This window comes from Musa acuminata, chromosome BXJ2-2 (genome assembly GCF_036884655.1).
Source record: "Musa acuminata AAA Group cultivar baxijiao chromosome BXJ2-2, Cavendish_Baxijiao_AAA, whole genome shotgun sequence".
Lineage (NCBI taxonomy): Eukaryota > Viridiplantae > Streptophyta > Magnoliopsida > Zingiberales > Musaceae > Musa > Musa acuminata.
The window spans coordinates 29,070,392-29,139,707 of NC_088339.1; the positions used below are offsets into that span (position 1 = coordinate 29,070,392).

The 69,316-nt window shown below is 42.0% G+C and overlaps 6 protein-coding genes, 3 long non-coding RNA genes, 1 other non-coding gene and 1 pseudogene across 12 annotated transcripts; 8 read left to right on the forward strand and 3 right to left on the reverse strand.

Moving 5' to 3' along the window:
* The first annotated feature begins 11,691 nt into the window (after positions 1-11,691).
* On the forward strand, positions 11,692-15,999 carry LOC103976261 (serine/threonine-protein kinase 54). Its single transcript, XM_065096461.1, has 6 exons — positions 11,692-12,425; positions 13,503-13,624; positions 13,874-14,070; positions 14,225-14,399; positions 15,383-15,517; positions 15,590-15,999. Exons 1-6 carry the CDS (start codon positions 12,179-12,181, stop codon positions 15,797-15,799), a joined length of 1,086 nt encoding a protein of 361 aa, XP_064952533.1. The 5' UTR covers positions 11,692-12,178; the 3' UTR covers positions 15,800-15,999.
* Positions 16,000-16,201: 202 nt separating this feature from the next.
* Positions 16,202-25,751, forward strand: LOC103975548 (ribonucleases P/MRP protein subunit POP1-like; annotated as a pseudogene).
* A 558-nt stretch (positions 25,752-26,309) lies between these two features.
* On the forward strand, positions 26,310-29,489 carry LOC108952180 (PWWP domain-containing protein 3). The gene has a single exon (XM_018822254.2). The coding sequence runs from the start codon at positions 26,635-26,637 to the stop codon at positions 29,188-29,190; it is 2,556 nt and encodes an 851-aa protein (XP_018677799.2). The 5' UTR covers positions 26,310-26,634; the 3' UTR covers positions 29,191-29,489.
* Positions 29,490-30,572: 1,083 nt separating this feature from the next.
* On the forward strand, positions 30,573-34,554 carry LOC135605884 (uncharacterized). Of its 2 annotated transcripts, none has more exons than XR_010484589.1 (5): positions 30,573-30,705; positions 30,786-30,862; positions 31,126-31,401; positions 33,018-33,234; positions 34,136-34,554. It is a non-coding gene; the product is annotated as an uncharacterized LOC135605884 (long non-coding RNA). The 2 variants fall into 2 exon arrangements; XR_010484590.1 differs by having other exon boundaries at positions 30,576-30,705; positions 31,126-31,377.
* On the reverse strand, positions 33,682-34,186 carry LOC135605885 (uncharacterized). The gene is made up of 2 exons (XR_010484591.1): positions 34,061-34,186; positions 33,682-33,954 (listed from the first exon to the last, which is right to left on the reverse strand). It is a non-coding gene; the product is annotated as an uncharacterized LOC135605885 (long non-coding RNA).
* Positions 34,555-37,977: 3,423 nt separating the features above from the next.
* On the reverse strand, positions 37,978-38,057 carry TRNAL-UAG (transfer RNA leucine (anticodon UAG)). The gene has a single exon. It is a non-coding gene; the product is annotated as a tRNA-Leu (tRNA).
* Positions 38,058-40,135: 2,078 nt separating this feature from the next.
* Positions 40,136-42,217, forward strand: LOC135605019 (RNA exonuclease 4-like). Its single transcript, XM_065094688.1, has 7 exons — positions 40,136-40,237; positions 40,391-40,542; positions 40,623-40,753; positions 41,059-41,276; positions 41,391-41,597; positions 41,677-41,757; positions 41,843-42,217. The coding sequence occupies exons 1-7, from the start codon at positions 40,206-40,208 to the stop codon at positions 42,069-42,071; spliced, it is 1,050 nt and encodes a 349-aa protein (XP_064950760.1). The 5' UTR covers positions 40,136-40,205; the 3' UTR covers positions 42,072-42,217.
* Positions 42,218-46,258: 4,041 nt separating this feature from the next.
* On the forward strand, positions 46,259-49,610 carry LOC135605886 (protein NUCLEAR FUSION DEFECTIVE 6, mitochondrial-like). Of its 2 annotated transcripts, none has more exons than XM_065096463.1 (3): positions 46,259-46,482; positions 46,843-46,970; positions 49,337-49,610. In XM_065096463.1, the coding sequence occupies exons 1-3, from the start codon at positions 46,319-46,321 to the stop codon at positions 49,354-49,356; spliced, it is 312 nt and encodes a 103-aa protein (XP_064952535.1). In that variant the 5' UTR covers positions 46,259-46,318; the 3' UTR covers positions 49,357-49,610. The 2 variants fall into 2 exon arrangements, with proteins under 2 accessions (XP_064952535.1, XP_064952536.1); XM_065096464.1 differs by having other exon boundaries at positions 46,267-46,482; positions 46,852-46,970.
* A 3,789-nt stretch (positions 49,611-53,399) lies between these two features.
* Positions 53,400-54,898, forward strand: LOC135605020 (transcription factor bHLH162-like). The gene is made up of 3 exons (XM_065094689.1): positions 53,400-53,681; positions 53,991-54,308; positions 54,573-54,898. Exons 1-3 carry the CDS (start codon positions 53,544-53,546, stop codon positions 54,639-54,641), a joined length of 525 nt encoding a protein of 174 aa, XP_064950761.1. The 5' UTR covers positions 53,400-53,543; the 3' UTR covers positions 54,642-54,898.
* Positions 54,899-56,360: 1,462 nt separating this feature from the next.
* Positions 56,361-60,284, forward strand: LOC135605887 (serine/threonine-protein kinase 54-like). The gene is made up of 6 exons (XM_065096465.1): positions 56,361-56,944; positions 58,043-58,164; positions 58,424-58,620; positions 58,776-58,950; positions 59,657-59,791; positions 59,856-60,284. The coding sequence occupies exons 1-6, from the start codon at positions 56,698-56,700 to the stop codon at positions 60,066-60,068; spliced, it is 1,089 nt and encodes a 362-aa protein (XP_064952537.1). The 5' UTR covers positions 56,361-56,697; the 3' UTR covers positions 60,069-60,284.
* Positions 60,285-62,894: 2,610 nt separating this feature from the next.
* On the reverse strand, positions 62,895-67,785 carry LOC108952181 (uncharacterized). Its single transcript, XR_001976770.2, has 2 exons — positions 67,202-67,785; positions 62,895-63,148 (listed from the first exon to the last, which is right to left on the reverse strand). It is a non-coding gene; the product is annotated as an uncharacterized LOC108952181 (long non-coding RNA).
* Between the last annotated feature and the right edge of the window lie 1,531 nt (positions 67,786-69,316).

Below are 69,316 nucleotides of genomic sequence, written 5' to 3' on the forward strand. Positions count from 1 at the left end.
CCTTCTCTAGCCTTAACCGATCTACTTCCAGTACTTCCCCTTCCAATTTGTCATATTTTTCCTTTAGCTCTACCACTTCGTTTTGTAAACGGAGGTTTTCCTGAGCTATGGCTATAGATTGAATATGCATTTCTTCTAGCTCCTTGGCATTTTGTCGTTCAAATTCAATCGCCATTTCGAGCCTCCTTATTTCTACTTCGCAATGATTAATAAAGTCTTGTTGTGTTTGAAGCAAGTTTCTAGGTTCATACCTTGGGGGTTCCTCCATCATGACGGGGGTCCTTTTGTCAAAGTAATATATGCTACACATTCCACACGAAGTGATCTTGCATAAGGGACAATGTCTCCTATGCCTTCTTTGCGACGTTCTCTTGCAGATTTGCACTCTTCCAATCCTGGCGGTAGTTCTGTGTTGATTTCCCATATGTGTCTGCATTCAGCTTGTTCTTGGGAAACTTGTATTCTTGCTCTGTATCCTGTTTTAGGTCCTATCCACCAAGTTCTACTATCTTCTATTAGAGCGAAAATTTTATGGGTGAAGGAGTGAATACCATGCTGTAGATCTTCTATGTCCTCTCCTTCAGAAATTGAATAAATTGCGTCGCTTTGGTTTTCTCCTTCTTGTACAGATAGTATTTCGTATTCATCTGGAATATCCAACTGTTCAAATATAGCAACTCTTTTGATATTCTTTCGGTCACTGGGGCACTCTCTTGCAAAATGCCCTTCTTCTCCACAAAGGTAACACTTACATTTCTTATTTCTTATCAAGTGCTTTCTCTTCTCAATCCTTGCGTGGGATGAGTGAGGTTTACCTTTATAGGTCGTTGATCTTCTTACCCCATATTTTCTTTCAGGTTTGTTGTAGTATCCTGGGATAGAAATTTCACTGCAAAAGGACAGGTCCTTTAATGCTCTTCTAAATGCAGCATCTTTGCATTCAGCTTCTAAGTATTTATAGGAGAAGAGTATTCTCGGGATCACTCCTATAGTGTTTCCCCTATACTTTGCTTCAAATGCCTCTTTGATTCTCTTTCCTAGCTCCCCTGGCATTTTGGACCATAGCTTTTCAGATAATTCAGGGCCCAAGAACATCCTTCCTGTTTTGGATGCCAACCTCATATAATCATTTAAGAATTGAATAATATATTTGAGGTTAGTATAGGATAACCTTTCAAGGTCTCTGTAGGCTTCTTCTTGCGCTGTTGTGGATCCCTGGAATGGATCTTTTAGTATGAAGATCGTCCTTAGTTGTGAGAGGATATTTTGTGTTCCTCCCGTTCCGTCTCCATTGGCTAGAAGTAATTGGTATTCTTCTGGATAAGCCATTCGCCATTGGATCCATGCCAATTTTTCAGCTTCCCCGAGCAAATTTTCAATAAACTCCATTTTTGCTAGAGGATCTGTAAATCCTTGTGAAGATACCAAGTTCTTCGTTATTGATTCCCACCTCATAAATACTTCATCAAACATTCCCAATTGGGATGGGATTATAAATATTGCTCCCTGCTGCTGAAAGACTGAAGGGGGGTTCCAGGCTTCTGAAAAGTTCTTTGCCTTGAACCTTGGTTGTCTTGAATGCCCTTCATATTCTGGCCTTTGGCTTATGGATTCTATATTCACAGCCGGAGGGTAATTTACTGGTCCCATAGTTGAGTCCGCCGGTGGCCTGTAATTTGACACAGCAGATGATGAATATACCTGATGAGATAATTTTGCTAACTGGGGGTATTCCATTACTAGTTCTTCTTCCAGTCCTGCTGCAATTAATTCCCTCTGAGGCTTTCGAGGGTACGGCATCTCTACTTTCTCTGAGATATGGGTATCTTGAAAATAGGAATTCAGGCCTTCGCGTAGTTCTTCTGCTTCATCTTCACTACTACTTGATAATTGAATATTGACAGCTATTGTGTGGCTTCGTATTTCTTCTTCATCACTGAATGTTTCATCATCCACAGTGTTATAGTGGATCCTGCTGGATGTCGATGCTGCTTTATAATTATCAAAACTGATCGAAATCCTTCCGTCAATTAGGTTCCTACTCCTGAGCTCAGCAGGTTGCATGGGGATTGAGACTTGCATCGGTCTAATCATCCAGTCTCTCCCTCTGATTTCTGTTGTGGAATAACCTCTACCTGGTAGAGCCCTTATGCCATGGCTTGTTAGGTAATCCACCACCCCTGAGATTTCATAAGCAAAGGCGACATTCGGGGTATTTGAAAGCCGCCCTACCATTCCTCTGGTAATTAATAGATTTGCTTCTCCATTCTGCCATGTGTCATATCCACGGGTTAGTATAGAGAGTTGTATATTGCGGTAAAAATCTCCTACCGTCATCATAGTATCTGGTACAACATAGACCAGTTGACTTCCTCTGGTCAAGTCTACTTCCATGGTAGCAATGATGGACCTATCATCGGCCCATCTGTTGTCCCGGAACACTAATAGTGCTAGTGTCCCTTCTTCCTGCCTGTGGAGTGTCTGAATCCTTGTTTGTAGGATTCCAAGATGAATATATCTCATCCCGCTCCTAATTAGTTGGTCAAAGCTTTGTTCTTGTATGAAGGCCCTGTCTTCTTGGTTATTGGTGACCAACATAGCTTCTTCCGATCGATGCGTGTAAACCCTGTGGTGTGCATCGTCCCTCCTTGAGTGATACAGTATTTCAGCTGGTGCTATTGCAGCTCTTTCCCTCATGGATAATTGTAGCTGTGCCTGAGGGTCTATTTGTTGCTCCAGAACTTGTATGTTTGGGTTTGGGTTTCTGGAAATTAGTTGTCCCAGTCGTCTTCTAGCGTTGAATATTCTCCTCTGGTTTCTCCTGTAGTTTCTGATCTGATCTTCTATAAGAGGAGTTGACGTGGATACCTCTTGGGTTCGCGTCCTGGAAGTCATCCTTTTGCTTCCTGAAAGATCTTTATAGGATCCTTAAAAACCAGGATTTTTCCTTTCGTCTCTTTAGGCCTTTCTGAAGGACCCAGGTTGAGATTTGCCAATTTGGTAATAAGTTCGTCTGGTACTACTTGGGATTGTATTATTTTTTATTGTTGCAATTCCCGTATTGTTTGTAGTTCTGTCCGTATTCCTTTTATGTCTTCAGCAATTTGTATCAGAAGTTGTATCTGAACGTTATGCTGCTTGATTACGGCTACCTGATGGCTGAGAGTTCCAGGGAAATCACTTGTTTTGAGAAAACCAAGTGATGGAGGTTCAATGGATTCAGTAGCTTTGAGGGCCTCTTTGTAGGATTCGGTGCCCCTAGAGGATATATGGCTCATCCAAAGATCTGTTTCTCTATTTTGGATAATAGAATTTCAATCCTTTGGAGTTTTTGATCTAGGTCTTGTGATAATCGTAGGGTCTTCTCTTCAATAAGTTTGGGTTGCTTAGATATTTCTAACACTAATTTCTGTACCTCGGATTGGGTGAGGGGCTTATTTTCAATGAATAAAGAGGATAGCGTTTTTACTGAAGATTCGAGATTTCTAATCCTCTTTTCAAGGTTATGGTTTTCTTCAAGCAAGAGTTTGAAGTTTCTCAGGTTTACTCGGCTTGATAGGCAGGTTCTGTCATAAATAACAGAGATGTTATGAGCTAGTTCTTTCTTAGTGGGTTTTGTGGTCTCTGCTAGATTCAGATAGTCAAGATGAGAGGTATGCGAATCTGTATACCACTTTTGAATAGCTTCTTCCCAAAGTTTAGACATATACTAAATATGCATTGTTTTGGATCTACTTACGTTCTTAACCCTGAGGGCTTGCGTCAAAGGTCTTACTGAGGTTCCCTGACCAGATTGCCTTCCTCGGGCTCCTCACAGGTTTAGATTGTAAGAGATATCATTATCAAGCATATTTTAGCATAAATGTCATGATAGTTTGGTTGGAAACTATATCAAAATAGCATACAAACTAGCTCTGATACCAAAAGAAACGGAAGACGACCAAAAAGAAACGGAAGACGACCAATGATTTGTAAGAAATGATAAGCACAAAGAACTATAGAAAGCTTAAAATGCTTACAAAGGATTGGACTTAGAAATGATAAGCACAAAGAACTATAGAAAGCTTAAAATGCTTACAAAGGATTGGACTTAGACTTCTTCTCAAGTAAGACTCTGGTTTTTCGACCGATGTCTTGCAAGAAGACGACTGGGACAACTAATTTTCAGAAACCCAAACCCAAACATACAAGTTCTGGAGCAACAAATAGACCCTCAGGCACAGCTACAATTATCCATGAGGGAAAGAGCTGCAATAGCACCAGCTGAAATACTGTATCACTCAAGGAGGGACGATGCACACCACATGGTTTACACGCATCGATCGGAAGAAGCTATGTTGGTCACCAATAACCAAGAAGACAGGGCCGTCATACAAGAACAAAGCTTTGACGAACTAATTAGGAGCGGGATGAGATATATTCATCTTGGAATCCTACAAACAAAGATTCAGACACTCCACAGGCAGGAAGAAGGGACACTAGCACTATTAGTGTTCCGGGACAACAGATGGGCCGATGATAGGTCCATCATTGCTACCATAGAAGTAGACTTGACCAGAGGAAGTCAACTGGTCTATGTTGTACCAGATACTATGATGACGGTAGGAGATTTTTACCGCAATATACAACTCTCTATACTAACCCGTGGATATGACACATGGCAGAATGGAGAAGCAAATCTATTAATTACCAGAGGAATGGTAGGGCGGCTTTCAAATACCCCGAATGTCGCCTTTGCTTATGAAATCTCAGGGGTGGTGGATTACCTAACAAGCCATGGCATAAGGGCTCTACCAGGTAGAGGTTATTCCACAGCAGAAATCAGAGGGAGAGACTGGATGATTAGACCGACGCAAGTCTCAATCCCCATGCAACCTGCTGAGCTCAGGAGTAGGAACCTAATTGACGGAAGGATTTCGATCAGTTTTGATAATTATAAAGCAGCATCGACATCCAGCAGGATCCACTATAACACTGTGGATGATGAAACATTCAGTGATGAAGAAGAAATACGAAGCCACACAATAGCTGTCAATATTCAATTATCAAGTAGTAGTGAAGATGAAGCAGAAGAACTACGCGAAGGCCTGAATTCCTATTTTCAAGATACCCATATCTCAGAGAAAGTAGAGATGTCGTATCCTCGAAAGCCTCAGAGGGAATTAATTGCAGCAGGACTGGAAGAAGAACTAGTAATGGAATACCCCCAGTTAGCAAAATTATCTCATCAGGTATATTCATCATCTACTGTGTCAAATTACAGGCCACCGGCGGACTCAACCATGGGACCAGTAAATTACCCTCCGGCTGTGAATATAGAATCTATAAGCCAAAGGCCAGAATATGAAGGGCATTCAAGACAACCAAGGTTCAAGGCAAAGAACTTTTCAGAAGCCTGGAACCCCCCTTCAGCCTTTCAGCAGCAGGGAGCAATATTTATAATCCCATCCCAATTGGGAATGTTTGATGAAGTATTTATGAGGTGGGAATCAATAACGAAGAACTTGGTATCTTCACAAGGATTTACAGATCCTCTAGCAAAAATGGAGTTTATTGAAAATTTGCTCGGGGAAGCTGAAAAATTGGCATGGATCCAATGGCGAATGGCTTATCCAGAAGAATACCAATTACTTCTAGCCAATGGAGACGGAACGGGAGGAACACAAAATATCCTCTCACAACTAAGGACGATCTTCATACTAAAAGATCCATTCCAGGGATCCACAACAGCGCAAGAAGAAGCCTACAGAGACCTTGAAAGGTTATCCTGTACTAACCTCAAATATATTATTCAATTCTTAAATGATTATATGAGGTTGGCATCCAAAACAGGAAGGATGTTCTTGGGCCCTGAATTATCTGAAAAGCTATGGTCCAAAATGCCAGGGGAGCTAGGAAAGAGAATCAAAGAGGCATTTGAAGCAAAGTATAGGGGAAACACTATAGGAGTGATCCCGAGAATACTCTTCTCCTATAAATACTTAGAAGCTGAATGCAAAGATGCTGCATTTAGAAGAGCATTAAAGGACCTGTCCTTTTGCAGTGAAATTCCTATCCCAGGATACTACAACAAACCTGAAAGAAAATATGGGGTAAGAAGATCAACGACCTATAAAGGTAAACCTCACTCATCCCACGCAAGGATTGAGAAGAGAAAGCACTTGATAAGAAATAAGAAATGTAAGTGTTACCTTTGTGGAGAAGAAGGGCATTTTGCAAGAGAGTGCCCCAGTGACCGAAAGAATATCAAAAGAGTTGCTATATTTGAACAGTTGGATATTCCAGATGAATACGAAATACTATCTGTACAAGAAGGAGAAAACCAAAGCGACGCAATTTATTCAATTTCTGAAGGAGAGGACATAGAAGATCTACAGCATGGTATTCACTCCTTCACCCATAAAATTTTCGCTCTAATAGAAGATAGTAGAACTTGGTGGATAGGACCTAAAACAGGATACAGAGCAAGAATACAAGTTTCCCAAGAACAAGCTGAATGCAGACACATATGGGAAATCAACACAGAACTACCGCCAGGATTGGAAGAGTGCAAATGCTGCAAGAGAACGTCGCAAAGAAGGCATAGGAGACATTGTCCCTTATGCAAGATCACTTCGTGTGGAATGTGTAGCATATATTACTTTGACAAAAGGACCCCCGTCATGATGGAGGAACCCCCAAGGTATGAACCTAGAAACTTGCTTCAAACACAACAAGACTTTATTAATCATTGCGAAGCAGAAATAAGGAGGCTTGAAATGGCGATTGAATTTGAACGACAAAAGGCCAAGGAGCTAGAAGAAATGCATATTCAATCTATAGCCATAGCTCAGGAAAACCTCCGTTTACAAAACGAAGTGGTAGAGCTAAAGGAAAAATATGACAAATTGGAAGGGGAAGTACTGGAAGTAGATCGGTTAAGGCTAGAGAAGGCCGATCTCCTGAAAGAAATACAAAGGCTTGGAAAAAGAAAAACTGAAGAAAGCGAAGAAGAAGAAGAAAATGAAGAGGCCCTTGTTCTCTTGGAGGAAGAAACTCAGAAAATCCTCTCTATGGAAACAAAGGAAACGGGAGGATCAAGAAGATCTAAGAATATGCTCTTCAACTTAAAGGTGCATATGGAAATTCTGAATATTCCCCCTTTTGAAGTTAATGCTATACTAGATACAGGTGCTACCACTTGTTGCATAGACGAGAAGGCTGTACCAAAAGCTGCAATAGAAGAAAACCCTTATGTGGTGCATTTCAGTGGGATCACCTCCAAAACGACAGCGAACAAAAAATTAAGGGGAGGCAAAATGACTATTGGGAACAACACTTTCAGGATTCCTTACACCTATGTGTTCTCAATGAAGCTTGGGGATGATATTCAAATGATAATAGGATGTAATTTTATAAGGGCAATGCAAGGAGGAGTTAGGATTGAAGGTAACACGGTTACGTTTTACAAAAACTTAACGACTATTAACACTTTGCCCTATATCTCAACAGCTGCAGCAATAGAAGAACTAGATTTGGAAGAAGATGACTATATCCAAATCCAGGAGGCAGTATTTTACTCACACGTGAGGAAGCGCCGTCGATTTGATGTCCCGATTCCCGGGGTAGCGACGAAGAAGATGCAGGGGAATCCGCTCACCGTCGGTGATGGTAAAACGACGTAACACGGAGCATTTGATGACTAAAAGTTTTCTATTTAAGGGTTTCATTCTGCCGCCAGTTTTCTATTGAAGGGTTGTCGGATCGCCGACACGGTCGAAGAAAATGTTTGGTGAGTACGAGGAAGATTCCCATACGAGCGCTAAGAACGTGTTTAAGAGAACTAAAATGCCACTGAAACAAGAGAAGCTTCCATTAGTCAATAGTCTGCAGACTACAGAGGGTACAACAATCGTGCAAGCTCCAAGCATCAATCTCAACTCAAAAAAAGGAAAGAGGAAAGCAGTACGTCTGTTCGTGGTGGTGGGATCATCTTCTTCTTCCTCCTCCGACGAAACCGATCCATATCAATAGCAGTCTTAAAAAAAGTGCATGGTACACGTCCATATGTCCTCAGGAATCTGGAAAACCATGTCTCCTAGATGATTACTTAACCAGCTCCTTCAGTCTCTCAGATACCCTCGAAGCCTCCAAGCCAATTCTGGTGCTGACAGCCTGCAAACACAGGTAATAACAGCTCATCACACATGTAGGTTAAATGCTGTAGGCTAACAGGAAGACCGACACACCCTGATCGATTGGAGTCGTAGCTGCAAACACAAAAAAACCATGTTTTTTTGGGAAGGATTGGAGATTAAGAATCAAGACTTCGTGGTTGAGGACAAACCCCTTAGACATTTAACACCACAAGCAAAGGAAGCCTTCTCAAGGCATGTAAAAGCACTACTGGAAATAGGGGTTATCAGACCAAGCAAAAGTAAGCACCGTACTACTGCTATAATTGTTAATTCAGGAACCACGGTGGACCCCATAACAGGAGCTGAAAGAAAGGGGAAGGAAAGGATGGTTTTTAATTACAAAAGGCTCAACGACATCACCGAAAAGGATCAATACAGCCTTCCTGGTATCAATACCATCCTTAAAAAGGTCAGCAATAGCAAAATCTACTCAAAGTTTGACCTAAAATCGGGCTTTCACCAAGTTGCCATGCACCCTGATTCCATTGAATGGACTGCATTTTGGGTTCCTGAAGGACTATATGAATGGCTTGCAATGCCATTTGGTCTCAAAAATGCCCCTGCTATATTCCAAAGAAAAATGGATAGCTGCTTCAAAGGTACTGAACAATTCATTGCAGTATACATTGATGATATTCTTGTCTTCTCAGAAAACGAAAAGGAGCATGGGCAACACCTCACTAAAATGTTAGAAATATGCCAAGAAAACGGCCTTGTCTTAAGCCCAACGAAAATGAAAATTGCAGTAAAGGAGATTGAATTTCTTGGAGCAGTCTTGGGGAACTCCAAAATCAAGTTACAGCCCCATATTATTAAAAGAATCACAGAATATCAGGAAGAAGACCTTACTACCAAGAAAGGCCTCAGATCATGGTTGAGAATTCTAAACTATGCAAGAAGCTATATACCCAACCTGGGCAGGCTTCTAGGCCCATTATATTCAAAAACAAGCCCCACTGGCGAGAAAAGGCTGAATGAGCAAGATTGGAAATTAATCAAAAAGATTAAGAGCCTGGTACAAAATCTCCCTGATCTAGAGGTACCTCCTGAAGACTGTTTTATAATACTTGAAACAGACGGATGCATGGAAGGATGGGGAGGTATTTGCAAATGGAAAAAACAAAAATATGACCCCAGAAATACTGAGAAGGTATGTGCCTACGCCAGCGGAAAGTACAACCCAATCAAGTCCACTATAGACGCTGAGATGCATGCAGTCATGAAAACCCTGGAGGCATTAAAGATTTACTTTCTTGATAAAAAGGAAATTATGATCAGAACTGACTATCAAGCAATAATAAGCTTTTTCAACAAGTCCACTCAGAACAAACCATCTAGAGTCCGATGGATGGCCTTTGTAGACTACATCACTGGAAGCGGCGTTGAAATCAAATTTGAGCACATCGAAGGAGATAGTAACATTCTAGCCGACTCTTTATCTCGACTAATAAATATTTTGGTTGCAGGATGGCCGAACGAATCATTACTCCTTCTCCTAGAAGCCACTCAGGAGGTTCAAGCTAAACCAAACCTCAGGGCCACTGCACACCTGAATCAACTAATAAACCAGGCGACCTCCTCCTGCAATACCAACAAGAAATGGATAAGCTCAGAGCCAAGACACGTGAAGGACTCACATTTGATGAAATTGGACTATCTGAAAGAAGACTTGGAGCAATTCAAAAGGAAGCCTCCCTACAAGCATGTGAAGCATTACAGCAATTCATGGACATCCACCTAATCAAGACTAAAGAATATCAAAGAAGGAGCGGTGGAAAAGACAACTGGTACAAGGACTGGTTACCAGTTGTCCTCCAGCAGCAACAACAACTGGAGAAGGCTCTATCTCTGGCAAAAGACGTCTCACAAAGGACAACTAGCTTTAGCCTTTAGAGGTCCTGCAACAGCTGGAGCATCTACTTTTCTTAGCCGCCAAGTAAAAACAAGTTGCGTGGGGTAGAGCACCTGTTTTTCTTAGCTGTCAAACGAGTTGAGCCCCGGGGAGCCGCTCGTAGTGTCATCAATAATTGTACTAAGGAATATCCTTTCCTTCAGTACGAAGTCTAGAAATATATTAGAAGAAGAGATAAGAATGCGATGGGGCCCAATGAGTACCCGGTTCTATCCTCTTCCTCTATATATTCTCTAGCTTAGTCTCTTGCAAGACATCGGTCGAAAAACCAGAGTCTTACTTGAGAAGAAGTCTAAGTCCAATCCTTTGTAAGCATTTTAAGCTTTCTATAGTTCTTTGTGCTTATCATTTCTAAGTCCAATCCTTTGTAAGCATTTTAAGCTTTCTATAGTTATTTGTGCTTATCATTTCTTACAAATCATTGGTCGTCTAGTTCCCGGTGGGCGACTGGCGGCGGCGATCCTGGCCCAGGCCCGGTTGTCTCGGAGGCCCAGTTGACAAGGTGGACGTTGAGCCCACATACATTTCCCAGCCCGAACTGCTTCGAGAAGAACTCGTCAACGGACTCTAATAGTTTCGTGCATAAATAGCTTATCTATCATAATATTATAAACATAATTGCAAATCAGTAATATATTTTCACAGTATATTCACGTTCGATGGATCGGAGGAAAATTAATGTCGCTAACTAAAAATGGCACAATATTTGAAATTAGGCATTTAAAATTTTAATAAATATATAGTGATATATTAATCTGTTCACAAAATAGAAGAATTTATTTAAAATAAATAAATAAATATGTTCCCAAACATAACAGTCTAAAAATACAAATGTGATTCACGCTGAAGTTGATCGACTATTAACGGTTGACTACAGAGGTAAGTGTGTTAGGATCAATCTTTGCTGCTGCATTTTTTATGGAATTAAAAGAACTTGTATATATTTATTCGGTCTCCTTTGGAATGACACAAAGTGTGCCGCTTATTAAGGGGAAAAGAAGGATCGACACTTGCCCTCTTTGTTCTCGCGTTCGGAATGGCCCAATATTGCGGAATGAAGATGTCAAAAGTTACAGCCAGAGGAATGTGGTCTCGGAATTATCCTCTACAAGTGTCCCCTTCTGATTTGATATCTTTCTCGACTTAAATCTTCCCCCAATCTTTGTAGAAATCTTTGCATCATTAATGGTCGATCAAGGTGCCTGAATGTGGAATCACACATGGTAGATATCTTTAGATTACTTATAATCTTCACCAGGGCCGTCATTATAGCAGGCATGTACGAATCTTCCATTTCTTGTGGGGATGATGGCATATCATGAACTCACTAAAATTAGTTTGGCTCGCAAAAGAGAAAAAGAATAAAGGCTTGTTTGATTCATGAAGAACAGTGCAGTCAGCGCTGCTGTTCCATCTTAGATATAGTTTTGTTTTAGCTTATCATTTTATTAGTCTCGAGTGCAAACACAATGACAAAGGCCACCAGCATCACATCTGCAGTCTCTTTCAGATGACTGCCACAAGCATGCTAAGATAAGGCAGGAAGGTCAATGTCTCAGATAAAACGAGGGCGGAAGGTGGATGTAAGTCTGCAGTCAAAGGAGAGCCTAGAAGGAAATCTGAAAATACGGCAGAAGAAGAAGAAGCAGAAGAGGAGGGATTTAGATGTGTCTTGTGATCATGGACTCTTGATGATAGATAGAAAGGTGGGAAATATATAAAACAGGCTTTGATTGGAGAGAGAGAGAGAGAGAGAGAGAGAGAGAGAAGAGGGCTGCAGGCAACCCATGTGCTCACATGGAAACATAGAGAGAGAATGTATGCGTGTGTGAGAGAGAGAGAGAAGAGGGGAAGAGAGAGAGAGTGAGAGACAAACACAGAGTAGAATAGCAGCGACAAGAGGGGAGAAGTGGAAAGAAGAAAGTCTTTATAGAAAGAAGAGGAAGTAGCCTATTGCGTGAGGGGAGGAGAAGATGCGGTAGAGGAAGAGGCGAGAGTAGAAGAGAAGAGAAGCTTAAAAAGATCCCATCTTTTTGGCTTTGCGTGGTAGCCTTAGAGGCGGCAAAAGAGTGAGTGAGGGGAGAGAGAGATGAAGGAAGGGGGCGGAGATGGGTTCGTGAGGGCGGACCAGATCGATCTGAAGAGCTTGGACGAGCAATTGGAGCGGCACCTCAGCCGGGCATGGACGATGGAGAAGAGGAAGGAGGAGGAGAGGAGGGAGAGGCGGAGGGAGGAGTGGGAGATCGACCCATCGAAGCTGCTCATCAAGGGGGTAATCGCCAGGGGCACCTTCGGCACCGTCCACCGTGGGGTCTACGACGGCCAGGACGTCGCCGGTAAAAAGAGAGAGGGAGAGAGGAGGAATTCCGATGGATATTTGCTCTTCTCTGTCCAATAATGCTTGCGTTTTACTGCCGAAAATTGATCTTTTTGGCGATCGATTAGGGCTTTTAGCTCCATCGATTTTTCTCGTTTCGTGATTTCCTTCTAACTCTTCGAGACATCCCCTCTTTGTCTGCATCGAATCTACTGAATTCAATTTCTTCGAAAAATTCCTTCTTTTTTTTCTCTAGATTATTATTATTATTATTATTATTATTATTTTGTGTAATCCATTTAGATTTGTGCTCTTTCTCTCCGTATCCTGCTGAATCTGTTCTTATTTTCGACGATGCACCGACTCTGCTTGTTCCTTTTACGTAGTGATAGGGGAAAAGTATGCCTACTTGTCTCTTCATAAGTTTGGAGAAGATTCAAATGCAAATTTCCATTGGTGATACCATGATCTTTCTGTTTACGTCTCTGCTCTTGTGTTTGCTGGGTGATATGCTTTACCTTTTGGGGTTTGGTACGCTCCGGTTGGGCTTATAAAGGTTAATGTTCATTGATGTAGCCACAAGCCTGCCTGTGACTTCACATGTTGGGTGGAGTGTTTTCCGTGACACTTGTTGCATCAGTTGTTTTCTCCCTTGTACTTCATGTGAACCGAACTAAACAACTATTACTGGTTTGACGTGGGCGTTGGTCTTGTGATATCTAAAGCAGAACGGAAAGCTGTAGCACTGACAAATGATGACGAAAAATGGTTGATATGCTTTGTACTCCGGGGTGATTGAGTTTGGCATTGTGTGGTTTTGATGCATGGTAGTTCATCTGTTTCAGCATTAGCAGGCACTTAAATATGTAAAACAGACTAATAAAAGTTGTATTTTGCTTCAGAATCATTCTCTGGGGTTTACCTGAGTGAGCACCGGAAACCACATCCCTCTTGCTCATTTGTTTTGATGCAAGATTTTTTTTTTCTGAGTTTTGCATGTTGACCATGGATTTGAAGACGACTATGCATTCGGTGTGTATGCTGCACTTCTTTTGCTGGTTGTTAAAGGATTTTTTTCTTTTTTTATTGCTTTCAGTGAAGTTGCTGGACTGGGGTGAAGAGGGAAACAGAACGGAAGCTGAAGTTGCGGCACTACGGACTGCCTTCTCTCAGGAAGTCTCGGTTTGGCATCAGCTTGATCATCCCAATGTGACTAAGGTAAAGATAGTTATGTAAAGGTACAATATTATATCTGTAACGAATTCAAAACTTTAATCCAAGTCGTGCACTTTTCCTGTCCATTTGCTTGATGTTTTTAGTTCTTCTATGTTGCCTTCAGAAAGATTGGGTTTACAAGGTGTCATCTGGTTGGAAATCTTCTCTGTATTCATCTTTTTGAATATGGTTATCTACTAATTCTTCTTGTTTGTGTAGCATTTTGTCATTTTAAACTTCTTTTATTTGCAGTTTATTGGTGCTGCCATTGGTGCAACAGACCTTAACATACAAACAGAAAATGGTCATCTTAGCATGCCAAGCAATATTTGCTGTGTTGTTGTTGAGTATCTCCCTGGCGGTGCACTGAAATCATTTCTTATAAAACACCACAGAAGAAAAATAGCTTTCAAAACAGTCGTCCAGATGGCTTTGGATCTTGCAAGCGGGTGAGAGTCGGTCTTAAGTTCTTTGATTCAGAAGCTCTTAGTTCACCACATATTTTTTCTGCTTGAATGTATAAATACTTTCATGCTTCTGATCCCTGATAAAGAGCTCTTTGCAAAATAAATCTGTTTGTGCAATTTGCATCTCTATCTGTAGGTTAAGCTATCTTCATTCCAAAAAGATCGTGCACAGGGATGTGAAAACAGAAAATATGCTTCTAGATAGGACAGGAACAGTAAAAATTGCTGACTTCGGCGTTGCTCGTATTGAGGCTCAAAATCCTAATGACATGACGGGTGAGACAGGAACCCTCGGTTACATGGCACCAGAGGTATAAGATCCCTTTTGTGATGTTAAACACCATCATTTTTTTCTCTATTTTCTTTCCAGTACTTTTTTCAGCAGCATGAACTGTTTGTGGAGCTGTCATAATCAGTAAAGATCAACTCATCTAGATTGTGTGTTGTATCAATACATTGCTCCTATGTTGAAATGCTGTCTTGAAAGAAAGATTTGCTTATGATAAACATGCAATGATATGCTATGGTTTTTGTACTTTTTGAGTTCATGGCATTAAGATAACATATTAGGTTGTCTTAACTTAGATGCTTGTAACAAGGAAATAATTAGGCACATATATCAATGAGAAAGTTAGTTTATGGCTGGATATACAGATCAGGGTTTTAAATACTGGTCCGTACCGATGATACATCGTAAAACCTTAAAAATAACTTCACCTATCATGCCAGGGCGTATCGATCGGTATGCCTCGGTAACGGTCAAAATCCGAGGCGGTATCGGTCGGTATGCCTCGGTACCAGTCCAAAACATTGGTACCGCTCGGTAGAGGGCGGTTCGCGTATCAACATCCTCTTGGACCGATACATATCGCCCGTATCGAGCGATACACATTGAAATTGAGAACCCTGATACAGATAGAATGCTGGACATATGTTGTCTGCACTGTGTATGATTGCTTGCTAGTAAAGAAAAAGTCAATCTGACAGAAATCATACTAAAAGAAAGCTTCTTCTGAATTTTGTTTGGAAACTATTAGGTTTGTTGATAAAAAAAGATTCATCTAGACATACACACTAACAAAATGATGGACAAAATGGAGAAGAATCGAAATGAAGCTTTCATTGGGATAGAAGAATGAGAGAAAAGGGAGGTGAAATGAATGTGGCTCAGTTCAAGTACAGCATAATCTGTTCTTTGTTAAAGATTACATTTCAGTGACATGAGGGTTTGTCTTAATTACTCCATCGTCTTGTTTAACCATGAAGCAGTAACATGGTACTGACACATTTGCAGGTCCTTAACGGCAACCCTTATAATCGAAAATGTGATGTTTATAGCTTTGGTATCTGCCTGTGGGAGATATACTGTTGTGATATGCCGTATCCCGACCTTAGCTTTTCCGAGATCACATCTGCAGTCGTGCGGCAGGTATGCATTTCTCCCCAAGCCCAACAGCTACGGTGCTGGTAGGACCACAACTGATCATCCTTAAATTCGCAGAACTTGCGACCAGAGATACCACGCTGTTGCCCGAGCTCTCTGGCAAATGTGATGAAAACCTGCTGGGATGCAAACCCTGACAGACGACCGGAGATGGATGAAGTGGTAGCCATGTTGGAAGCCATTGATACATCAAAGGGCGGAGGTATGATACCTCCGGATCAGCAACAAGAATGCTGTGGGTGTTTCGGCAGGTATCGAGGCCCTTGATCAGCAACAAGCCATTGGTCTGGGGATGTTTAAACTTGGAAGAGACAGAGCAATGTGCACAATCAATTGCAAATGTCAGATGCGGAGCTGAGATATTATAGCAATGCATCTAGAGTATGTTCTTCATGTTTGTTGCTATTTATGTGACGATGTAAAGACATTCATCTTCATGTGTATAACCTGGCTTCTCACTTGTACTCTGTTATGCCCCCCTGCGCATTAATATTCTTCTATGTCCTATCTTGTGTGGACATGAAGAAGCACAAGGCTGCATCTTGATATGCATTGCAGAGAGAAGTGGCAGCTGATAATTACTCATGTAACGACTGTCAGGCAGACAAAGGTGGACGTGTAGCATTTACCATTCAAGTATTCTGTGTCGCCGAGCATCCTGCTAGTTTGATGGTGCTCATCGATGATGAGAACGACATAATAACTTCTTTCAGAGGCTCCGAAGGTGATCGGAAATGTTATCGCTGTCTGTGTATGGATGTTGTTGGCCTTCGGCAGACAGGAGGAGCTCACCATATTTATGGCGGCCTCCTGCCACAGATGGCCTCGAACGGTGAAGTCGGCAGAGAACAAAGTGGAGACATGGCCAGAGATGGTACTCTAACGCGAAGCCTCTTAACGGTGAAGAAGGCAGATAACAAAGTGGAGACATTGCCAGCATGCGGGCGGTGGTGGGTAGGTCCGGCCAACCCTCGAATGCCCACAAGACATGGCAGAGGCACGTGCATTCCAGCATCAAGCCAACTTGACAGCTCCAAGAACCTTGTCCGAACGACATGACGAATACACGAGCATAGACGAGGCTCTCTCGTCAACCTCGACCATTTCGTTTTCACGACCATATACACAAGATATATTTAAGCTGGAGAAGCTTGCTTAACCAACCTGCATATAATAAATACAGCAGCGTCTCTGCCCCCCCTATCATGCATGCATCAAGCAAAACGTCGAGCACATAGAAAATGGCTCTGCTACAGCCACAGTAGATGTTTGGAAGCTTCATTTCACTCCCATGCATTCCTTACCCCTCCTTGGGATTATTACAGAGCAAACCAAGAGCCATATGCTTGCTGTTTGTTCTTCCAAGGCCTGCTGCTTTCCTGCGTCGCTTAACTAATCTTGATGTGGTGAGGGAAAGATCAATGAACCACGATGCTGGTTACAGCCTTGTGGGTGTTCATCACTATTGTTCCTCCAGATTCTGCCTCTACTAAGCTGATTCCAACGCATCATGTTTGTCAATCAAATAGGTTGTGAATCAATCAAAGCTTCATGTCAATCTTCTTCCGTGGATAGACTCCTAAAATATCTGCTAGCTCTCATGGTCATGAGCACTGGAGCTTCTACTTAACATCATTATAGACAATCAAACCTATCTATAAAACTACTTAAAAACACATGACAATATAACAAGTTCATAAATTGACTGAAAATTACTATAAATAATTGACTATGTTATCAGCGGCTGCCATAAATATAAATATATATATATATATATATATATATATATATATATATATATATATATATATATTCCCCTGACAACATCATGCAAGTATGTTACTGAAATCATAAAGTCTTCAGTTTTCTGGTTCAGAGCAGTCCTATTAAAGCACTAGCAACATGATACAGGCTGATCGACAATCAAATATTGAAAATACTTGCATCTCAGATCTTCTCAATCCTATTGTAGAAGCTAAGCAAGATAATGCAGATGCCTTCTTTCACAGTTCCAAATATAGGCCTTTGCTGATTGCAAATTTGACATTTTTGTTTTAATAGAAAACTAATACAGGATCACCGACGTTTGGTCATTCCAAAGGTAAGCATACATATTCCAATGAACAGACATAAAGAACATAAAATGCAGCAGAAAGCGAGTTTCCCAATTTATATGACAAGCATGTATTCATCAAAGGGAGCTGAATTGCACAACTACAGAGAATGTTGTTAAGCACTACAAGAGCTTACTCCACGGAAAGTTGAATTTGACTGAAAAACCATAAAGATTCTACTTGAAGAAACACTATAATTCCAAAAACAATGGATCTTTATTTAAAGTCTTCTTGTAGATGTTCACAAGAGGTCTTTGCAAAGGCTTGCCATACTTAAAACAGCCAGTTAATTTAGCAATACCAGACTACAAAAATCATCATCTCAACATGTTTTATAAAGAATGATCCTTTGAGTGAAACAGCTTCCTCAAATTTCTTGTGGAAGATAGGTACTGAAAAAATGATAGTCTCCTCTTGGTCTTTCAGCCACAGATGAGGGCCTTTTCAGGTACCTAAAACAAGCCACTGGCCAACAATATACAAACATGAACGTGAATGCTACTTAACTTTGTATCATCAAGAAATTAAACAAAAGTTAGATTTCATAACAAAGTGTTAAAAGCAATGCAGAGCAAAGCAGAAGACAAGAATCTGTTAAGCCACAGTAAACTCAAATGACTGTGCACTGGTCTCGCATTACTAAGATACATCATAGTCACTATCACGTGACATACTGAGCTATTATTACTAGGAGAAATTTCTTATTCATTGACGTATATATGTATAGAAGCGACAGTATCAGAAGGCAATGCTATGTATACATATCATATACACGCCAACTCTTGCATTAGCAAGCTAGCGTTCTAAATATATATGAACCGTAGGAAACTCTTCTGCTTAGCTGTGTTATCTAAAGATGCACGCAAACATAACCCTTGTACTCACTAGTTTCTTCAGCTTAGCGTTCTAATTAAGAGTCTACACATGCTATGCAATGCTTGGGATTAAAGATGCAACTCACATGGTGTTCGACTGAATTCCTCTCATCTGGTTTGCACTAAGACCATGCCAATCCTTGACCATTTAGTAGGGAAGGCTAATGAGATCGAACCATGCTGCAGACATTAAAGCAGAGTCAGACTCTCTTTTCCAAACTTATACTGACGTGCCAGAATTATCCCATCTCTTTTGCTACGACTTCCTTCCATCATTTGTGCGATTCCACGATGATCAACTTCTGTACTTTACGGAATCATATAGCTTTCTAGTAATGAACTAGAAAGAAACCTTCTTTTAAGGAACAGCAGCTATACGAAACCCTATCTTTTCAAGAACGTCCGATCCTGAACCCTCTCTTGTTGCATTGTCGTTAACGCTCTGCCGAACTTAAGACCCAGACGACGCACTGTTCCTCTTATTCTCCGTTCTCTCCGTTCCTAGTGATTAGCCACAAAATCTCTCGATTCCTTTATCCTCTGTCTGTGCACACATCCATCATCGGAACCGTTAAGCGTACGCCGGAACATTGGGACAACTTCCTCCGATCGAGCTCTGTCTGCATCTGGCGGAGCCTGGTCCTCAACTTGGCTCACAAGCCAGCTCCGAATATCCTACTAGAGATGATTCAGCACGCTTCGGATCTACTCCTGCAGCTCCTGATCGGTAAGATGCGCGAGATACGACGCCTCTGCCGGCGCGGCCTCCCTCCCGCCAAGCGCAGCGGCCACCGCCTCGACCTCCGGCGCCGGGTCGTCGTCTCTCCCTGGGATCGGGAGCATCTCCTTCCAATCATTTTGAAGAGGATCCCTCTCCCATCTCCGCCGTTGCTCCTCCTCCTCGAACCCTAAACGTGCAGAAGTTCGCGGAATCCCGAGCTGCCGAGCTTGATTCGCTCCACTCCATCATCTCCACCCGACTGAACCACGACTTCCGGATTCGCCGCGACAAGCGGAGGCGAACCACCGGCCACAGAGCCTCCACCAAGAATCATGGCCGCCCCAAGAGAAGGAAGCTGGGGTTCGAGGGTGGAATCCTGCCCGAGGTTGAAGAGGTTCAGACGACCAAGAAGGTGTCCCGCAGGACTCGTCGGAGGATGGAGTTCCGAAGCAATCCGTCTTACCGGCTTTTGTACCGCGGGAGATGGTACGAAGAGGTTGAGGACTCATCTGTGGCATGCTAAGCGGTTCACGATGGTGAAGCACTGGGATTTTACCTTCCTCTGGGGCTTCATGGCAGGTAAACGTCCTGTCTAATATACTGTATCTCCTTTGGTTTCAAACATTTTGGGTGGGGAAGACACAATTTTGGCAAATTTTGTGTTCTGCTGCACTTCTATTGTTGTTGAGATGCTAATTTTTCAGAGAAAATCATACTAAAGTACCAGAAAGAAACAATATGAGTGAGGTTACATTTGAAAAACCTATAGTTTGGAGTGACATGAAGTTCTTAGAAAGAAACAATATATATTCCTTAGGTTTATGCAGGAGGCTGCCAAACTAGATGAGGATACGTTTAACAAGGATAAAGCATGGTGGAAAAAGTGGTGTAAATCTTTTCTAGTTGTACAATCATCAGACTTGTGTAGAATTAAACTATGTAACAGAAGCAGAAGGCCAGCTTCTTTTCATGTTGGAAACTAGTACCCGTACATTCTGCAGTTTATTTGAGGAAAGATGATCGAATCATTTTTTATTTTAGAATAATGTTATGGTGTGAATCAAAGTTCTGCTTAGAGTTTCCTTGTTGAGCCAACTGCATAGTGATAGACATGGTTTCTCTGTATTCATGTTCCATATAGAACTGTGTTTGTTACTTGAATATTCTATCGTTACTTATCAGTCTCACTATTATTAATAGGACATGCTCATGAATTTCATCTGATACTGAGTTTTTTGAAGTTTAATGGAGTTTCTTAAGATATACGTTTATATTATGGTTTTATGCAGAGGACAAGGTTCAAGGGCTGTATTGAAGTGGTTCAAATATGGTGCACTCTTGCATGATGCTAGTTATTGTCTTCCCATCCAAATAGAGGGTCCAGAGGATGGCATTTTCTTTCTTTTTATGAATTTCGGCTGTTAAATCCATCCATCTCATTTCCATTTACTTCACATGATTTTTTCTTTTACTGAACATTGCTTCTACAATTAACTCCTTTAAAAAGATTTTACCCCTTCTTTGTGTTCAGGACTCCATATTGGTTGTGTGGAGAATGGTTTTGTTCCCATCGCCTTATGTACACCTTCAACTGCTTCAGAAAAACTATCTAACCAGGTTGCTCATGGAGTTTACTATGGAAAAGCTATGGTAGGTTGTAATTTTTGTGAGCATGATTGATTCAGTTCCAAGGGGTCCATACTTGAAAGAATTATAACAGTGGCTTTCTGCAGCTTTATCATATTGAAACTTCAGTTATTTACATGTGGCAACCCTTCCTAAGAGATAGTGATCATGTTAATGCTGAGAAAGATGGAGTTTCCAACAGTTCTGGCAGCACTCATAAAGATGAGTGTAGTTTGCCAATTAGAAAAATGTGGATATGGATACATGCTGCTTCTTTCAATGAAGGATTTGGTGTAATAGATAATGCACGTCAAAAACCGGTACCGATAAGCAACTTCTCTTCTCTCGTCTCTCGTCTCTCTCTCTCTCTCTCTCTTCTCTTTTTCTGGTGCCCTAGTACAATAAACTATATGTTGTCTCTATCCTGTTCTTTTAATTAGATATACCTGTTTATAGATGCATCCATATCCTATGATGTAATGTCATCCATGTGTCCTGTTTGTTTGGTTCACTTAGCAATTGTGCTACCAATGTTCAAATGAAATGCCGTTTTGTCTTTCTCCTTTTTTTTTCTTATTCAGCAGATGCATTTGTTGTCTGGTGCCCTAGTACAATAAACTATATGTTGTCTCTATCCTGTTCTTTTAATTAGATAAACCTGTTTATAGATGCATCCATATCCTATGATGTAATGTCATCCATATGTCCTCTTTGTTTGGTTCACTTAGCAATTGTGCTACCAATGTTCAAATGAAATGTTGTTTTGTCTTTCTCCTTTTTTTTTTTTCTTATTCGGCAGATGCATTTGTTGTCCTTGGAATAACTTTGTCGTTCCAAACAGAGTAATGCTCTTAGGCATATTTGTTGAGTACATGTTAACAGTTGCATGATGATAAGAGCACAGAAAATGACAGGTTGTAGTAAATAGAAATACTCTATTGTTTTAGCCATTTAAGAATGGAATTATCTGTCTTTGTTGGGACATCCGGGTTGGTTAGTGCAATGTTGCATAAGTGACAGATCTCAGGTTTGAGTCCACGTGTGAGTATCATATATGTTGTTAGATGTAATAAAGATTTCTTCCAATTTTTGTTTAAAAAAAAGAATGGAATTATCTCTATTTGGACTGGTCAGAACTTTTTTATTTCTTGGTCACTTAAAACTTTGTGTTATACTAAAAGACACCAAATTTGCTGTATTCTTGGATTGCTAACAATACATAATCTTCGGTGGCTAAAATTTGAAGTGGATATGTGAACCAACTTGAATTTCTAATGGCATTCATGAAAACTGTATTTTCAATTTTTCAGATGCATGAGTGTGGTGTATATGTCAGATGCTTTACGCTTGAGGGGAAAATTGCAAGATTAGAAGTTATGGGGTCCAAGGCAACAAAAATAATAAAGAAGATTCTACATCCTGTATCCCAGTACGTTTTTGTGTTGAATCTATCAATTATTTATCAATTTAATCTTTGCAATGAGTACAGTACGTCGTACATTCTTTGCAGGTCATGTAGTAGTGCAGATAATTCTCTATTAAATCAATCAAGTCTTACACCTTGCAGCAACTCACAAGTTCAGAAATCTATTCTCCTTTGCCATGCGGAGAAACTTCCCTCCTATGCAATTTTATCTTTAACAATTCATGATCCACGAGATTTGCCATCTAGCAGAACTGAAGTTACAGATAACGAGCTTTCTACCATCCTTGAGGGTTATTTTCAGGGAGAAGATTCATTGTGGTCAAGACCTGAAACCAATGGCATTTTCCTCTCTGATAGTATAAGTTTGTGGGATTGCAGCAATAACTTAAATCCTCCTGTTCCAGAAAGCATTATTTGCCAAGAGAAGCATGATAGGCGCTTAAAGGACTTCTACCTTGAGCCTTCCAGTCATGCAGGTGCTCAACTGAAGTAAAAGATGGTCCAAGCTGAACCTGCCTTATTTTGCTTCTTAAGCATGCTGACTATGGTAGCTTCTGTATGGGGTGAGATTCTACCTTACTATCATTTTCCTGCTATGGTAATCATATCATCCTTATCTAGATGACGTCCGTGACAGATGCATGCTATTTTATTTTCTCTTACACAATGTTGTATCTATATGTGCTTTTTTCAAAATAACCCTTGTCCTTTGCCTTGTTCTGAAGGCTATTTTGCTTGTGGTATTAACTTTTAGTGGCCAATTCAGTTCTAATTTCAGATCTCTGGCAGGTGGTCTATTATCCTACCACTCAGTTGGGTTAAGACATTTTGGACTTTGTTGGTTTCGCATGGGTGTCATGCAATTGACTTGAGAGAGAGGCGGTGGGTTGCATCAAATGTAAGTGAATGATATGCATTTGCTTAGGATTCTTGGTAATATTGATAATAAGAATAAGCTGGCTTTTCATACTTGTAACAAATAAAAGGGATTCAAGTTATTACTTGAGTTTGATGCAGATGTTCACTCAAGGTTAGAGTCATGGAAATAGCCACTTTGCTTGCAGGGTAAGGGTTGCGTGCATTTTCCTTTTGAAACTCTGCACTAAAGGGAACCTTGTGCACCAGGCTTGCCCTTTTTTAATGTTTCTATCAACCTGAAGCAAACATTAGTATATTGAGCAGCATTTGTCGTTTTAATCATGGTATGCAATTTCGAATGGTACCGTCCGGTACGGGCGATATGTATCGGTCCGACGACATACCGGTACGCGGACCGCCCGCTACCGGACAGACCGTGCTACAGTGCTACAGTAAGAGGAAATCGTTCGGTAAGCCCTGGTGTACCACTCGATATGTCGGTACCGTACCGTACCAAGTCAACCTCGAAACACCGGTACGATACGGTATTGCATACCTTGATTTTAATTGTGTCACAAATTTGATCTTTTTTTTTTCTCTCATAACAATTCTCAATCTCTTTTTCCTTCCATTTCAGCTAGAGAAGTTCTTTATCAAAGTTTTGCTCACTCTGTTTTATCAACAAAATCTTGGCCACCACCTAGTCATTTCTACATTCATTCGGATATATTTATGCTTACTATTATCATTTTTTTAATATCTATTTTTCCTCGGTTTTAACTTTGTGACCGAGTATGATAAGATCTCTCTTGTTGCAGAGTGGCTTACCATCTTCTCTGTTTGATTTTCCTGATTGCACAGCATACTCATCTTTCATGGCTGATGAAGCTGCTACATTGGATACTGCATCTGTGCTCCATCCTCTTGCAGTGAGACCTTCAAGAGTTCCAATACCTTCCCCATGGAATAGCATAGTATCTACAGTTATTAAAGGACCAAACATCTTAAGAGGTTTTATGACGATGGATGCTCAGACTTCTTCTGGAATAATTCCTGAAAATTCCATTTTAAATGTGGACTCCAAAGATAAAACTTCATCACCTGAGCGTCAAGCCGCTGTAGTATTTCCAGATTTTATAGCAAGAACATCCAAAGTCTTGGACTGGTATTTGAAAAAGATTGGTTGCAGAAACTTGCTTTCATTACCTGACGTACAAATAGCGGAAAACAGTACACTTGATTGGGTCAAAATTAGTGCCAATGTGATGCATGCTTGACAGCAAACTTTGCTTTGTAAGACTTATGCTTCATGCATATAAGAAGGGTGTTTTTGAAGATGGGGCAATCGTTGTGAACCAAATTTGACAGACCTATCACGATGGACATCCAGGTTCATATATCCAAAAAGCTCCCTCTTTTCGTTCTAATGCTAATTACTTGGGAAGTTATTATTTTTGGTGCAAAATCACCAGTATCACTAGTGACAATTTCAGACTTGGAAATTCATGGTATTGTTCATGATTTAATGAATGCTCCCATATTGTCTACCATAAAAGGTTCTCTATCCTGTAGAATTTTCTGTTATTTGTTGAATGTTATCATGCTGATCTTGGTGACACTTCCAGCCAATCTATATCTTCTTCTCTGGACCCAATGTAGAAATTGGAAATCAGATGCCCTGCATCCAAATATGTGAACCTACACATTTGAAATGCATGTGATTATAAAAGTTCTGCAATTCTTATGCAACAACTTAAACAGTCCTTTGCTTTCATTCTTCAGTTATCTTGTCCTATATGTTTACTTGTATGAAAATTTGATAATCACCAATTTCACAGGATAGAACATGTAGTTCCAGAGCAGCAACATTTGTTGCAGCAAGTATTTCAGTTCTCATGCATCTTTTACGAGACTGATTACTCTTTACTTTTTATTAATCTGTGGAGATCATGTGTTGTTGATCTTTTTGCCAGTAAAGATGTAAAAATAATTGATGAGATTCTCGAAATTATGTTTGAGATGCATCACACGCCTATTCCTGAAACAAATTTACCCCGTCTTATCTTATTTGCAATAGTTTTGAGTCTGTTTTTTGCTAATTTGCTGTTGGTTTTGTTTTCCATGCTGCGGTGTCAGTTAACTAATATGAATGCTTACATCAACAATTAATTGCATGATCTTTCAGAACTTCCAAGCATAATCCATTAACAGGCCCTCCTTATAAAACATCATCTTTTCCTTATAAAATAGAAATACTTTTCTTATTTCGTACAGATTTCACTGATAATATTATGCTACTAGAATATGAAAATTATTTCTTTGATGGTTGCTTTATCCTGTGATTTACTCTATCATGGTTCCCTCCTTGACACCGTACAATAGGAGGTACAGATATGACTGCTGATATGTTTGATTCCAGGATAGTCTATTGGATTAGATTGTTTAATTGTGAATAACAATTTTATTTTAGAGATTTGTCGTACCAATTTCCGCTTCAGTTGTGTTGGGTCTGCTTGTTTTCAGGTTTCGGCCGCCGGTTGCTGATGCCGCCCGGAAAGGACTCGACATGGCGTCTTCTTCGCTACTCTCAGCAGCTTGAATACCTTGGAGAAGTATTCTTCCACCTCCCTTCCGTTCTCTCTCTCTCTTGCTCTCTTCCTTGTTCGTTATTTAAATTTACTACTTCTTGTGATGATACGGACCGGTATTTGAATTGATAAGACAAACTCGTGCTATTAGTGTATCTTAGCAAAGATAAGATACACACTATTAGTCATTGATTCTTCTAGATGATCCTTATTAGTGTATCTTAGTAAAGATCCCTTGGTATGGAACCTTCTGATATTCGAGGAAGATCTATATTTCGTTCCATCTTTGTAATCTTATTCTAAATGCATTCCCCTTTGCATCTGAGTTGGAATTCATAACTGGGGAATTTTTCTAGACTAATACTCGGACCGGTTCTTTTAATCGTGCATCATCAAGTTGAGGTTTCATATCAATCTGATGCTGTTGTTCTGCACTTTTCTACTAATGTTCAATATGAAATGTAATTGTTCACTCCCCCCCCCACGCCCCCTCGTGCAGAGACACTTCACACTTCTGCGCTCGTGGGTCCGACGGCATTAGGTCGAACTCGAGGGTGGGGGGGGGGGGGGGGCGGGGGACGTCCTGCGTCCAGTTGTTCGAATCGCATCTGGTTGATATATGTTCACTAGAAATGGGTTCAGGTGAAAGCGAGGCGGGCCATTAAATAATCAATTATATCCCTTCCCCTCCGACCCGTCACTTGGGAGCGACGCGACAAGTCATTTTGTTATCATTCCCTGGCAATAATCCTTTCTTTTCTTCTTTTTGTTTTTGCGGAAAAGACCCTCAAGTTTTAGGTAATTTTGTCTTCCGCTTTCTCGTCTTTTTCTTTTGCCCTGTATCCCCAAGCAGCGCCCGACGCCCACTTTGCTCCCTCGTCCTCCTACCCAGGGATGGAAACCCTAGAGGCCACCGAGCCCATGTCCGGCGAGTCGCCGACCCAACCCCAAAGCTCGGGTTCCCCCCAACCGCCACTGGCTCCATCCGAGCGGCGACTCCTCGAATCTACGTATCTTGCGGACGCTGCTGCAGACGGCGCCTCCGTCGCGGCGAACTTGGCTCCGGTAACCCCCTCCGGAACCGAAGCTAAGGATGATGTGGATGCGCATTTTGGCAACGGGGGATTGGGTCTAGGATCGGTTACCGGCGAGTCACCGGAAGGAATCCCTATCGCCGTCGGCGATCTCGTGTGGGGGAAGACCAAGAACCATCCCTGGTGGCCGGCGCTGGTTTCCGATCCCTCCCGCGCGCCCATCGATGCCAAGAAGGCCCACCTGAGCGACGTCTCCCTCCTGCTGGTCTACTGCTTCGGCAGCGGTGCCTTCGCCTGGTGCGAGCCAGCCCAGCTGAAGCCCTTCGTCGAGGACTTCCATTGCATGACGAGGCAGAGCAGCTCTAAGAGCTTCGTCGCAGCCGTCGAGGGCGCCTTGGATGAGATCAGGCGCCGCCTCCAGTTGGAGCTCACTTGCGGCTGTGTTCCGCCGGAGGCCGGAGGGAAGACTGCTGAATGCCCAGCCGGGAGGCTTCCGATCTCGAACTTTCAGCCTTTGGAGTTCCTCGAGCATCTCCAAGACGTGGCTTGTGACGTTACGATGGCCGATGTGTTACAAGTTGCAGCTTTGAGAAGTTGGGTGATCGCTTTCGCCAAAGGATGGACTGCTGGTTTGCCTGGGTACCACCCTCGCCGTGAGATAATGGAGCTGGTGGACAAGATTGATCTTGACGTGCCACCAGGAGACCTCGGCGATGGCAATGAGGAGGGAGATGGCGAATGTTGGATCACCGGGAGCAGGTTCAGAAAAGGTCTCAAAACATCAGAGGATAACTTGCACAAGAGGCAGAAAAAAAGGAGCATGGCTGCACTGATCGCTGGGATGGAGTTGGATACAGTTGAGCTCAGCGATGGTGATGAATTTACAGTGGAGGAGAAGGTAAAGGGCGTGAAGAACCAGATGATCAAGAAGGTGAAAGATATGGATGCGGATGATTGTGGTGTTGAGGCCCAAGAAGATACTGGCTCAGGTAGACGGGAGCGGAAGAAGAGCAAGTACTTGTCACCTCCTTACACTTGCTTGGGTGCATATACCAACACTCTTGACTCACCGAGGAGTGGTGAGGTGAAGTCGCCTAGGAAGGCTGCTGAAGCCTCTCGGGCTCTAAATTCTGATATCTCATCCTTATTGAGGTGCGACTCGGAGTCCGTTGAGAAGGAAGAGGATACTAGTAATCCTGGTTTTGGAATTGAGAGCACTTCTGTCAATGACATTCTTGCAGAATTACTTTGCACGGCAAGAAATCCACTTCATTTAAAGTGGAACCGATCAGCAAAGATGATTAAGAGCTTCTTCATTAAATACAGAAGCTCAATGTACTCAAGTGGATCTGACTTCCTAACCTACCAGAAGCACCATAATGAATGCTGTCAGGTGAGTATAGAATCTCCAAACAAGCTGATTGTCAATAATAGTTCTGAACTGGGAAAATCCGAGGGGGGATGGAAGGACAAGAAAGATGCTACTGATTTGCAAGTAGAGACAGGCCTAGCTCCTGATTCAAGAAGTTGTTCTGAACAATGCAAGGTTGGGCGGAAGAGGAAGATGAGAAAGAATGAAGATAACAATGTAACACCAGCAGATTTGGAGCCTCAGGTCATAAACATTCCAGTGGAAAGAAAAAACATAAAGAGCAAAGTTGTAGCTACTGGAGAAAGTGTAGTTCTGTGCCCTGCGCCTGTTAATTGTATGCAACCAGCTGAAGTTGGAAACAAGATGAATAAGAAGGGTAAGGGAGTTACTAATGGGCAAAAGGCTGTGGACCCTGTCCATAATCTTTCAGAGTGTTCGCAAGATGGCAACTCTAAACGGAAGAGGAAGAAGAGCAAACGTGCAAATGCTGATGTACCCTTGGTTGATTCGATCAGGGGCATCACAAATACTTTGGAGAAAGTCAAATCTGAGCACACGAGGAAAGATGATGAAACTTGTTACAGTTACCCTGGAGCTCTTCTCTTGACTTTTGCCTCAGGAGTTCCTTTGCCCTCCCAAAGCGAACTAATTTCTACTTTTCGCAAGTATGGAGTTGTGATAGAATCAGAGACGGAGTTGCTAAAAGAGACCAGCAGTGCTCGTGTTGTGTTTGCCAAAAGCACTGATGCGGAAAAAGCCTTCAATAGCTCAGATAAAACTGGTGTCTTTGGGCCACCATTTGCAAACTACCATCTCCACTATCTACCTCCGATTGCATGCACTCCTCATCCAATACCTCCTCTTCCTTACATAAGGGAGAGTCTCGAGAGGATGATATCTACTCTGACTACTACTACGTCAGTGAAAGAGACAGGGCCATCTGATGGGATGAAGCCTGCTGCAAGGGAAAATTTAGTTGGAGACATGGAGGGCCTCCTGAAGAAGGTGAACACAATGCTAGACGGGGCTGCTGCTGGTACCTAGTTTGAGAATGATAGTATGGTTCTAACATCTTTTAGCTTAGGCATCAGTGATCGGCCCTGCTTTATCAGGTTGTTGAATGATGACCTATAAGTGGGATCAGTACCACTTGCTTTATTTAGGTTGCTGAATGTAAGTGTAATTGTTATTAGTACCGTCAGTACGACTTGCTTGATCTCGTTTGCTGAACATTGACATGTTGACCTTATGCATAGCTTAGTTTAGATCATCTGTGTGCATTATAGACTATTTCTTCTCACTGTTTTCTGCCAGATAATGGATAACCTCATCCGCTTTGCGCATTGTTGTTTGGGGTTTGTTTGACCTGCTTAGTTTATTGTGTTGTTAATTTGTTAAACCTAGTTGGTTGTTATACCTGTGATGAGAACCAAAAGATGGTCAACTCAATCATACATCCTTCTGAATATAAATACAATGAAATATTCGAGATCATCTATTTCTCTCTTTATTATTGTAGCATGTTTGCTTTTATGGCTAATGAACAGGATGGAGGCAGCGACCTAGCCGACTGGGGTTGGATATATGAATGTGGATTATCAAACTAGTAGAAGGAAAGAAAAACAAAGTTTAATAGCGTTATTTTGTTGCAGATGGAGGAGCTGAAAGCTTGATTTTTGATCAATTTCTGTGGGACATTTGAATGAAATGATTGTGAAGTTTATTTGAACTTCATGGATTGGATTTAACTTGTGATAAAAACATTTTATGTCATGTGGTTCTAGGCCTAGTATATCCAACTCATTAGATCAGTGATATGCTAGAATTGACAGTGACAAAATAGTTAATACAGGTTCCTTATTGTATTGTTGCTCTCTTTTTCTTGCAAACTTAATATGTTGTTGATAGACCGAAGATGGATAGCTGGTCATCAGATAATAGAAATAAATCCAGTCATCTATCTATACATCATTGTACCAACTGTGAACATCTCTTTTTTTTATATATGTCCTGCATCCGTTTGAGTTGGTTTGATATCTGTCCTGTACTGCTGTTGATAACTTTTTTAACATTCCCTAATGTAAGAGAAGAGCTAGAAATGTGAGTTTCCTTGTCATGGCCAAATTGCATCCTGAAGTTGGTCCAGAGCTTCGATATCTGTCGTATGTGTTGCTTGATCACTGTGCCACTGCTCCCCTCCATGTGCTGCTGTTTTTAGTGGTTTCATGAGAGTATGATCTTAATTATTCTGGCTTAATGTTTTGAATGGATTGCTTTAATTTTGGTACAAATTTCATTGCTTCAATCTCTATTTTCCCGAAATTTGTTGCCTTTGCACTCTGGCAGTGTTTTTGGGTTCTCTGTTACGTGTACCCATGCAATACTTGACATTTCTTGACATTTTATGATAGGTCTCGGAGCTCTTGTTCTTTCACTTTGGTAATCTGCGCTTCTTTATATATTGTTGACGCAGATCCACTTGTGATCAATTATTGGGGACGGGAGACTTGTGGCAGTCACAGACTTGTGTTATTTAATGAAGGAATCGTTCGTGTGATAGTTAGTGCATACAATATCCTTTTGTGCGCTTCGGTATGTATTTAAGATTAATTCTAATATTTTACCATTCCACTGTGCAGGTGGACGGGTGGATGTTTGTCTACTAGTGGCTATGAATGTGACTGACACCCAAGCTACAATATTTGTGTTGATTGAGGTGAGCATTTATGCATATCCCATTGTGGTTGGTCAACTGGTAATACTGGACAATTTGATTATAGAGCAGCTAAGTGTAATCGATTTATAAGTTATAATTGTGAAGGAGAGGGGCGGTTTAAGATAACTCGTTTGCTACTACTAAGTAAAGTCAAATAAGAGAGGTATCGTAGGCACTCACTCAAAGAAGCACGCTGGGCATTACCCACAACAACTTTCTTCCTTTTTTAATCTTTTCTTTATTCTTTTTTATTTTGATGGTAGAGAGTGATCGAGCCCCGCTATGTTCCACTTTGCGGTCGGTCCCCCTGGACCCACATCTGGTGTCGGCCTGTTTGTATAACAGAGCCCGGATTGCGCCGCGTACGCCTCGAAGGTCACGATCAAGAAGGGGAACGCCGTCGCCCTTCTGGGCCGGGGGTATGACGCGATCTCTGATCCTCTTCCTAGATGGCGATCGTTTTGGAGTCACGGGTCTGATTTTGGTGCTTGGATCATCTGATGGATCACTTTCGGGTGGGTGGTTCATCGGACTCGATGGTGCTTCCCTCCCTTGTTCCCTTCTTTTCTTCGTCTTGAGTTGATTCTCCTCTCCGTTCTTGAGATGGACCGTTTCTTCTTTCTCGAGATGGATTCTTTTCTTCTTTGTTGAGATGGATGATGTCCGTTGGTGATGTTTCCCTCCCTCCTTCCTTCTCTTCTCTTGTCCTTCGTTGAGATAGGATCGTTTTTTCTTTCTCTTTTCTTCTATGCAAAGATGGATTCTTCTCTTCTTTTTCTCGAGACGAATCCTCGTATTCTTTCTTGAGATGGATCTCATGATCTGTTGATCTTGGGTTACTTACTTTTTAGCTTTTAAGCATCAGGGTTTTCTTTTCTGGATGTTCTGCTCTTCTGGTTTCTGTTATTTTGATGCAGTTTGTTTCTTGAATCTTTCATCGGAACATTTGTTTTCTAATTCATGGTTTTCTTCTTTACATGATCATCTTACGAGCGAGCCGCATGTGCTTTTCGTTTGTTCTTAAATCTGAAGGTTAGAGATCATGAATTTTATTGATTTCCCGATTGCATTTTGTTTCATCACCATTTGTTGACAATTACGTAGATGCAACTGGAGCTTAACAATAAAGACAAATGGAGATTAATGCTGGTTTAATCCATCGCACAAGATCTGACAGTTTCTTATATTCGTAGATTCATTCAATACTGCACATCAGTGACCTTTTTTCTTTTGCCGTGTCTGATCATGCCAAATTACTATCACCAGCATTGTCATATAGATGTTTCCTGTCTCCTTTAATTCTTTGTCTATTCTTCTCTGTTTTCATGCTATATCTTTGTTGATAGCTTCGTTGTTTGAGTAACGCTCCTCATTCAGCATCCTTTATCAAGAGAAAAAAAGGGGGACTTCTTGGAATTAATCCTTTCAATAATTTTAAGATTCTAAACTTTTGACTCCTTGGTAGTTTGACCCCCCTACCTACCTACCGAAGACACAATGTTCTAAAATGGGCGTGTTGACACATTAGAAGAAAATTTCATGGACATTTCCTGTCTCCATTTCTTTAATGGTTTTTTGCATATTCTTCTCTCTTTTCGAGCCATATCTTTTGTTGATACTTTAGTTGATTGTACGAGTACTTGGATTCCAAGATACATTCAACACTCTGCATATTATTAGGCAAAAGAACTAAACGACCAGTGATCTCTTTCCACCTTTATTTTAAAACTCTTTTTTCCACTTTAAAACATTAGAACTCCAATACTTGTTGCTTTGTGACTGCCCCATGTCTTGAACCCTAAGACACATTATAAGAAGTTTCAGATGAGTCCTGCTACTTGGACTAACTTTCCGTTCCAATTATTTCTCCGTCAGATGGCATTCTCATGATTCTGACACGTGGAGTCAGGTTTGTATGGGAGGTACTCTCTCGAGAAACTTGTTGGGATGGAACTTTAAGCGGAATACTTTAGTATAGTATAGGAATAAAGCGCAACCAAAGATTGCAGCACCAACCCATGCTAATTTAATTTCATCACACGTCTATAATCTTCATTTTATGGTTGGTGTTCGACTAGTGTATATACAATATTGGTTATATGCATTCTTTATTCAATTTATGCATCTTTTCTAAACAAATATTTGATTTTTACAGAAAAGAAGCATTAACTATACAAGCAAGTCAGAGATAGATTCTGGGAGGTGGTACGACATCATTTTAGTTGGTTAAAAAAAGACGAGAAGGCAGCCTGAATTAGTGGCGTAAATAAATGCACTAGAGCAGAATAACAGTAATGGGTACCCAAGTCCTAAATTAACTGGAGAAACCGGATGGTTGAGATAGACTGGAAGGGATTTCACCTAATAATGGAGTAAGTTGGTCGTGCACATTACTTCGGTGTACATTTTCTTCTTTTATTAACACATTTATATAATTAGCTGCTCTCTGGATCATACGAATGTCTTAAGGAGGCTGTGTTTATGAGTCATTATTCTCATTCTCATTTTCATTTACAATTATTATTTACTTCATTTGCTGAAAGGATTTTGGGCCTCGTTTGGTTCTCAAATCCCAATGTAAGCATACGTGGGTGCTAGCTCAACCCATTCCAATCATCCATAGTTGACCGAACACCCTCGCTTGTTAATCCTGTTTTCGTTAGCTCTCAGAGACATATATTATGTCACCTGGATGTTTTGTGCTTTATCAGGACTTCTATAGCACACACCCATGGATGAATCTCTGAACCCTTAAACCCTGCATATATTTTTGTTATCACCTTCGGTGTTGCTCCGTCCACTTCAAACAATTTTGGAAGGAATAAATTAAGCAGTACTCACTTCTGGGCGATCCATTCATCAATTTGTTCTTCTAATACATAAAACTGCAAATGTGTGTGTATAATATATATATGTATTTGTGTGTGTGTGTGTGTGTGTGTATATATATATATATATATATATACAAATCACTAAGCAACTACTATATTTACAATATCAGAGCGCTGTGGGCTTCAAAATTGTGGTAATAATAACCTCTCTGCATCTGCACCGGCTTCACCAGACGTTTCAAATTTGAGGTCCTTTCAACCCTGATGCATGATGCAGTTGAAGCGTCTAAATTTGACTGGATCTTCCAATCAGGACTTCTTGTATCCAAGTCCTCACAAACATCAAGAAAATTTGACTGGATCTTACCATTTTCTTTTTTGAATTTTCAGTTTCCACAAGCGTCTAACTTATTTTTTTTCTGGCTTGTTTTGTTCTTTGTAGGCAGTCCAAATCTCGAGTGCCTGAAGATCGCATGCCACCCTAAGGGAGTACAGATATGGTTAGTACAACTTGAGCTTGAAGCCGAAATAAAAGGAAATACTTAGAGATTTGGATGGTCCACTTGCTTCTGTCGGAGGAAGTTATTCATGTTCTAAGTATTTCCATATTAGTCAAATTTAGAAGACAGTTCAATGAGTCATCAGTGTTAATCAGCACCAAGACAGAAAGTTTCCAGCACTCCAATCGAAGAAACTTTTTCTTTGATAATTGTAGTCCAATCAAATATGATCTGCAACTTTAAAACTAACAATGTAATTTTCATTTTATAGAAACTTCTTCGTGATTCCAAACCAAAAACAAAGCCAGAATTAAATGTAATATTTGTTGCCAGAAGAAAGTTTGTTGCCATTTGTGCGGCCTATATTTTATGGAAGAATAAATGAGAATATAACCATTAATTAATTTTCCTGTACTAAAAATGAGAATATAACCATTAATTAATATGTTCCAATGAAATCAATGCAAAAGCATTTATTTAAGTCAGCAATGTTCTCTGCCTCATTTCCCTTAAGGAAATACATAATTTCACAACACAAAGAGTTTCTTTGGATCCTTTACCGCTACCATCACCATGAAAGACTACCCCACCAAAAAAAAAAAAAAAAAAATACACACACACACACTTTAATACAACAAACAACTTCCCTCTTTCATAGTCTAGACCTAGTGGTGCATTTTGTCAGGTCATAAGCAACATCTGTGCAATACATATCATTTCCAAGAGTATATAACACACGAATATTCATACAACATCACTAACAACCTTAAGGCTCATAAATTTCCATAATGCAGAAAATGTTGAATAGTCATTGAAGTAAGTTATACTCGTATAAAAAATAATCACTTGATATAGTAAAAGTAAAACAACCCCTTTTTTCTTAGTTACCACTATAAATTTCGCAATACCATCAAGTGGCATCAAATGCCAACGTTGTCAGGACTTGTTTCATATACCAGCGCTGAAGGCAATATATTTTTCATGTGTTCAAAGTTGCTACCATTAATAGTTGAAAGTATGGACATCTCCTTGTCAAAAAAGCTCATGCAAGTAACCGACGAAATAAATCAGTATATCTCAAAAAAAAAAAAAAAAAAGCAGAGTCATCCTGCACTGAGACAGCATTGGATTATAATGGGCCATCACAAACAAGAAAATCTGTCATTCTTTCATTCAAATCGTAAATGCTCAGAACACATATCTCAAAAGATAAAAAAAGCCAACAAAAAGTAATCAGCAGAATTAAAGCATCCCGGATGAACAAGCACAAGCCATCCTACGGTACATAGAAACTCAAAATTAAAGCTAAGATACTCAATGAGGCATCGCAGCACATATTTTTTGCTTTGGTACAATTAAAGTGATAACATGCAAAAATGCTATTCGATCATAAAAACTTAATTACATTATACTTAGAACAATTTTTACCAACTTCATTGCTGACTTTTCAGTGATCCAACAAGTAATAATCACTGAAGCAAATATATCATAGAGAAAAGACACTGTTGAAAGCAAAACAGAAGATCTTGGTTAAAGCTAATTCGATAAGTGGAGTTAAGGTTCTTCTTTGGTTAGAAAACAAATCAGAAACAAGAACATCACAGTAAGAAAATTATGGACAAAAGGAATTCGGTTCTGAATCTTTTTGTTTACATATGTGTTAGTATGGAGAAGAAGGTGGCAGTCAATACTGCAACGAGAATATCTAAAGCAGATAGCAGCAAAAGTTGTTATTCACAACTCTCCATGACGGTGCACAAGTTGAACTGTGGGGTTTTGACCGTACGACAACCAAACATGGAGCACAATGATACAGTTACAATCCACAGTCATAAAAGGTTTAGTAAATATTGAACCTTAATATGCAAAAAGACTATAATTTTGTCTTTAGTCTGGCAAAAGATAAGAAACTTCATTAGTTGACAATACAAAAAATAACAGCATGTTTGGTTAGTAACAGCCTGAATCCACGTTTCCTCCAACTCCAATCACTAAAACCAATTCCTCTAGTCAGATGGCAAACCGACAGTATTTTGTTTCATCGATCCCATAAAGTATCTTATCTTCTGCCAGACTACGAATGTGAAAAACTGATGCATCTTTGTTCGATGATCATCAACCAACAAAAAGCAAGTTAAAATGGCCTTTGATTTCAGATACTCCAAATTATACAAGAGTCTCTTTACTCATCAAGATTTCACTCCCCGATCATAAAGTTTACACCAAAACTCCACGATCAGTCCAAGAAAATGAATCAAGCAACATCTTTAAGAACAAACTAAAAGAAAACACAAACCAAGAAGAGTATACCTAGACGAGCACCTGAAACGGAGCTGCGGAAAACCAGAATCAAGAAAGAATAAACAAAGAACGAGCAAATACCTAGGTAAGCAACTGAAAACAAGATGCGGAACTTAGGGTTCCTTCTTTCTGTCCAGATCGGCCGCCCTTCCTCTCAATCTCAAACAAGAATCAAGAAAGAACAAACACAGAAACGAGCGATTACCCACATGATCAACTGAGATGCGGAACGTAGGGTTCCTTCTTTCTGGCCCGAATCGACCGCCCTTCCCTCTCGATCTCAAACAAGAACCAAGAAAGAACAAACACAGAAACGAGCGATTGCCCACACGAGCAACTGAAAAGGAGCTGCGGAACGTAGGGTCCCTTTTTTGGGGTCCAAATCAACCATACTTCCCTCTAAATTTCAAACAAGAACCAAGAATGAACAAACACAGAAACGAGCAATTACCCACACGAGCAACTGAAAACGAGATGCGGAACAAAGGATTCCTTCTTTCTGGCCTGAATCGACCGCCCTTCCTCTCGGTAGGTAGCAAAGAAAGAAACGAGCAATCGCCGGAACAGAATGGATAAGAACGAAAGCAAGAAAGAAGGCGAAGAAAGGTCACCTTCCTCGACAAGAAGCTCCCATCCAAATCCCCACCTTCGCAAAGGATCCCGCGTCCTTCTTCTTCTCAAACCCCTTAGGCGATCGCTGATACTATTAACTACCCCACCGGAGATGTTCGCGCCGAGTCACCCCTGTAATATTACAGAGTGACGATGTGTCCCCGACGAACGCCGTTGCGCGTGCGAGTAGGACCATATTACAGGGCGACGATGTGTCCCAGACCAACATTGTTGCGCGTGCCGCGGGTCCCACTGGAATCTGTTGTAACTTCCACATCACCCGATTCTGTTGTAACTTCCACATCACCCACGTGGACGCTGCCTGGAATCCTTCTGCGGGCGCGGTGAGGGAAAGGAACAATGACATCTGTGGTTCGGGATCGCCGGTCGCCTCTGGCACGCATGGGAAAAGGAAGATAAAAAGTGAATACCCCTTATTGATATGCCATAGAAGGCAAAGTATCGGGATGAGATTCGAGCTTTAGTCCACGTCGGTTTCATCTTTTTCAATAATGAAACCCTTTTTTCTGAATGACCAATTAAATTACATATCGAATAATTCTATACGGGTCTCAGACGTAGTAAATATATATCAACGGGTTTGGGCGAACGTTTCCCTTGAAGTGACTACAAGGCTTAAGCAGCCAAGTGAAAAGCATCACGTGACATTTAGTACTAATCGAAATCAATCCTTATGCCATAAGGAATTGTCATATGGATTCTGGAATACTTGAAATATACATTTGGTGCGAAATTGATGCTGTGGTGCAGCAATGCATCGTTTTGATGAACCGATTTGTGAACTGAGATATCGATATAAGTGCCTGACAAGACACGCTGAAACAATAAAAAAATTACTAAATAATTAATTTGACAGCTGTGGGATTTGAACCCACGCCCTTTCGGACCAAAGCCTAAATCTGGCACCTTAGACCACTCGACCAAACTGTCTTTATTGATGAATTTTCTCTTAATATTAAATATAATGACTCTATTTGGTATCCTAAATGAACTAGCGGATAGATATGCTTTCCTTTCTTGCTTACCTCTGTTTTGTAACAGCAGCTCTCTCCGGCCAAAATGTAGCGGGGAACAGAATATGAAGTCTGAGAGGGAAATGATAACTCCGGCTTTCCATCTTCTACTCCCACTTTCTTGTTTCTTCTCCTCTAAAAAGAATTTTCTTTTGGATAGTGGATTCCTGCTCTCTACATCATTGTTCCAACTTGGATTCAAAGATTGCAATCATTTACTTCACCTTTGTAACACGATGATTGACTGATGTTTTCCTCAGAAAGGACAAAAAAGATCATTGTCCATTGTGAGAGTATTATTCTGTAATGCAACGTTCCTAGTCAATGAGCATGATATCAAGTAGAACAGATACATATTAAAATGTATATGTAAAGCGGAAGGATGAAAGTAGCTCAAGGTTTCTTCGAGTTCCACACCATTCTTGATCGTGTTCTTGCTGGAACTGTGGAACACAATCTATATTGGCTTCTCAGGAATCGACACAGTAATACTATAGCATGGCTGAAGGACATGCAAGTCCAAGGTGAAGGGGAGGTTTACAGGTCACTCTGCTTTTAACCCTCCTCTCTTTCGAAAGAGTTGGCCCCTCACGGAAGAAAAGAATACTTTTGGTGGTAAAATCCCATGTTGACATCCAACTATTCATGGCTTGGAATTGGTGCAAACAGTTCTCGTCGGTGGCGGTCAAAGGATCCACCACTTTTGTATTCCTATTAGGGATGACCGGGGATAATATTGGTGGTAGAACCCACTACAATGGACGGATATATTCTACCGCTTTAAAGAGAGGAGCATCTACCAGCTTCCTTCGATCACCTGCGAGGACTGTGTCTCTTAGCATGCAATGTCGGTAGCTACCAGTTTCATTTTAGTGTTTACCGTCCAATATCATTACTTCATAAACATTTTGATCATGTAAGATCGACAAAATTTGAGAGGCTCTGCACGCACTTTGTTCAAACGAATCAACATTTACTGTAAGAGCAAGAACAGAAGCAGATTAAAGAACATGATTGCTAGTTATAATACATACACTGTAATTGAAACTGAGGGTCAAACAACGCCTCCAAAAGGCAGAGGTAAATTGTGTCGATGATAATGTCTGGAATAATCAAGTGGACAAAAGAAACCACAAGGTTAATGATGAGGTAGACATCTCTCGGCGATGTGCAGCAGATGTTCTTTATAATGCAGGAATATAATGCAGGACCTGCTGCTTTATCCTCCACATCTGACTGCATGTCAAAAGCAGATATCCAGTGCTCTCGAGATCCAAGATGAACCACTTGCGCATGCAATTGGACTGCCTGCTTGGGTGATTAACAGATTAAAATCACGACAGTGGCGAGATGACAGTCGACTATAAGAACAAAGTGTGCAAGCTCTATCATCAAGAGACGTGATTCCAGGTAAGGAAAGAATCTGACGAGCTGCTGCCATAGACACATTTGCATGTACACAAGGTCTGCGATGCAGGACAGCACAGTGCAACATGGACATCCATAGAGGATTCTACTTCTCCGACATTAAGAATGTCTTATGAATTTAGCTGCATCTTTTTGTCTGACATTTTTACTGTAGAGGTTCTAAAAGTCAAAGATATTATACATGGTGTGGACATGGAATCCTGAACCCTTTAAACCTTATTCTTTTCCACCATTTCTTTTGACCGGGTATCTGTCAAAGACAAGAATCCAGTGGGACCATAATGAAAAGGTTACATATGGTGCACAAAGAACTCTCCGAGTCAAAACGCTTTACCCATGTCTGGAGCAATGGTGCCCTTCTCTTAAACCCGACATCGTATAAGGTTGATGATCCTAATTCCAGTTCAACTAATAGATCCACTTAGGGATTCGAAGGATCAAGACTACACCACCTAAAATCTATGGAGATGGGAGATCTCCGGTTTAATTGCTGATGCACTCGTACCCACTAGTTTCTAGTGAAGGCTGTACCCGAAGGCCACTGCCAACCTTGAATATAAATACGGAACCAACACTCCGTCTCTTGGCCAACCTTGAGCCATTTCCCTCTGGCAGTTCAGAGCTACGCAGATCAGCCATGGACAATAGGCATGACTCTGAGACTGTTAGGTACACCACCAATCCTTCTTCACGTACACTCATCTTTTATGCATCATGCATGTGCACGTTCCTGTTTCTTTTCCTAATGGTCATACTTTATATTGTGTTATTTGAAGTTCTTTCGTATATTTCTAATCTGGCTATTAAATGCGGTACGAGCAGAAACAAATGCGCAGCATGTTTCAGGCAATACAACAAGGTGGAGCATCTGGTGGAACATATGAGGGTTTCATTTCACTCGGTGCATGAGCCAAAGTGTGGGGTATGCCAAAAACACTGCAGGTTTTTTGAATCTCTCAGGGAGCATCTGATAGGTAAGCGATGTCTGAAGTTGGAAGCAGCTCTCGTCGCTCGACATTTGTATTCTAAGGATCAGATGATATCTTTGTTGAAGGACCACTGCCGAAGATTGAATGTGCCAGGGTATTCAGAACTCGAGGATGCAATCTATGCCTCAACATGTTCGAAAGTCCAAATGCTCTTAGAACTCACCGTGCATCATGCCAACTCTCTCGCGCTGCTTCGGTGAGTGACCTAAATGATAGAAATCAGCTCAAAACACGGCATCATCCCCTTAAAGGAAGAAAGAACAAGTGTCATGAAGGGCTGTGTTTCATGTTCTCATGTTGTTTTCTTCGTATGGTCTGAATTATGTAGGAGTTGGATCTTTAATATCTGAAATAAGATTCTTTCCAGAACCGTATAGGTGACAGTTTGATGCACTTAATGGATCATCCGTTGATTCTCTCGAGTCTCTAAGTGCATCTTAATCATAGTCCGTAATCATAGTCGAGCCAGCATACCCATTATTATCTTCATTCTTCTTTTAGGGGCTTACCTCTCGGATGTCGAGGATGAGCTTGCAGGGCTCATCGGATTATGGCACGCGAAATCAAGGTTCCCAGGTAGTTGCTTTGGCTTGCAAGATGGTCGGGGGAGGAAGCGATGGATCACTAGACCTGTGTGCCAGAGTCTGCCTGATCGGCGAGGACGAGAACGTTATGTTCCAGACCTACATCAAGCCCCAAATACCGGTCACAAACTATAGGTGCGTTTGTATGCCTTCTTTATTTCCTGTACTTCTCTGAACAAACTCGGTGGTCAACATGGAACTCCTTATCACACGAATAGGAGGAGCACCTAATACTTCAAATCGGTCCAGGTATGAAACGACAGGGATAAGACCTGAATACTTGAGGGACGCAATGGCGCTGAAGCAAGCACAGAGGAGGATTCAGGACTTCCTTAGCAACGGAGAACCCATCTGGAAGATACGCTCTCGGGGTGGAAAGGCAAGAATCCTCGTAGGGCACGGTCTGGATCACGACCTCGAGTCCCTTGGAGTTGAATACCCTGAATTCTTGATCAGGTACCTGCTGTATCCAATCTGAGTTTCAAGCGATCATCTTTCTGAGCAAGCGATCATCTCTCTCTCCGAGCGCATGCAGGGACACAGCAATCTACCCACCGCTGATGAGGACCAGCAAGCTCAGCAATTCGCTCAAGTATCTGACACAAGCCTACCTCGGGTGAGTGAACGAACACAAGTAAGGTTCATTTATCATGCTTCAGCTAGCACGCGCTTGTTCACCTATGCATATAATTCATCCGCAGATATGACATTCAAACCGGAACGCAAGACCCGTACGAGGACTGTGTGGCTGCGATGAGGATTTATATCAGGATGCGATCACAGAATCATCCGCGCGACTACGCCTCAGGCTGCGGCGAGAGCCGCAACAATTACCCAGCGTGGAGGCAACGGGAGCTGGAGAAGATGACACCGGATGCGTTACTGGAGCTCTCGGCATCCGATTACTACTGCTGGTGCCTGGACTCTTAAGCAAGTCGTGAAAGATGGCGCATGCATGTAGCCTACGTCTGCAGGACTGGGAGCAATCTTATCTAATCTGCTGTACTTAAAAAGGACTGTGGAGGCAGTCGATTATGCACTAGTTTTATAGATTGATAGGAGTTGCATCTCATGCAATTCTATAGCTTTAGATGTGTGCAATGAAAGTCATGTACTCTCTCTACGTAATCCTACATAATGTTTCAGTGCTACGGCTTATTTACTTGATAAAAAGTATGGAGCATGTTGCGGGGGGCAACTGTTTAAGCCGTGGCCTCGAGGCCGACGCGGCTCGGTTCGGGGGTCCGGATGTCGAGGATCTCGGGCGGTATCCCTTGGGGTCTCCCGGTGGTCGAGCACGGTGGTTCGGGTCGGGATGTCGGGTCGGGAGGTCAGGTCGGGAGCTCGGGTCGGGAGGTCGGGTCGGGAGGAAGCTCCATCGCAGCGCCGGGAAGAGGCGACATCGTCTCGCACCTCCGACGATCAAGTTAGCGATGTGGAGAGGGTTTTGGAGGAAGAGATGCCTTCGAGTGCGTTGTGCTTGTTTTCCTCCCCCTGTTCGTTTAGAACTCTGGGGTATTTATAGATGAGTTTGATGTTACCTGATGTGGCTGCTTGCAGGAGGCAGGCTGATAGCGTCTAACATGGGGTTGGCGTGGCGTGAAGAACCAAGCCTGAGTTAGGTGTTAATGCCGACTTCCTCGAGCAGTGTGTTGTCCAGGCATGGCTGACGTCATGGCGTGTCACATCGCCATTTTTACCCTTATCATATTCCCCCCCCCCCGAAAGGAGCTATGCGTCGGTTGTTGTATGAGAGGAGTATGATGCATGGCTTCTGTCTTCAGACGGGCTGGCCGCGCGGACGAGGTCTCGGGGAACATGGAGCCGAAGGGCCGAGGAGCACGACGCAGGCGGGTTGGCCGCGCAGGTGTGTCCCGGGGGGCACGAAGCCGAAGAGCCGAGGAGCACGACGTAGGTGGGCAGGGTGCGCAGGCGTGGTCTCGGGAAATGGGGTCGAGGAGCCCAACTCAATCGGGAAGCCGAGCAGGGGTTGCGACCTCGGACAATGTGCGACCGAGGAACACGGCACAGGCGGGCAGGCCGCGCAGGCGTGGTCTCGGGCAACATGTAGCCGAGGAGCACAACACAGGTGGGCTGGTCACGCAGATGTGTCTCGGGTCATGGGGCCGAGGAGCACGACGCAGGCGGGCAGGCCGCGCAGGTGTGCCTCGGAGGCCATGGAGCCGAGGAACACGACGCAGGCGGGCAGGCCGCGCAGGTGTGGTCTCGGGCAACACGCAGTCGAGGAGCACGGCGCATGCGGGCTAGCCGTGCAGGCGTGGTCCCGGGCAACATGTAACCGAGGAGCGCAACTCGGTCGGGCAAGCCGAGCAGAGGTGGACTCGGGGTCCCTCGGCTCAGGCGGATAGTCTGCGCTGAGGTGGACTCGGGCAGACTGCGCCGAGGGACATGGCTCAGGCGGGTAGGCCGCGCTGAGATGGACTCGGGCAGACTGCGATTGAGGGACATGGCTCAGGCGGGTAGGCCGCACTGAGGTGGACTCGGGCAGTGCATGGCCGAGGGACACAACTCAGGCGGGCAGGCCGCGCTGAGGTGGACCCGGGCAGTCCATGGCCGAGGGGTTTAGATTCAGAAGGGTTTAAGCCGGGGCCAACCGCGAGCAGAAAAGGGGGTCAGGCAGATACTGAACCTTCGCTCAGAAGAGACTGAGGCGGGGCTTAGATTTCTTTTCATGAGTACATCGGGTAGCCACCGCGAATGCTTGGCCTCTCTTATGGAGCCCGCGGTCGGAGGTCGTCCCTTCTCCCCGCGGCCGCCCAGGCCTCCGCTGCGATGTATTGATTAGCCCGCTGGAGCATCTCCGGCACCGTCGTGTGAGGTCGCTCCGCGAGGGACTAGAGGAATTTGGAAGGTCGCAAGCCTATCATAAATGCCTGCACTAACAGAGAGGGGTGAGTGTCCGATAAGCATCGGATTTGCGTGGCAAAGCGATCCACGAAATGTGAGAGGGGCTCGTCCTCTCTTTGTTTGAGTCCGAGGAGCAGTGCCGCGGAGGGCTTTGGACGGGCATGGGCTACGAAGTGGAGCTCGAAGTCCTTGGCGAGCTGGCCGAAGGAACTGATCGTTCCGGTCTTCAAGCCGTCGTACCATGTGCGGGCTGGACCCCTCAGGGTAGTGGGAAACGCCCTGCACATTAAAGCGTCAAACGTTCCATACAGTGCTAGTTGGGCACGGAAAGTGGCGACATGGTCCGCTGGGTCAGTGGAGCCGTCGTATGCATCCAGAGAAGGGAGCTAGAAGTTCGGGGGAACCGTGTGATCTCGTATCTCTGGTGCGAACGGAGATCCTCGGTATGGGTCCACCCCGACTCTCCCTTCGAGTTGCGGAACTCCTTCTCTAGTTCGTCGAGCCGCTGCCAAAGAAAGTGTAGCTGGGCTCGCAGGGAGTCTGTTGAATTCGAAGATAATATCTCGAGCTCCGAGCGGCCGCTCGGGTTTGTCCTTACTGGATCCCCGAGTGGGGTCGGTCTGACCCGAGGAGAAGTGGAAGGCTCCAGAAGCGTCATGTGGGCTCGAGTGGGCGGCTCTTGTTGCCGTAGCGGCTGAGTCATATGTGGGGGTGCCGGTTGAGGGACGAGCGGGATGATGGTTTGCACCATATCCGTCAGAGCTCGAACTTGAAAAGCGAGGTCGTGAAAGGCCTCGGACGACACCGGCGAAGGAACGCTCGGAGCGCCTTCGGGCGGAAGCAGATCCGAGTTGTCCAATGAACGCCAGTAGCGTTCCGAGGTTGCGGGGAGGTCGTCAGCCCGCGGCCCGTCACGCAAGGGACGCACGTCCTACGCTCCTGCTAAGAACGATCCCTCAACGGGGGGTTCGTCGGGATCAGTCTGAGGATCCCTCGACATTCGGGCCCTCCTTCTAGCGCCAAAATATTGCGGGGGGCAACTATTTAAGCCGTGGCCTCGGGGTCGACGCGGCTCGGTTCGGGGGTCCGGATGTCGGGGATCTCGAGCGGCGTCCCTTGGGGTCTCCCGGCGGCCGAGCACGGTGGTTCAGGTCGGGACGTCGGGTCGGGAGGAAGCTCCGCCGTAGCGCCGGGAAGAGGCGACACCGTCTCGCACCTGCACATAGGTCGGGCCGGGAGCTTGGCCCGACCCCTCCGACGATCAAGTTTGCGATGTGGAGAGGGTTTTGGAGGAAGAGATGCCTTCGAGTGTGTTGTGCTTGTTTTCCTCCCCCTGTTCGTTTAGAACTCTAGGGTATTTATAGATGAGTTTGATGTTACATGATGTGGCTACTTGCAGGAGGCAGGCTGATAGCGTCTGACATGGGGTTGGCGTTGCGTGAAGAACCAAGCCTGAGTTAGGTGTTGATGCCGACTTCCTCGCGCAGTGTGTTGTCCAGGCTGATGTCATGGCGTGTGACATCGTCATTTTTACCCTTATCAGAGCACATTCATGCGTATGCCAAGATGCATGCACATCCCTTGATTCCATGATTTGGAGATTTCACCAAAATCATTAAAATTCATCCATGATATAAAATTGGTTCTTTTCTGGATTTATTTGAGTAAATCAAAATCTCCCATTTTATTGTGCATATTCTATAGTCTAATAATACTGTAGTGCTTTTTAAAGTATGCTATGACGTGTCTAACGGTGCCATACCTTTTTCATAAAACGTATATTCTTAAATAACATTCGGTGTTTTTAAATGCTGTAAAATTTTATATAAACAAAGAAGGCTATAAATTTTATTGGATTATTGGAAATTTAAAGAAAATAAAAGATAATCAATCAAATCATTTGCTGGTTGATACAGACAAGAACTTAAAAATATAAGAGAATTTTTTGTGAAAAGACCGAGTTTCAAACTTCACTAATTAATTATATTATCATATTCAATCTGCACTATGGAGAAACTAATCAACCGTGAACGTATCGTACGGAAGTTTGACTTGAACGGTCGAGATTAGCGACGCTTCGATGAAGTCACCAATTATTTTTAGGAGCCGACTGAGCCATGTCAGGTTAGCATGGTGAAATGGATTGAAGAATCCTTGTTTACGCAAAGACTGTCATATACCATGAGCCACGTCAACCATACGGCGTTAGCATCGTGGTTGTCCACCATGTCAATGTGGCATCGGTGGAACAGTGACTGCTACTACGCAACGGCAAAATAGCGGAGGTTAGAAGAGGGCCAAAAGTAAACATGGCGGCGGCGATTGGCGGCGCACGAAGAGCCCTCGCATGCCGTGGCATCCCTTCTTCTCTGATCTCCGTTGCCGCCACCTCGAGAGCTTTCCCATCTTCTTCTCCTCCAACTCGGGCCTTCTCTCGGCTCTCGCGCCGCAAGCGTCCCTCGGGAATCTCGAGGTACTTCTCCCTCGCAACTTTCGCCATCGTCTTCGATCTTATCCCATTCGTTTATTAGTTTTAACTTAGAATTTGGGCGATATGATCTGGAAAAGTTTACATCTTTTGTACTTACTAATCTACTTTTTTCCATGTGGAAGCGCTCACCCTTAGAATTATTTTTGGATCATCAACGCAGTCAATTTTTTTCAGAATTAAGAACTTCGAAGTTTTGTTATTCTTTTTTTCTTCTCGTTTTGCATCATCTTTCTATTTATTTGAATATTTTTTGTGGGTTCTTGTTTTATAGTTGGATTGTGTGTGGCGAAAGTGGTATCTTTGTTATTGTAATGTGAATTGTCTGCATTGCTGACGGATTAGGTCCCGCAGGTCCGCGGTTGAGTTGGGTTGTGCACAGTCTCTGATGCCTTTTCACAGCGTTACTGCCACGGCATTGCTCACTTCTATGCTCTCCGCAAGGCCTGGAGGCTGGACTTGGCTTTCAGAAGGTAATCCGTTTATCCTCTCTTCTTTTTTGTAGTTCATCATAATTAGCAAATATTATATGATAATTTGCCTGTTTTACTTTAAAACATAATTGGTTTGATTCCATGAATTGGATTGAGAGACTATGACGGTATCACTTGTTGTAGCAGAAGTGTTTGTTTTGCTTAGGTTAGTTTTAGTTAGTTTACTTGTTTTACTTTGTCTGAAATGTTACGACAGATACTTCAAATCTAGCAAGTTTAGATCTTTCTTTATATTCTTCCTGACTTCTCAAGTCCCACATATACTTTTAGATCAGTTTAGTTATGAATTGGAACTGACCTCAAAGATGTTATCTGTTTTTTTTTTGTTATAGAATATTTTAACACAACATACTTTTTTGTTTTAGTTTTTCTATAATTGTAGAGGTCCCTCAGGACTTCTGTTTGTTTGTTTTTATTTTCTGTTTGCAGGGTTACTATCACATTATTTAACTTTTCGACAGAAAAATCAACTAATTATAGACACAATTTTTAGGAGAAACAGTAGGTGATGGGATATATTTTCAACCACAAACTTTTAACTTTCCTAGCTGCTGTTTGATCAGTTACATTGGAGTCTTATGGTTTTTTCTGTTTGTAAGGAATAGGTCCAGTGTAATATTGTTTTTATTATTCTAGTAATCTTCAGACCTCTGATTTTGGGTTTGAGAGTTTGTTCTTTGGTTAAAGAAGATTATGGGCATACCAAAGAAGAACTCTCAAATCCAAATCAGAGTTCTAAAGATTACTAGAATAATAAATTCTTTTAACCCCCTTATCTGTTGGTTTGGTATGCCCATAACCCCCTCTTATTCATTGGGTTTGAGAGCTTGTATGCCCATAACCTTCATTCGAGTTTGTTCTTTTAACCCCCTTATTCGGTGAAGTGTTTTGCCTGAATTTTGAAAATTAGAAACTTAATTTTATTTTTCCTCTATGAAATTTCAAAAACCAAACAAAACAGATATGTTTTGTGGCCATCAGATGCTTCCAATACAGAGTTCTTAAACTTGTTTGTTTGAGTACCATGATATATTTATTTGAGTCCTGATCATTTGATAGACTGTGGCATGTTTGTCGGAACTCAAATGGAAGAAAAGTGTTAAACTCTTGTTTTTATTTGGTTCTGGAGTAAAGGATTAGTATCGGACTGGCACCAATCATCATACTTAATAGAGGGGTTCTTGTATTGTTTGTTGCTCATATTTGTCCATATAATATAAAGGTCAAATAAGGATTTCCTGTAGCTTGATTGATATTTTGGAATTTCTGATATATGTAATGTGATAAAAGTTGAGTGTGCCAGCCCATATCTTTCTGAACTGTTGTCTCTTCTCTCCCTTGTTTCCCCTTATCTTTTCGTGAATTTTTTGTTGTTCATCCCTGATTTGTTATGGGAATCTATCCAGCAGTGTAGTTTTAGCTTCATCCATGCTTGTCAACCTTTGACTCGGTGAAATGTTATGCCAGCCTCACCAATTTATTCAATTTCTGAGTCATGCGTGAGGGATCTTATATGGCAGTATTTGCAGAATCAGGAAAAAGTTCGAGATGGATTGTACAGCATAAAATTTCAATATGGAAACGTCAGGTCAAGCAAACTGGATCATGGTGGATTGAGTTGTTTTGAAATAATCAGAAATTTATTTTGTTTGGTACTTGACTGGTGTTCGTCAGTCTTTTGGGGGTTTCAAGACCCATCTCTATAACGAACAGCCAGATCAGATCAGTCCAAGAATAATATGGACCGTTTTAAGTGAGAAAGTTGATATGCATCCACTGTAACTAGCATGCACGATAAGTGTGGTACATAACTATGTAGTATGGAACCATGTTTTATGGTGACAAGCAACACTTGGTTTCTGTTTGCTAGCATTGGCAGTGCTTTTCTGCATCTCTGCTATAACTATCATTGGTTCTATTTACGGTCATTTCTATAGGCCATGTTTTGCTTAAGGTTATAAATTAGTGTTAGTGTTATCATTGTACTTATTTGGCATGTGCTTCTTCTATTTTCCAATAACTTCATCATGAATTTGACTCTATTGCTTTAGGAAACATTTTTCTAATGTTCCTAACCCGGCATTGTTCTTATGAACAGTCATTTATTTTGTTGCTTAACAAACAGGACAATGAGTGACTTCTGCTGGTTTAAATCATATTTACTCCTGTTAAATTCCAAATATATCTACCTTGCTGAGTTTTTCTTTTCCACTTGAACAATGCATCACCTTATGTTATGAACCTTTGTTATCATCACTTGAACATGTAAATCATCTGGTTGTGTTAGTGAAATGTTGTCTGATATTTTATTTGCTTTGCATATGTAACATGATAACTTTTTGTAGGATTTGCAACGCCTCTATGACATCAGAGATAAACTTGAAACAAATGCTGTGCTGAGGATTGCTGAGTTTGATTCTTGATCAATGTGCTTACTAGAAGGCGTCATTGCTCTAAACGATGATCTTGGTTCTTCTCTCTTCTAAAATAAATGTTACGTTGGATTTCAATTCTAGCATACCAGAAATATCTCAACAATTCCTTTCTGGTCTTGTGTTATGAAAGTGTGTCGCAACCTCCTGGCATAGTCATTCTTATAGTGGTTGAAACTTTTTATCATATTCTCAGGAACATCCATCTGCAGCTGTTTTCCTTTTTGTTATCTGTTTCACGTTTCAGTCACGTTTTTTAGACGCGTGTTTTTAATATTTGGATGCGCAAGGTTTCATTCGGATGCGCAAATGTTAACACAACATTGCTACTTGAGGTGCTGTCATCTGGCCAAACATTATGATGTTTGTAAGTTAGATAAGCAATCAATTGCTATTTTATGAGTCTGTCAGCCATCAAACCTTTAATTCTGTCATTCTAGTCGTTTGATTGGTTATAATAGTCAAGCTTGTTGGAGTTTTGGTTTTAGCTCTTTTTGTTTCCTACTTTGGATAGGTCGAAACCATATTAATATCATGCACCTCAATGTGTTTTGTGCTTGGAGAAGGATGAACAGATGTCGAGATAATAATTGAAGCGAAAAATGTAGTAGACGGCATGCTGATTCACACTTTTTTGTATGATATTGTGCAATTCTGCTGTTGAGAAAAAGAGTGGGTGACCACAAGCTTATCAATGTACCCATTTCTTCTGATTCCTTCAGCAAAACATGCAGGTAGAAAGCAGCATCCAACTTTAGTCAGACTGATTTGAGGACTTGCAAGATGTTGCGACTAATTATAGCACTTCTCAACTGGACAGCATATTCTTGGTTCATGCGAGGTTGTGGTCATCAGCATCAATTGAAGCTCTCACATTTCCGGAGGATCACACCCAGCGGAGGTAGTGATTGAACTTGTTGAGGGATCTCTTGGGCAGTTCATTTGTAGGCACCAAGTAGCGTGTTATAATAATTATTTACATCATTGCAATTGGGAATCGCCTGACTGACCAAAACACCCGGCTTTGTCACTTCCACCACTAGAATGTCGGCGAATTAAGCTTACTATTCCTCGACTCGAATGTGAGGTTCCGAGCGGAAGAAGTGACATACCAATGACAAGATGTCGACGCGTGAAGGCAATGGGCAAAGTTTGATAATTGGTGGCTGATGGGGGGGGGGGCTTCACATGTTGTCATCTACAATTATCAGCAGTCCACAGTTGGTACTGAGATGGGGACATGATGATTAACACGTTTTAGAGACTCCAATAATTGTGCTGAAGAATCGTACAATCGTGGATGATTTGATTGTTCCGAAGGCTGATAATAATGATGCTAATGCCGATGTTTCATCTAACTGATAAGGCATACAGTTATCAAAGATACCCTTAGAAATAGAAATATTGATTCTCATGTGAATCTTTCGATGTTCAAGTTAGTAATTCATGATCGCAAGTCATTCAAAATGATCTCCTCTTTTTTTTATTATATTAAAAATAAGTTTTTATATCTAGTCAAAAAAGGATAATATTTTACGATGAGGTAATCCTTAATCACCTCTAACAATCTATTCTATTTTTACTCTTTTCTCTACATAACTAACAAAAAGAAGATAACTTGTAATCATTTGTCTGATTCTTATTCATATGGGCAAACGGTCGGGGATAGCCCTGTCTCCTTCCTTCTTTTAATCATATATTAGATGACGTTCGACTAAAAGCTTTTCAGTCTTCTTGCCAAAATAATACGTGAGGCATGACGAGGGTTGAACGCTCGAATCGAGTAAAAGGATTCAAATACATGCACACACACCAAACTTGACTGAATTCTCCATGCCCGCTTCTCTTGAAATTATTGCTCCTTTATGCATTCTTTCCTACTGTTTACAGTGCGAGTGACTGATTCCAGTCTTTATTCGTTGCATCTCCCCGTATTATGGGTTGACTGCCGCGTTCACTGAGCTTCCCAGTATCCGAGTTCGGAAGCTGTACCGAACCGAGTCTACTGTCGAGAGAGAAACGTGGGATAAGATGACTATTCCAACTTGGTTTGTCCTGTTCATCGGATGAGATGACTCTTCCTCCGTGAAGCACATACACATGGCGGAGAACTCCACCGGGCTCCGGCCATGGGCACAGCTGTGAGTCTTAAGAGCCCCAATCAAGTTGTTGGCAGTTTACTTCATCGAATGAATTTATTTGATGTTCCATCGTTGCCCATCTTCGTTAAGATTTGAGTTCAGTCTCTATCGAAGAAGACGTCAGCTGCATGGATTCAAGATGCACATTTATTCCGCCCTTTGGTGTTCTGAAAGAAAATCCAATACCTCCAACGTATGGGAACAGAAGGGAACTGTTCTCATTACCTGTAAGTGATCTTGGTTTCTTCGGTTTCACTCGAGGAGATTCGTCGAGCCCGTAATGACAACGAGTGTTCCTGCACTTGTCGTCAAGGAGGCTCGAGGAAGAGGAGGATCCATGTTTTGAATCCAGAACGTGTTAGTCGTGGCACATCTGGAAGAAGAGGAAGACGAAGAAGAAGAATGGGGGTTCTGTGTAGCTCTCTACCTGTGCGTGTATTCACAGGGCCCGGGCTTCAATTGTTCTGGTCGGCTATCATCGAACATGGCCTCATGGTCTCTCCCTGCAGATCTCGGATCTCGTACACTCCACGGTGGACAACAATGGCTACGAGGGTGGCCTTGTCTTCGCAGACTTCATTGCACAACAAAAAGGCACTCGACTGATTAGAAATCGAAGCATTAACCTTGCGTGATTACAAGTGTGTGGTACTGCAAAGGTAAAGCTATCAACATCCACCAACAAAAAGCCGATACTTGTGCTTTCAGAGAAGACGTTGTCGTGCTGATATAGCAGATTATGAACATCAAGTGATTGCCACAGCATGCAGTTCTTAAGCGAATCAGATAGTAATGAGAAGGACGATAAAATGATGAATTCAGATCGACCATAGAGGTGAATTTAACTGAAATTACTCGATTCATTTGCACTGTGAACCTATAAACCCAAATCAGCATAAAAAAACAGCCAGTTTTGGTTAGTTATCGGATCCAGAAAGGAGAGACAGCGAGAGCGGAGTGTGTAGTGTAGACGTGAGCCAGCTTTGGTTGAAATGTTTGGCCGGTCAGTATTCCATCATTTTTCGCATTCGGGCTCAGTTGAAAAGAATAAAAGAAGAATTATTGAAGAAACTTTATTGAAGAAATTTTGAAAAAGCTTTAGTTTAAATACTGTCCACTCTCCTATTTATAAGAGGAAGAATTTTTCTCAACAGAATAAAGAATTTCTCTTAACAGAGTAGAGAGATTTCCTCATATAGTTGAGAAAATCTTATTTGCTATCATGCCCCCATAAGATGATGCTTCTGTCAAGGATATCAATTTTGGATTCATGCAAAGCAAACAGTTTACGAGTCAGAGGCTTCGTGAATAGAGCAAGAGCAAATCGTTGCTGCTGTTGTTGTTGTTACTGCGGTTGCGACGACGACGACGACAGTTGCAGCATAAGAGAAAGCTACAGCAATGAAAAAAGCTATAGCAATACTGTATGTAACAAAGGAATAAGCTGCAGTAGAAGAGGTTGCAACGATGCTATAGCATAGAAGGAAACTACAGCAGAAGTGCAACAGAGGAGAAAGCTGCAATAGAGGTGCAGCAGAGGAGGAAGCTGCAGCGATGCTACAATAGAGAAGAAAGCTGCAGCAGAAGAGGAATAGAAGATAAGAATTATTGAAGAAACTTTATTAAAGAAGCTTTAGTTTAAATATATTAACATGTCTTTCTCCTATTTATATAGATTATGAGAGAGATTTTCCTCGACAGAATAAAAAGATTTCCTCGAAAAAAAATTTATCAGATATCAACTTCTCTCTAATCCTCCTAAATCCCGGCAGCGGACCACAGATTTCCTCCTCACTTCTCTCTTGTTCTCATCCTCCCAAACCCGGCAGCGGACCACAGATTTTCTCCTCCTTTCCTGGTTCGGCCACACTAAACACGGCTCCTCCACCCACTATATATTCACCGGGCGCTAGGAATCATCAGACAAGGTGCGTGCAGAGAGTTGCAGAGATAATTAATTGCCAACAGGAAGAGATACCATGAGGAACTGTCACGGTGGTCGAGCAGATCTTAAGTTGGAGAGGAAGCTGGCGGAAAAATATAGGAGACTGCACATGAAGACCCTGTACTTGAAGCTTTCCTCCATCATTCCCGCGGAACACAGAACCACGGCAAAGGTAAGCATCTTGCTTCTTCCTGCGCTTCTATTTCTTTCTCGGATGTTTTATCTCCATCAGAACCCTACTGCCTGATGAATGGGTTTCTCTCTCTTTCTTCTTTCTCTTACATGATTTGATTGATCTCAGAATGCGTCATCGCCATCATCCACGTTGACATTCCTTCCTCTCACAAAGTATTCTTAAACTAATAATCGATGGACAAAATAATTGCAGTAATTGTATGTCCTGAGATAAAAGTCGTGGACTTGTCTACTTTTCTTCCATCATCTGCTACATTATAATACAAGAATTGCTATTGAGTTACAGGATATAATGACAAAGCAAGACAACTTGGATCAAGCCACATCTTACATCAAATATCTTCGTGCAAGGATCGAAAAGTTGAAGCAGAGAAGGCTCGTGCAGACCAGCGCGGCCAGAAATGAGATGGGAACGGGCTATCTATTGCCAATCATTGAAGTAAAATACCAGGATCTGAACCTGGAGATACTTCTGATAAGTGGTGTGAACAAGAGCTTCATGTTCCATGAGGTGATCAATGTTCTCGAGGAAGAAGGTGCCGAAGTCATCCATGGTAGCTTCTCAGTCGTCGGTGACAAGATCTACCACACAATACATTCGCAGGTGATCACGATCCTTCTCTCTTTGCTCTTTACTAGTTTGGGTAGCTCGAGCTAAGGCAGATGATGATTTATGTCCAGGCAAGGGATTTTGTTTATAGGATCAGGACACCTTACCTTACCTAGGTTAATGAAATCCTTCCCAAAAAAACATGGTTTTTTTGTGTTTGCAGCTACGACTCCAATCGATCAGGATGTGTCGGTCTTCCTGTTAGCCAACAGCATTTAACCTACATGTGTGATGAGCTGTTATTACCTGTGTTTGCAGGCTGTCAGCACCAGAATTGGCTTGGAGGCTACGAGGGTATCTGAGAGACTGAAGGAGCTGGTTAAGTAATCATCTAGGAGACATGGTTTTCCAGATTCCTGAGGACATATGGACGTGTACCATGCACTTTTTTTAAGACTGCTATTGATATGGATCATTTTCGTCGGAGGAGGAAGAAGAAGATGATCCCAACACCACGAACAGACGTACTGCTTTCCTCTTTCCTTTTTTTGAGTTGAGATTGATGCTTGGAGCTTGCACGATTGTTGTACCCTCTGTAGTCTGCAGACTATTGACTAATGGAAGCTTCTCTTGTTTCAGTGGCATTTTAGTTCTCTTAAACACGTTCTTAGCGCTCGTATGGGAATCTTCCTCGTACTCACCAAACATTTTCTTCGACCGTGTCGGCGATCCGACAACCCTTCAATAGAAAACTGGCGGCAGAATGAAACCCTTAAATAGAAAACTTTTAGTCATCAAATGCTCCGTGTTGCGTCGTTTTACCATCACCGACGGTGAGCGCATCCCCCTGCATCTTCTTCGTCGCTACCCCGGGAATCGGGACATCAAATTGACGGCGCTTCCTCACGTGTTCCCGGTGGGCGGCTGGCGGCTGGCGGCGGCGATCCAGGAACCGGCCCGGTTATGTCTCGGAGGCCCAGTTTACAAGATGGACGATTGAGCCCACATATATTTTCCAGCCCGAACTGCTTCGAGAAGAACTCGTCAACGGACTCTAATAGTTTCGTGCATAAATAGCTTATCTATCATAATATTATAAACATAATTGCAAATCAGTAATATATTTTCACAATATATTCACGTTCGATGGATCGGAGGAAAATTAATGTTACTAACTAAAAATGGCACACAATATTTGAAATTATGCATTTAAAATTTTAATAAATATATACTGATGTATTAATCTGTTCTCAAAATAGATGAATATATTTCCAAAAAATATATATAAATATGTTTCCAAACGTAACAGTCTAAAAATATAAATGTGATTCACGCAGACGTCGATCGACTATTAATGGTTGACTACATAGGTAAATGTGACACGATCGGTCTTTGCTTCTGCTGCTGCAATTTTTTTGGAATGAAGATGCCCAAAAGTCGCAGCCAGAGGAATGTGGTCTCGGAATCATCCTCTACATATAACCCCTTCAACCATGCACTCGAAAAGGGTACAGATAAAGGGATTCTGATTTGATGTCTTTCTCCCAAATCCTTGTAGAAATCTTTGCATCATTAATGGTCGATCAATCAAGGTGCCTGAATGTGGAATCATACATGATAGATATCTTTGATGACTTATAAATGCAGGGTTCTAATTCACTGTACATGGAATCTTCATCGGGGCCGTCATTATAGCGGACACGTATGTGATCTTCTATTTCTTGTGGGGATGATGGCATACAATGATACTCACTAAAATTAGTTTGGCTCACAAAAGAGAAATATGAATAAAGGCTTGTATAAATCATGAAGATATAGTTTTGGTTTGGCTGATCATTTCACTAGTCTCGAGTCCAAACGCAATGGCAGAGTCCACCACCATTACATCCGCAATCTCTTTCAGATGACCACCACATGCATGCTAACATAAGGCAGGAAGGTCAATGTCTCAGGAGGCACGGAAGGTGGATGTAAGTCTGGAGTCAAAGGAGAGCCGTGAAGGAAATCTAAAAATACTGCAGAAGAAGAAGAGGCACAAGAGGATGGATTTAGATGTCTCTTGTGATCATGGACTCTTGATAATAGATAGAAAGGTGGGAAATATATAAAACAGGCTTTGATTGGGGAGAGAGAGAGAGAGAGAGAGAGAGGCAACCCATGTGCACAAATGGAACCATAGAGAGAGAAAGTGTGTGTGGTGTGTGTGTGAGACAAACACGGAGAGAGTAGAATAGCAGTGACAAGAGGGGAGACGAAGAAAGAAGAAAGTCTTTATGGAAAGAAGAGGAAGTAGCCTATACAAGTGGGTGGCATGGGGGGAGGAGAAGATGCAGTAGAGGAGGAGGTGAGAGTAGAAGAGAAGAGAAGCTTATAAAGATCCCATATTTTTGGCTTTGCGTGGTAGCCTTAGAGGCGGCAAAGGAGTGAGTGAGGGGAGAGAGAGATGAAGGAAGGGGGCGGAGATGGGTTCGTGAGGGCGGACCAGATCGATCTGAAGAGCTTGGACGAGCAACTGGAGCGGCACCTCAGCCGGGCATGGACGATGGAGAAGAGGAAGGAGGAGGAGAGGAGGGAGAGGCGGAGGGAGGAGTGGGAGATCGACCCATCGAAGCTGCTCATCAAGGGGGTAATCGCCAGGGGCACCTTCGGCACCGTCCACCGTGGGGTCTACGACGGCCAGGACGTCGCCGGTAAAAAAAGAGATCGGAGAGATAGGAGGAATTCCGATGCATATTTGGTCTTCTCTGTCCAATAATGCTTGCGTTTTACTGCCGAAAATTGATCTTTTTGGCGATCGATTAGGGCTTTTTGCTTCATCGAATTTTCTCGTTTCGTGATTTCCTTCGAACTCTTCGAGACATCCCCTCTTTGTCTTGCGTCGAATCTACTGAATTCAATTGCTTCGAAGTGCTTCATCATCTTTCGAAGAATTCCCTTTTTTTTTCTAGATTATTTGTTTTTATTTTTTTTCTGTGGAATCCGTTTAGACTTATGCCCTTTCTCTCCGTCTCCTGCTGAATCTGTTCGTATTTTCTACGATGCACAGACTCTGCTTGTTCCTTTACGTAGTGATGGAAATGAAGGGGAAAAGTATGCCTACTTGTCTCGTCATCAGTTTGGAGAAGATTCAAATGCAAATTTCCATTTGTGATACCATGATCTTTCTGTTTACGTCTCTGCTCTTGTGTTTGCCGGGTGATATGCTTCACCTTTTGGGGTTTGGTACGCCCCGGTTGGGCTTATAAAGGCTATTGTTCATTGATGTAGCCACAAACCTGCCTGTGACTTCACATGCTGGGTGGAGTGTTTTCCGTGACACTTGTTGCATCAGTTGTTTTCTCCCTTGTACTTCATGTGAACCGAACTAAACAACTATTACTGGTTTGACGTGGGTGTTGGTCTTGTGATATCTAAAGCAGAACAGAAAGCTGTAGCACTGACAAATGATGACAAGAAATGGTTGATATGCTATGCACTCTGGGGTGATTGAGTTTGACATTGTGTGTGTTTGATGCATGGTAGTTCATCTGTTTCAGCATTAGCAGGCACTTAAATATGTAAAACAGACTAATAAAAGTTGTGTTTTGCTTCAGAATCATTCTCTGGGGTTTACCTGAGTGAGCACCGGAAACCACATCCCTCTTGCTCATTTGTTTTGATGCAAGATTTTTTTTTTTTTTTTTTGAGTTTTGCATGTTGACCATGGATTTGAAGACGATTACACATTCAGCGTGTACGCTGCACTTCTTTTGCTAGTTGTTAAAGGATATCTTTTTTACTGCTCTCAGTGAAGTTGCTAGACTGGGGCGAAGACGGAAACAGAACGGAAGCTGAAGTTGCGGCACTGCGGGCAGCCTTCTCTCAAGAAGTCTCAGTTTGGCATCAGCTTGATCATCCCAATGTAACTAAGGTAAAGATAGTTACGTAAAGATACGATATTATTTCTGTAACTATTGCAAAACTTTAATCCGAGTCATATGCTTTTCGTGTCCATTTGCTTGATGTATTTAGTTCTTTTATGTTGCCGTCATGTTAAGCAGAAAGATTAGGTTTACAAGGTGTCATCTGGTTGGAAATCTTCTCTGCATTCATCTTTTTTAATATGGTTATCTACTAATTCTTCTTGTTTGTGTGGCATTATGTCATTTTAAACTTCTTTTTATTTGCAGTTTATCGGTGCTGCCATTGGAGCAACAGACCTTAACATACAAACAGAAAATGGTCATCTTAGCATGCCAAGCAATATTTGCTGTGTTGTCGTTGAGTATCTCCCTGGCGGTGCACTGAAATCATTTCTTATAAAACACCACAGAAGAAAAATAGCTTTCAAAATAGTCGTCCAGATGGCTTTGGATCTTGCAAGCGGGTGAGAGTCGGTCTTAAGTTCTTTGATTCAGAAGCTCTTAGTTCACCACATATTTTTTCTGCTTGAATGTATAAATACTTTCATGCTTCTGATCCCTGTTAAAAGAGCTCTTTGCAAAATAAATCTGTTTGTGCAATTTGCATCTCTATCTGTAGGTTAAGCTATCTTCATTCCAAAAAGATTGTGCACAGAGATGTGAAGACAGAAAATATGCTTCTAGATAGAACAGGAAGAGTGAAAATTGCTGACTTTGGCGTTGCTCGAATTGAGGCTCAAAATCCTAATGACATGACGGGTGAGACAGGAACCCTTGGTTACATGGCACCAGAGGTATAAGATCCCTTTTGTGATGTTAAACACCATCATTTCTTTTCTCAATATTCTTTCCAGTACATTTTTCAGCAGCATGAACTATTTGTGGAGCTGTCATAATCATTAAAGATTAACTCATTTAGATTGTGTGTTGTATCAATACATCGTCTTGAAAGAAAGATTTGCTTATGATAAGCATGCTATGATATTTTTTGTTCTTTGAGTCCATGGCATCAAGATGACATATTAGGTTGTCTTAACTTAGACGCTTGTAACAAGGAAATAATTAGACACATATATGAATGTGAAAGTTAGTTCCTGGCTGTATACACAGATAACAGAATGATGTATGCATGTTGTCTGCACTATGTATGATTGCTTGCTAGAAAAGAAGAAAAAGTCAATCTGACAGAAAACATACTGAAAGAAAGCTTCTCCTGAATTTTGTTAGGGAACTATTAGGTTTGTTGATAAAGAAAGATTAAAGATTCATCTAGACAGACACAAACAAAATGATGGACAAAATAGAGAAGAATCGAAATGGAGCTTTCCTTGAGATAGAAGAACGAGTGAAAAGGGAGGTGAAATGAATGTAGCTCGGTACAAGTACAGCATAATCTGTTCTTTGTTAAAGATTACATTTCAGTGACATAAGGGTTTGTCTTAATTACTCCATTGTCTTGTTTAACCATGAAGCAGTAACATGGTAGTGACACATTTGCAGGTCCTTAATGGCAACCCTTATAATCGAAAATGTGATGTTTATAGCTTTGGTATCTGCCTGTGGGAGATATACTGCTGTGATATGCCATATCCTGACCTTAGCTTTTCCGAGATCACATCTGCAGTCGTGCGGCAGGTATGCAGTTCTCCCAAAGTCCAACAGCTGGTCGGATCACAACTGATCATCCTTAAATTCGCAGAACTTGCGGCCAGAGATACCACGCTGTTGCCCGAGCTCTCTGGCACATGTGATGAAAACCTGCTGGGATGCAAACCCTGACAGACGACCGGAGATGGATGAAGTGGTAGCCATGTTGGAAGCCATTGATACATCAAAGGGGGGAGGTATGATACCTCCAGATCAGCAACATCAGGGATGTTGCGGGTGTTTCGGCAGGTACCGAGGCCCTTGATCGGCTGCAAGCCATTGCTCTGGGGATGTTTAAACTTGGAAGAGACACAGCAATTTGCACAATCAATTGCAAATGTCGATGCAGAGCTGAGATATTATAGCAATGCATCTAGAGTATGTTCTTTATGTGATGATGTAAAGACATTCATCTTCATGTGTATAACTTGGCTTCTCACTTGTACTCTGGTTACCACACCTACGCATTAATATTCTTCTATGGCCTATCATCTTATGTGGACATGAAGAAGCACAAGGCTGCATCTTCATTTTCATTGCAGAGACAAGTGGCAGCTGGTAATTACTCATGTAAGAGGACTGTCAGGCAGACAAAGGTGGGGACGTGTAGCATTAACCATCATGTTATGGTATCCAATGTGTTTACCATTCATGGAGTCTTTTAAGTATTCTCTGTCGCCGAGCTGCTTGCTTGTTTGATGGAACTTGTCGATAAGAACTACATAATAACTTCTATCTGAGGTCCCGACGGTGATCCGAAATGCTATCGCCGTTTGTGTGTATGGATGTTGGCCTTGGGCAGACAGGTGGTGGAACTCGCCATATTTATGGCGGCCTCCTGCCACAGATGGCCTCGAACGGTGAAGTAGGCAGAGAACGAAGTGGAGGAGACATGGCCAGCGTTTGGGTGCCACTAATTCGAAGCCTCAGACCGCATCATGTACTTGGCTACCATCATCCTGTGGGCGGTGGTGGGTGGGTCCGGCCAACCTTTAAATGCCCACAGGAACATTCCGATCGCATCATGTACATGGTGTGCGTCGGCCGAAGCTTGTGTGGTCGCAGAGGCACGTGCCATTCCAGCATGAAGCCAACTTGACAGCTTTAATAACCTTGTCCGAACGATATGACGAATACAAGAGCATAATAGATAAGGCTTTCTCATCGAGCTCGCCATTTCTTTGTCACCACCATATCTGTTTAAGCTGGAGAAGCTTGCTTAACCAACCTGCATATAATAAATACAGCAGCGTCTCTGTCCCCCCTATCATGCATGCATCAAGCAAAACGTCGAGCACATAGAAAATGGCTCTGCTACAGCCACAGTAGATGTTTGGAAGGCATTCCTACCCCACCCCTTGGGATTATTACAGAGCAAACCAAGAGCCATATGCTTGCTGTTTGTTCCTCCAGGGCCTGCTGCTTTCCTGCGTCGCTTAAATAATCTTGATGTGGTGAGGGAAAGATCAATGAACCACGATGCTGGTTACAGCACTATTGTTCCTCCAGATTCTGCCTCTACTAAGCTGATTCCAACGCATCATGTCTGTCAATCAAATAGGTTGTCAATCAATCAAAGCTTCATGTCCATCATCTTCCGTGGGTAAACTCCTAAAATATCAGCTAGCTCTCATGGAGCTAATATGTCTAATTTAATGTCTTGTAGTGTACTAGACACAAAAGAGAAGAATGAAACACAAGCATAGGTTGAAGACACAAGTATATAATGTCAACATATAAAACCTAATTCAAATTATTCCTTTTATTAACTTATGAACAGTAATATTAATAAATCACTGGTACTAGTAAACCTAGAAGCCACATGATCTCTAATCTTCTACATCATTTAAATACTAATTAATGCACTATTTTTTCATTCTACGACACCCCCACACTGAGCATCTTGTTCTCTAATTTTCATCCTGATAATATTACTTAACTACATCTGCCTTCTAAAGTTCATGACAATTCCAAGTTTTGCCTAGATGTTCTTGAAATGGTTACACACATGCACACACACTTGGACAGGAACTTTGGCAGAAATGATACAGTGCATGCAACACTTGTAGGTAAACTTCATTTACACCTACACCCAGATTATTCATACACCAAAATGGAAGCATCAGCAACTGCATGAATAAAGACAACTATTATATCTCATTTAAGAAAGGGGTCATAACTAATATCAGGTTTGAAAATGAGTAAATACTCACCACAGAACAACAAAATGGTAAGAAACACAAGAATCTTGTCTCAACATATTATGTTCTGATGTATAACTAAATAAAAAAATTACATTCTATGATGGAGCAAAATAGCAGAAACAGTATAGGAACTGCCATGATAAACAGGCAATAGACGATAAAGATACTTAATAATTTCTCCTAGCTCAATAGCAGAGATTTACCATGACTTTTTTCTTGTCAATTCTACATGAAATATGTCTCCATATCTTTTCTGAACTAGGAAGATCTAGAGGAAGAGATTTCTCATTTATGTAGTTTCATTCCTGCTTCAAATATCTGCAATTAGCTTCTGCATATTAGGTTTATAGAGAATCCCATATTTCATGTTATAGAGTTCAAAACCATACATAAAGCATGGACACTAACATGACATGTACATGGCAAGATATGGGTATAATGACATGGAAAATATTGTAAAAATAGGGCACAGCATGGCAGTTCATAGCAACTAATACATGTATATTTGATTATAATTTTTTTACCATATACAATTTAGGCATTTGTTGCCTCTCTCTCTCTCTCTCTCTCTCTCTCTCACACACACACACACACACACACACGCCTGCTCTCTGTGTTGATCATCTTCCCAGACCAAAACCATTTGGTCATACCTAAGGTAAAAATACAAATTCAAGCAAAAGAAATAATGAACAGACATAAAGAACATAAAATGCATTGCCCAAGAGGAACCATGGGGTGCTTACTATATGACAAGCAGGTATTCATCAAAGGAAGCTGAATTGCACAACTACAGAGAATGTTGTTAAACACTACAAGAGCCTAATCGGCAGAAAGTTGAATTTGACTGAAAAACCATAAAGATTCTGCTTGAATAAACACAATAATTCGAAAAACAATGGATCATTATTTAAAGTCTTCTTGTAGATGTTCACAAGAGGTCTTTGAAAAGGCTTGCCATACTTAAAACAGCTAGTTAATTTAGCAAAACCAGACTACAAAAATCATCATCTCAACATGTTTTTAAAAAAATGATCCTTCGAGTGAAACAGCTTCCTTAAGTTTCTTGTAAAAGTAGGTATTGAAAAAATGATAGTCTCCTCTTGGTCATTCAGCCACAGATGAGGGCCTTTGCAGGTACCTAAAACAAGCCACTGCTCAACATATACAAACATGAATGTGAATGCTACCTAACTTTGTATCATCAAGAAATTAAACAAAAGTTAGATTTAGTAAAAGTGTTAAAAGCAATGCAGAGCAACTCAGAAGACAAGAATTGCTATTCTGTGCGCTGGTCTCACATTGGTTCTTATGGACAAAGTTAGATTTCATAAAAGTGTTAAAAGCAAAGCAGAAGACAAGAATTGCTATTCTGTGCCCTGGCCATATCTATTAAGCCAGTAAATTCAAATTACTGTGCACTGGTCTCACATTACAAAGATATATTATAGTCACTAGCACGTGACATTCTGAGCTATTATAACTACGAGAAATTTCTTATTCATTGACGTATATATAGAAGCGACAGTTTCAGAAGGCAATGCCATATACACACACATGCAGAAACAAGAGATAAGGAGGTCACTTTCATGAAGGAATCAAGAGATTGCTAGAACCCAGCTGTACTGTACATGTTCCTTTCAGAAAATGAAACAAAAGCCTTCTAATAATACATATCACATACATGCCAACTCTTGCATTAGCAAGCTAGCGTTCTAAATATATATGAACTGTAGGAAACTCTTCTGCTTAGCTGTGTTATCTAAAGATGCACGCAAAGATAACTCTTGTACTCACTAGTCTCTTCAGCTTAGCGTTCTAATTAAGAGTCTACACATGCTATGCTTGGGATTAAAGATGCAACTCACAAGGTGTTCGACTGAATTCCTCTCATCTGGTTTGCAGTAAGACCATACCAATCCTTGACCTATCCTTTGTGCACTAATGGCAATGAATTTCGAAGCATGATGACTCCATGCTACCTATATTAGTTGATTAAGAGATGTAGGTTTGAACAATTGGAACTGCTCGCAGAAGTTGACCTGTTGGTGGCTTTTGAATTGGAAACACGCACAATGATTGAAGATGAAGATAAAGTTTGGTTGGAGTTGCAATTTGGATCAGGTCATCTTAATTTCCATATGCTGGAGTTGCACAACAAGCAGGTGCAGATTTGGGGCAGAGATTTAGAATAGGAACAAGATTGGGCTTATTCTGGAAATCTGCCAGCTTCTACTTGTACATATGTCAATAGAGGCTATTCTTAGTTATCTATGGAGTTTAAGATGCACTTGATACAGGTGGATTTCCAAGTATACCTCTTTCATTTGAGGAAGCACAGCTAAGCGATCGAGTCACTTCAAGGAGGTGAATGCTATTTGTATTCATCAAGTGAAGGTGAATCTAATGTCTTGGTAAATCTCCAGCTTAGAGTAATTAGACTTGAATGGTAGGTAAAGAAGCAGCAATACTTCCACGGGCACCGAAGGAAAAGAAAGATGAGAAAGAAGCACATGCAGGTAAAGCAACAATTCATTACAAGGAAATAGGTCATCGACCAATCGGCAAGTTGGTTGACTCTGTCTATGGTGCATTAGATGCAGATGCAGCAACAAGCTTAACCTCGACAACAATGGAAGACATGGAGTTGGATGAACCAGCTACAGGTGGTGGGTGCAAACATTTCACTACGTCTTCAGTAGTTAACATATCTACGGTGGTAAAGAATAAGCCTGTAAACTTATTTCAGCATGCAATCAAACTGTGACACTGCAACTTCAGCATGAAGACGAGCACGGTGGTGGTGACTCAAATGAAGGTTAGAGTAATCCCTTTGCTGTAACACTGAGTTATAGAGCTTGACATTTAAGTGGAAATTTAGCATAATTTATACACATCTGTAAAGAATAAGCCTGTATAGTTATTTCTGCATACAAAATGGAATGGTATAGCACCAGCCTTAAGACTCATGTCAACCGATACAAGCTAACTACCTTGCAAAGGGTGTATTATACTCCCAGCACAATACAAGACCGAGTACCAATTCTCAAGAAGGAAATTCATGCTGATTACACATTTCAGCAAATTTAAAACATAGGATACGAGAAAGGTATTAGCACCATGCAGATGCATGCCACGGTTATTAATGTGGCTAGGTCAAATTTTGGCAAATGACAATCAGCACAGGGTAATACCAACTAATTTGACATTGAATTGCATCATGACATAGAAGTATCAATAAACCCCACGTCATGGCATGACACTCCTTGCTCGAGACAATTGGCACATTTAGTATGCTCTGGTGGTGTGACAAATGTCCAAAATAAACCAAAGTAAAATAAGTACCATCACAAAATTCAATTGTGAAAAACCAAAGTGAAACAAAAGAGAAAATTGTTTGCCATAGAAAAACAAAGAGAATTAGACTATGAGACCATGGTTAAATCCATCGAAAGTATATTGAAACTTAAAATGATTTATAAGGGTCTACTGGGTGTACTAATGTTAATTTCAACTTAATCATTTTGGTGAATGGTTTGAGCTTAACGAAATTGACATATCAGTTATCCCATCAGGTCGGGTTATGATAAATTGGTATCAGAGTTGACCTAATATTGGCGTTCGCCCGACACGCAAAGGTCGAGTGTCCTTGACCCCCATCGAGGTCCGCTTGATGCAACCAATTGAAGAAGCATAAACTTAACATGTCGGATAAACCATATGTCACACTTCAAATCCCTCCTATGAGAGCTCCCGAAGTATATCTTTAGGGGGGGGGAGGGAGTGGGGCCGATAATCAACCAACATATGTCCACATGTGTGGCAGTCGTGTTAGGCGCATAAACAGAGTCTGCCCTCTCTTTGTTTGCCTATGTGGACGTAAGTCCGACACATCGATTATAAATTGCCTCCCTTTCGCACCTATAAGGACAAGTGAGGCAGTTTTACACTGCACCCTCTAGAACATTACAAGGAATATTCTTTCCTCTTCTACCCATTCTAAAAGGTTTTTCACAGTATGGTAAGAGGAGACTTTTGGCTGATTAACCATCTTTACTACTTATACCGGGTGATAGGGGTCAAAATGGCGATGTGACACGCCATGACAGCAACCCCCTGAGCGACACACTGCCCGAGGCTCGCCATACCCTGCGGCAGCTCGGCCTCCCACGCAACCCCAGTGGCAATGTCAGACGCCACCGAAGGTACAGTCCTGCCCTGCAGACAACCACGTCAGGTAACATCAAACTTCATCTATAAATACCCCCAAACTCTAAAGAGAAAAGGGAGGGGGAGACACACAACCCCTACGGAATCGCACACTCAACACACGGAGGTTTCTCCTCCTCCTAAACCCCCTCCACATCTTTCTCTAACTGGATCGTCGGAGGGGTCGGGTCGAGCACCCCGACCCGACCTTTGTGCAGGTGCGAAGCCTTCGGAGATCACCGCCTTCGGATATCCAGCGGGCTCGAGGAGCGCCCCCACGGAGATCACCGTCTTCCGGACCCGAACCAAGCCGCGACGGCCCCGACGCCACGGCTAAAAAAGTTACTTACCGTAACACCGGGTATAAAAGGTTATTCATAGCATGGTAAGAAAGGATTTTTGACTGATTAACCATCTTTTACTACTTTTGTCCTCAAGGTCAGCTAACGTACTGTCCGAAGGTTTGGATCAGGAAACCCGTTCCCGACCCCAGTCCATCCAACTCCTTCAGGAGCATCTCGGCGATACTTCGTCCAACTTGTGCACACGCCCCGAACCACATCGGGCTGACAAAGTCGTCACCGATGTTTCCGCCATCAACAGCAAACCATTGCTTTTGCTACGACCTCCTTCCGTCATTTGTTCGAGTCCACGATGATCAACTTATGTAATTCACCAATTCATATAACTTTCTAGTAATGAACCAGAAAGATACCTTCTTTTCACGAAACTGCTACACGAAACCCTATATTTTCAAGAACTTCCGATCCCGAACCCTATCCTCTCGCATTGTCGTTAACGCTCTACCGAACTTAAAACCCAGACGACGCACTCTTCCTCTTATTCTCCCAATCCGATTGTCGTCTACCACAGTCTAGATTCCGATCCCCGTCCTCTCCCTTCATAGTCATCAGGCACAAAATCTCTCAAATCCTTTCTCCTCTCAGTCTGCGTACACATCCATCAACGGAACCATTAAGCGTACCTCGGGAACATGGGACAACTTCCTCCGATCGAGCTCGTCTGCATCTGGCGGAGGCTGGCCCTCAACTTGGCGCCGCTATCGACCAGCCGGCTCCGAATATCCGACGAGAGATGATTCAGCACCCTTTAGATCTTGTCCCGCAGCACGTGATCGGAAAGATGCGCGAGTTCCGACGCCTCCGCCGGCGCGGCGTCCCTCCCGCCAGGCGCTGCGGCCATGACCTCGACCTCCGCCGTCGTCTCTTCCGGGGAGCATCTCCTTCCAATCAGTCTGAAGAGGTTCCTTCACCATCTCTGGCGAAGAGAGGGCAACTGAGCACGATCAAGAACGAACGAGAGCGAGATATTCCAGTGGTGGCCGTCGGCGTGGTCGTGATGTGATGTAATGTATAAAAGAGGAAGGAAGGCAGATCGATGGAAGAGGGAAGAGAATGCTGGACGATTTCCTCGGGCCCACATAACGAATGAAGAACATGAGTTGAATCGACGCTCTCACTCCAGAAAACCTAAATAAATATTATTGAATATAATACAATAAGGGTTCCAAATATTGGATTCTTTAAAATATGGCATATTCTTTTGAAAACACTAAAAATGAAGTAAAACGCCAATATGATTATATCACAAAAGAAGGAATATAATTATAATATTGCAATATGAACGAACAATCAGTTTCTTTAGTCAATTTCTGAGTTTTTTAAAATAAAATAAATAAATAAAAATTAAAAATAATAAAAAATTTATATTTATGTGAATTAATAGGGTTAATTACATATTACCTTCTATAATTATTTATCCTTTAACATATCTACACTTTCAAATATTACATTGGGATCGCTGCATATGAAAATAAAATATTAATATTCTAAAAATATTAATATCTTAAAATAATTTTAAAAAAATATATAAGGATTATAATACTAAAAGTAACTATTTTACGATGGATGGAGCCAATAAATAATATGATCATTCTTATAATATAAGATTTCCTTAGGATAATTATATCTGTTAAATTCTCTCTCCATATTATGGATTCCGTCACGTGGATACGACCCTCGCCTGCCAGCCTAAGCGCAAAGCCTCGGGAGGCAGACGCAGCACCACGTTGGGTGTGCCACTAGGAATTCGGGATGACGACTGTTCTCCTCTCACACCGTCTGAGGCTACACTAACCAATGTCACCTCAACAAGGATCGTGTCGGAAAGCTTGGAATGATGCCATGTGGCACCATTCCACATATCTCGAGTGGTGAACGTCCAAAGATACACACTTGTCGCTCAGGGAGTCAACCACCATGCGAGGGTCGCGTACGGTCGACCCCCAAGCACTATGATAAAAGCCCTTTGCCAACATTTGACAAGGGAAAGGACATTGGACAAGAGCATTCCACTAACTTGATTTTTGGAGGGGCCTAAGTCAAATTTCCCTCCCCATCCCGACCTAAGCTGGTGTGCAAGAATCCAACGACGACAAAGGTGGCAGGCTCGCTTAAGAGACACATCCCAACCAAATCCGAGCTTAAATCGATCAGGCGAAGACCTCATCCCCGAGATGATCTTAGACATCACCCGTTGGATCAAGCCGTACGAACTCCTTAGTCACAGCATAAAGTTTACTAATACCCTCGATACAAAAGATGCATAATTAGGGACGGTCTATACGTGGGCCTGTAACTAACGGCCCAAACATCGAAGGGGTTGAAGCCCATAGTAGTATTCATCTTCGTAATCGAACTTTGTTAAAAGACTAACATGGATATCGAGGTCTTCACTGTCACAAAATCCATATTATCTTCCACTAGAGGGAGATGCATCGCGCACCAAAGTAGCAGTCTCCATTTGGCGTTCGAGGGGAAGCCGGGAATCAATCGAAGGGTCGAATACATGCCTACCTTATCTTTATCTTGCAAGTTGTGCGAGAACTTTGGGAAAAGGATGCCTCGAGACGACGGATTCCCTTGAAGGTGGTGAGTTCATGGCACCATCAGAACAGCATCACGGTCGGGCTCTCTCATCCTTCTTATCCATGGTTGGATGCAGAATAGAAATGGAGCCCTTTGCAGGAATGGAAAACGAAGAGTCAATGCCTTGTGTAGCACTGCATGGTTGAACGTGT

Bases quoted from the DNA above. Each gene is read 5' to 3' on its own strand.
- LOC135605886 (XM_065096463.1), top strand. From the start codon at position 46,319: ATGGCGGCGGCGATTGGCGGCGCACGAAGAGCCCTCGCATGCCGTGGC. The intron at 46,483-46,842 runs GTACTTCTCCCT...CTGACGGATTAG, and splicing joins CGTCCCTCGGGAATCTCGAG to GTCCCGCAGGTCCGCGGTTG. The intron at 46,971-49,336 runs GTAATCCGTTTA...AACTTTTTGTAG, and splicing joins CTGGACTTGGCTTTCAGAAG to GATTTGCAACGCCTCTATGA.
- LOC135605887 (XM_065096465.1), top strand. From the start codon at position 56,698: ATGAAGGAAGGGGGCGGAGATGGGTTCGTGAGGGCGGACCAGATCGAT. The intron at 58,621-58,775 runs GTGAGAGTCGGT...CTCTATCTGTAG, and splicing joins GCTTTGGATCTTGCAAGCGG to GTTAAGCTATCTTCATTCCA. The intron at 59,792-59,855 runs GTATGCAGTTCT...TTAAATTCGCAG, and splicing joins CATCTGCAGTCGTGCGGCAG to AACTTGCGGCCAGAGATACC.
- LOC103976261 (XM_065096461.1), top strand. From the start codon at position 12,179: ATGAAGGAAGGGGGCGGAGATGGGTTCGTGAGGGCGGACCAGATCGAT. The intron at 13,625-13,873 runs GTAAAGATAGTT...TTTTATTTGCAG, and splicing joins ATCATCCCAATGTGACTAAG to TTTATTGGTGCTGCCATTGG. The intron at 14,400-15,382 runs GTATAAGATCCC...ACACATTTGCAG, and splicing joins TCGGTTACATGGCACCAGAG to GTCCTTAACGGCAACCCTTA.
- LOC108952180 (XM_018822254.2), top strand. From the start codon at position 26,635: ATGGAAACCCTAGAGGCCACCGAGCCCATGTCCGGCGAGTCGCCGACC.
- LOC135605019 (XM_065094688.1), top strand. From the start codon at position 40,206: ATGGACAATAGGCATGACTCTGAGACTGTTAG. The intron at 41,598-41,676 runs GTACCTGCTGTA...GAGCGCATGCAG, and splicing joins TACCCTGAATTCTTGATCAG to GGACACAGCAATCTACCCAC. The intron at 41,758-41,842 runs GTGAGTGAACGA...ATTCATCCGCAG, and splicing joins CTGACACAAGCCTACCTCGG to ATATGACATTCAAACCGGAA.
- LOC135605020 (XM_065094689.1), top strand. From the start codon at position 53,544: ATGAGGAACTGTCACGGTGGTCGAGCAGATCTTAAGTTGGAGAGGAAG. The intron at 53,682-53,990 runs GTAAGCATCTTG...ATTGAGTTACAG, and splicing joins AACACAGAACCACGGCAAAG to GATATAATGACAAAGCAAGA. The intron at 54,309-54,572 runs GTGATCACGATC...CTGTGTTTGCAG, and splicing joins ACCACACAATACATTCGCAG to GCTGTCAGCACCAGAATTGG.